Genomic DNA, 72,089 nt, shown 5'->3' with positions numbered 1-72,089 from the left:
GTCTCCTATAGCACAGGACGAACTTGAATTCACTACAGAGGTGAGGATGGTCTCGAACGCAAGTTTCCTTCCTTCATCTCCCACACCAAATATTATTAGACTAAAGCTGAGTGGGGGTTTTGTAGTTTGTATAAAAGTACATTATTTTTGAAGATTTAAAATAAATCGTGTGTGTCTGTTGGGGGATATGTTCATGAGTGAGTGCAGTTATCTGAGGAGTTCAGAAGATGATACTGAATCCCTCAAAGTTAGAGTTTAGTTTACATATGGCCCTAAGTCACCAGACATAGATGTTGGAATAAAATTCCAATGCTCTGCAAGAGCAGTACAAACACTTCATCTGATGATCCACCTCTCTAGCCCCCGATTATTTTTTGCCTTAACTTTATCACTTAAAAAATAGTTTGGCCCCAGTATATAATAATACATAAGAGAGTGTGTATATTAATACATTTTCTCTCAAACTGGCTTTTTTATTGGTGAAAGTCTATTTACTTCAGTATACATAACTGATTTTTGCCTGCTGTTTTTCTTCCACAAGTTCTATAGTTAGAGATACAGAAGGAATAGTAGCTTCTTTTGTATCTGTTTTTTGAGATAGGGGAAATTTTGTAGCTCTGGTTAGCCTTGAACTCACATAGATAATCCTGACTCAGCCTCAGCAGTGATAGACTGTAGAGTAACACAATGTCCTGTTAAAATATTTACTGAAGCCTCATTATTTTCTCCAAGAAAGCTGATACATATTTGGAAAAATCATCAGGAGTTGGACAAGTGTTCTCTGACAGGCTAACTTAAAGGGAACTCTAGAGTAGTATATTTCTTTTAATTGAAAAGAGATGAGAGGCACATCCCCTTAATTAAAAGAACTGCAGGCCATGGTGAGAAAGGAGGTTTTCTGAGCGACATCTCACGTGGTTATTAGACTCAGCCCCTATGAAATCCTGCCCGAGTCTTACCCTGAGAGGATCATGGCATAAGCGAAAGCTAAAAGGGCTGGTTTGAGCCAATCTCTTAGATAAGAATACCCTGCGTCAGCAGTGGTGGTGCCAGTGGCTCCCACAGAGAGCCATAGACTGCTCTTTTGGTTTCAGTAGCAACAGCGGTCAGTAGAAGTCGATATCCTTGCTGTGGACATAGGCTCCTTCCAAAATGGATAGAGGCAGGCTTGGTGTGAATATCTGTTGCTTCTGGAGATGGAGGGAGTGCTTCTGTCAGGTATGAGTATCATTACTTCTTTTGCTGGGAATTAGAATCATACTTGTAACTTTTTGGCATTTTTGGTAATAGTGCACCTGGTTGAGGAAAGCTGACGTAGGGAGGAGAGTTGAGTGTGTGTGGAGGGATATAGTGTGTACTGTAGGATAGTTATGGAGCATACTGAGAAAACTCTCCTGTGGATTCCAAGATCTGGAAAATGTCTCAAGGGCATTGGATTTTTCCCCCTAGGTAGGCTGAGGCAGGCTGTTGTGGCGTTTGTAAAAGAGTATCATAACTGGGCTGGAGTAGCATAGGGAATGCAGTACTCAGGAATCATGCTCGTGATGATGAGGATACAGGAATGACAATAGTTTTTCCAATATGGCATCTTTAAAGCTACCAATGCTTTCTATTCCTTTAGGTCCTGAGCTCCAAATGAAGATTATAAACATAATAGACATTATGAAATAAGAATTTCAAATGTTATTTGACACACGGTAACACTTCTCATCATGTGTACAATGTATAATTACCAGGTCCAGGAAACTGACATGCCTACTGTCTCAGACATTTAACAAAAATTATGTTATATTTTTAAGAAAATGCATCAGGAAATGGACAGTCTCATGGAATGTTTAATTGTATGTATTGGTAATTTTCTTCAGGAAGACATGAAACTATGACGTAAGAATTTGTTCTTTGGCTAGAGTTCCAGGTCTAAGGTTCAATCCCTAGAATCCCCCCCCCCCAATCCCATCACTTAAAAATTCTGGATCTGTTTGGTCCTCAATGTTCATGCAATGCTTAACCACCTTTCTGCCATTGAGGCTCCTGTACTGTACAACAGACAAGTAACTTTTAGTGTTGCCAAAATTCAGTTGTAACATTTAAAAAAAAATGTGTGTGTGTGTGTGTGTGTGTGTGTGTGTGTGTGTGTCCCTATGTCCCAAGGGTAGAGCAGACAATAGAAACATTCTCTGGTTGCAGGGACAGTAGCATATTTGAAGACCTGAAAGTGTGCATAGTGTGTATGTGGGGATGGGGAGGGAGCTTGGGCACCATCTTGTGAGTGTAAAAGTCAGAGAACAACTTGCAAGAGGCAGCTTTCTCCTTCTACCATGAGGGTCCTGAGGATGGGACTGAGCCCATCAGGCTGGACAGCAAAGCATATTTACCTGATGAGCCAAAGGAGACTTTTGACTTGAGACTTACTTTTGTCTAGTTTCCCCATTTCTTCTCTCCCTAATGATGCCCCCACATCTGTTTTTCTGCCTTTGTCTCCATAAGTTGTCTTAGTCTAATCAAGGCAATTGGTATTTATTACATAGCCCAGACTAGACGTGAACTCTCATAGAAATTCTCAGCTTCAGAGCTGGGATAGTCATAAACTGCCATAGCTACCTTTCTGTATTCTTTCAAAGTACCCAGTGTACTTAAAGTAGCCTTTAATCCCAACACTCAGGAGGCAGAAACTGGGGGAGCTCTGGGAGTTCAAGGCCAGCCCGGCCTGCACAGTGAGTTCAAGGACAGCTGGAACTGTTTCACAGAGGAAACCCTTCTCAAAAACAAACAAACAAACAACAAAAACCAAACAACAACAAAAACCAGCCCAATGTTTATCTCTCTATTTCAGACTTCTCTCTTGTGCTTTAGCTGTCTCCTTCTCCTTTGCCTGGTAGGCTTCCCATTATCCAATTCACATATCTACCTTATCAGTTAAAACCACATATAAGCAAATGTATACCGTATTTTGTCTCTCTTGGTCTGGGCTACCTCACTCTGGATGTTTTTCTTCAAGTTCTATCAATATACCTGTGAATTTCATGATTACACTTTTAAAGGCTCAATAACACTCCATTGTGTAAATACACCACATTTTCTTGATTTATTCTTCTGTTAAGGAACATCTAGGTTTTGCTAATTTTTGGCTTTTATGAAGAGAGCAGCAATGGACATGGTTTAGTAATTGTCTCTCTGGTAGGACAAAGCATCTTTTTTTTTCTATTTTTATTGAATGATTTTATTTTTTTTCTTCTTTTTTTTATTTTTATTTATTTTTTTTAATTTATTTATTTATTAAAGATTTCTGTCTCTTCCCCGCCACCGCCTCCCATTTCCCTCCCCCTCCCCCAATTAAGTCCCCCCCCCAGCCCGAGAAGCAATCAGGGTTCCCTGTCCTGTGGGAAGTCCAAGGAACCCCTACCTCCATCCAGGTCTAGTAAGTTGAGCATCCAAACTGCCTAGGCTCCCACAAAGCCAGTGCGTGCAGTAGGATCAGAAACCCATTGCCATTGTTCTTGAGTTCTCAGTATTCCTCATTGTCCGCTATGTTCAGAGAGTCCGGTTTTATCCCAGGATCTTCCAGACCCAGGCCAGCTGGCCTTGGTGAGTTCCCAATAGAACATCCCCATTGTCTCAGTGTGTGGGTGCACCCCTCGCAGTCCTGAGTTCCATGCTCGTGCTCTCTCTCCTTCTGCTCCTGATTTGGACCTTGTTCATAGCAGCATTGTTTGTGATAGCCAGAACCTGGAAACAACCTAGATGCCCTTCAATGGAAGAATGGATGAAGAAATTATGGAATTTATACATATTAGAGTACTACTCAGCAATAAAAAACAAGGACTTCTTGAATTTTGCATACAAATGGATGGAAATAGAAAACACTATCCTGAGTGAGGTAAGCCAGACCCAAAAAGAGGAACAGGGGATGTACTCACTCATATTTGGTTTCTAGACAAAGCATCTTTTGAGTATACGCCAAGGTTAGTTGAACTGAATCTTGAGGTAGATTGATTTCCATCTTCCCGAGGAACTGCCACATTGATTTCTGTAGTGGCTGTACAAGTTTGCACTCCCACCAGCAATGAATGAATGTTTCCCTTACTCCAAATCTTCCCCAACATGAGCTGTTATTTGCTTTATTGATCTTAGCCATTCTGACTTCTTTCTTTCCAATTTGTATTCCCCTGATCTCATTCAATTGTTTTATTGTTCTAACTTAAGAGTTCAAGTACTATATTAAATAGATTTGAAGATAACAAACAACTTTGACTTGTTCCTTATTTTAGTGGAATTGCTTTGAGTTTCTCTGCATTTAAGTTGATGGTAGGGTATGGTCTATGTTGTTAAACTGCCTTTTTTATGGTGAAGTATATTCCTCTTATCCTTAATCTCTCCTAGACTTTTTTTCATGAAGGGGTGTTGGATTTTGTCAAAGGCATTTTCTGCATCTAATAAAGTGATCCTGAGTTTTTTGTCTTTCAGTTTATTTATATGGTGGATAATATTTACCATCATGTTGTTCCTAGATTCTGACAAACTAATCCTCAACAAACAAAAGCAGATTACCTGAATGAATCAGTTCACGCATCAGTTTCCTTAATCAAATTGCAGCCTGGAAAATGCATCAGTATCGTCTTCAATTCCCAAGACTGAGCATTAGATCTTTCTCACATTACCTCTTGCCTAAATCTTTGGGCCACCCTGCTTTTCCTGCCCCTCCTCTAGGTCTGCTTGCCAGAGAACACAGGTGTGAGATGAATCTTACTAGTTTCACAGCTCTGCTTATTTTCAACATTTTGTTTAAAAATGTTCAGTGTATCTGGATCTCCATTCATGCAAACTAAACTTTCCTAACATGTGTCCAGACCATTCACTATTTGTCTTTCTTAATATTTTCCATATTCTTTATTCCAGATTCTCTAAAGGGCCTTCCTGTGGGAGGTGTCTGGAATGTATAAATTACTAATGCCCAGGGTTTGCCACAAACTTATTAAAATTGGGATCTCTGAGTTGGTACTGGGATCTGTGGTTGCAAAAGTTCCGCCAGGTGACAAGAATGTGTAGCCAGTTACAGTGAGAACTTCTGTGACCCAAACTGTACTACTGTTGTCTTCTAAAGTGCATCTTAATTCTTTGCTCTTGCTTATGTTTTTGTCTAGGCAGATGCTCTCTATTAGCATATTATTTGGGAGATTAATTAACAGAGCATATAAAAATGCATGATGAAATAATTGAAGAGGAAGATATAGATTAATAAAGGGAAAGACCATTCATATGACTTCTAGTGATAATCATCTCTCTTTCTCTAACCATACAAAAATCTACAAACACCTAATTTCCTTCCAAGGACATATATCAATAGAACATATTCAGTCTAAGGACATGTGATATCTTAAGCATGTCTTAAATTGGCATTTAAGTCTTTTCTCTGCTTAGAAATTTGGTAATATCTCTTTTTACCAATTTTCTTTTTCTTTTCACAAGAAGAATTTATTTAACACACACTCGCATGTGTGCATGTGCACATACACACACACACACACACACACACACACACACACACACATTTATTGTTCCTTCCAGGTATTGTCAGATCAATTGTTAACCTTTATGGCTCTAAATAGCATTATAATGAAGTTAAAGGTTGTTAGATGGCAGCCATTTTGTATCCAAAAACGTTTGACTTTCTCATATGGAGAGGAACTTCTGGACTGCAGATATCTTCTCTAAAAGGTAAGATTTAGGATAGGGTAGAAATCCAGTAATATCATCTCGAAAGTCCTCAGCACAGCCTCCCTCTTTCTTATCTGTATTGCCCATTTATGTTTTCTTTTTGCAATAATAAGTTTTATATTGCATTACTTTTGGCAGGCTGTGGAGAAGAATTCATTCTGTGGTCTTTCTATCCTCTGGAGCATGTCTATCTCTAACTGTCAAGTCCACAAACTCCTCATGTCTGTCTACACATCCGGTAATGGAAGGCTGAACACATTTCTCCACTTAGAACTCTTGATTTCCTTTTTCAACTTCCTAAGGGCTGTGCTTTTAGTCGTGAGCCACATGTGGTTCCTTTGGTTCTTGCTACTGTTTTTCAGTAAATGTACAAAACAATTAGTTGCGTTGTGACATTTTCATTCATGTATATACTATACTTTGTTTATATTCACCTCTTTATCTTTTCCTTGGCCATTCTCTCCTCTCCTCTTAGTCTCTTTCCTGTCCCCAAATAGTCACCTTTCTGTTTTCATGCCATATCTATCAGTCAGTATGTCTACATATCTATATCTATCCACCTGTTGAGAGGGATAGATAATTTAGATCATCAGACATGGTAGCAAGTACCTGCTGAGCCATGTCACAGCCCGACTTCTTTCCATATATACAAATGCATACACATTTCAGTCTGTTTTCTGCCTATGAGACAGAAAGTGTATTTTAAAGTATTTTTCTTACATTTATTTATTTTGTGTATGTGCCTTGTCACAGTGTATATGTGTGCGTGTGTGTGTGTGTGTGTGTGTGTGTGTGTGTGTGTGTGTATGTGTGTTTGTATACAAGTTGCAGGTGTTGGTTCTCTTCTACTCTATGGGTTCCTGGAAACTGAACTCAGGTCATCAATCTTGGTGCCAAACACATTAACCTACTAAGCCATCTCATCTTTTTGAAACTTTTTATCCTTTGACTAACAGCTGTTGTTTCTATGTATATCCATGAAAAATTATTGTTATTATGATTATTGTGTGTGTGATATGTGTACATGAGTGCAGGTGTGCATGTGCCATAACACATCTGTAGAAGTCAGAAGAGAACTTTTAGGAGTTGCTTCTATTTATACACTGAATTCTTAGGAATCTGACTCAGGTTTCAGGCCTGTGTTGCAAGGACTATTGCCTGCTGAACAACCTTATGGGTTCCCATGTATTTTCTCTTCCTTATTTATTAATAATTCTTGAGATCAAACCCAGAACATTGCACATGCTAGGCAAGTGCCCTTCTTCTGAGTCACACCCCAGTTCTTCCCTCAACTCTTGATTTTTTTTTTTTATGCGATGGGCTTTCTCTGTAGCTTTAGATGGAACCCTTCCCTCCACTCTTTTGTCCACCACCTCTACCACCATTTCACTCTCTGGTTTTGGTTCTTTAGCATAACTTTCTTTTATTTGATATTCCCTATAATGTACTCTTTTGTGTATGACTTTTTTCCTCTTTCCTTTCCTTTCCTTTCCTTTCCTTTCCTTTCCTTTCCTTTCCTTTCCTTTCCTTTCCTTTCCTTTCCTTTCCATTTCTTTCAACAGGTACTCACTACGTTAGGCTGGCTATCCTTAAATTCAAACATTCTCCTGCCTCTGCCTCTCAAATGCTGGCATTAAAGGTTTATACCACCATAACCAGTGATATTACTTGGTTGTTTTTTTTTTTTTTGTAGTTTGTTTTTTGTTTTTCGAGACAGGGTTTCTCTATGGTTTTGGAGCCTGTCCTGGAACTAGCTCTTTTAGACCAGGCTGGTCTCGAACTCCCAGAGATCTGCCTGCCTCTGCCTCCCAAGTGCTGGGATTAAAGGCATGTGCCACCACCGCCTGGCATTACTTGTTTTTCACTTAGCACAAGGTTCATCAATTTTGGTACAACTGGATTTTTTTTAATCTTCTTCCTTTTCTTTTCTCGAGTCCTGAGGATTGAATCTAGGGCATTGAAAGTACAAGGCAAACATTCTGCCACTAGGCTACAGCATTAGCTCCTTTTTTTTTCTTTTTATGAATGCTTGATAGGATTCTGTTGTGTATATGTAGCACATTTCTTTCAAATCTACTCATGTGGTGTTTGGTTGCTCAGTATGGTGATTATAGATAATGATAGTGTACTGAATTTTTTAAACCTAAAGAAAGGGTCAAGGGTGATTTTTTTAATCATAAAGAGGTTGTCAATGTACCCAGATATTTTCCCGTGTTTTGAATATTAAACAATGTATACCTGTATTGAAATATTGTATGGTACCCCATAAATACCTACAATTTTATTCACCATTTAAAAAATAAAATGATAAAAAGATCCTTTTGTTACAATGAACAGAACAGCTTTATTTTTAAAATATCTCATATCTATTTCTTTTTTGTTTTATTTCTTTTATTTATTTGCTTGCTTGAGTGTGCATGTGTGTGCATTCACATGTATGTATGACGTATGTTGCACGGCTTAGATGTGTCCATCAGAGCCTAACTTGTGAAAGCTGGTCCTCTCCTTCCACCATGTGATGTTTGGGGATGGAACTGAGGTCAGCAGGCAAGGCAGTAATCACCCGTTACCTGCTGTGCCATCTCACAGCCCTGCTTCTTTCTCTTTCTGTAAAGCAAATATTTGACGTTTATTCTTGTGAACCCCAGTCTACTTGAGGTAGTGTTATGCAAACTGTGATAACTGGTGAATTCCAAAGCCTCAAGAGGCTAAATCTGTGTGGGGCACAGTACATCTAGTTGAATCTTCTGAAGAATTTAACACATTTCAATTTCACCCAAGATATTGAATGGGAAGACATGTAGTGAGATTTATGTCAGCCACGATTCTACCAAGAAATGGAAAACATATTCACCTTGGACTTTTGTGTAAAATTTAATGAAGAAACTACTTATCCAAGTATGGGCAAGGGTAAGAAAACCCAGAAGGCTTGGTGAGATAAACAGGGACTAGTAACTGCAGGACACCCTGACACTTAGGCCTGGGAGAGCTGACTCTTTAAAAGGGAAAGGAACTCTTGGCAGGGGGCCAGGGGATTATCCTTACAGAAAAACATTCCAACTGCTAGTGCACTTCCCTTCCATGGTGCGAAGAGGAGAGTCTAATGGATTTGGGAAGGAAATGCCAGAGGATAAGCAATGTGTTTGTAAATTGATTCTTGAAAACTCATTTCTTTTCAATTTTCTAGGCAAATTCAAGAAGGTAAGTGTATGTGATTTAAACTTGCAGCCTGGCTTGTCAATTTGGGAGTTCAAAAACTCTACCCTTTCGTATAGGAAATGAAGTCCAGGGCACTTTGATGGAGAGTGGTAAAGATTAGGTTTCCTAGGAAGCATGTCCGCTGTTTATCTGCCAACAAAACCCCTAAGCCTTGTCACGTAAGGTACATGAAGCTGTTGTAGTCCTCTATTTCGGTGGTTCTCAAGCTTCTGTAATGTAACTGTAATTTTGCAACTGTAGTGAATTGTGATGTAAACATCTGTGCTTCTGATAGTCTCAGGTGACCCTTGTGAATGGGTCATTTGACACCATGCCCTCAAAAGGTGTTGTAACCCACAGGTTGAGAGCTACTTCTCTATGGAGTCATAAAACAGGTGGCCTTCTTTTCCAAGACCTGGATTTGTCTAGCCAAGTCTGGCTTTGTATACAGAAAAAACAAAAATCTTGAGGTCCTGGTCTTTCTGCTTCTACTTCCAAAGTTCTGGGATTACAGGTCTATGCCACATGACTTGGATTTTTCTCCCCTGTAAGGCAGTTGAACCTAGGGCCTGACCCATGCTAAATGAATACTGTTACTGAATTAGATTCCCGGGCCTCTCTCTTAAATTATTATTATTCTTATTTAGATGAAGAAAGCTTTCAAACACCCATGTGTACCCTCCCATATATGTTAGGTCATCTCTAGTTATAAACTTTTTTTTAAGTAGTTCTTACACTGAATCATTTGGGGAATCATGGCAAAAAAAACCCTAAAGTGTGTACATGTTCCATACAGATCTTTGACTCATAAATGTGAAGGTGGAACATACAGAGATCTCTACTCCAACACCAACGGCTCTTTAGAATTTTACTACAGTCCTAAACTGTTCATTTTCTTTATAGAAAAGGTTTTTAAAACACACAAAACTTCAAAGATGAGGTACCATGCCTTCTTTTTTACCTAAGCTGTTAGCTCAATACTTTGATGAGTCAAATATTTAGAAAAGCATACTAAATAAAACTTTTATTAATATTCAAATGCTAATACCATACCAAAAGATATTAACACATGGTCAATTTCATCCATTTTTAAAATTAAGATGGGTGTCATGGTTTGTACCTATGATCTCAACATTGGGGAGACTGAAACAGGAAGGTTGCCATGAGTCTGAACCCAGCTTGTGCTTTTATAATGAGATCCAGGGCAGCCTGGGCAACAGAGTGCCTCTGTTGCTATAAGAAACAACAAACAGTGAGGACACTAAGGGAGACTTACATAAATCTAATCTATATGAGAAGTAGAAAGTAGAAAAATACAAGATCTCCTGAGTAAATTGGGAGCATGGGGACCTTGGGGGAAGATTGAAGAGGAAGAGGAGAGGCAGGGAGGGGGGTAGAAAAATGTAGAGCTCAATAAAAAGCAAAAAAAAAACAACAAATTGAGCATTTGTTTCACAGTATTAACTTGGATTGTTTAATAAGCATGTGAGTGACCAGATAACATGAATTATTTCCTGAAAATATGCTACACCTGAGGTTTACAATAATCTTTTTTAAAATTATGCACTTAGAAGTGAACACTCATTTTCAGTAGTTGAAGGGTTGTCACATAAAGTCTTGTACCCCTGTAGGATAGAACTAGAACCAGGTGTACAGACCACAAAGATAACACATTTGATTTTATTTCACAGAATCAGGGTTGCCCTGAAGCATAAGGCATCTCTGACCTAAGAGCCAATAACTTTGAACAGCAAGGCAGTACACTATTTCCAAAGTGTTTTCTGCTCATTTCATGTCATAACTCCTATAAAAGTTGTAGCCTGAACTCATGACTCAATTATCTCCTAAGAGACACTGAGTCTAATCCCAATTAGTCACCTCTAACTGACGTAACTAAGTTCTACATGCTTTGTACGATGAGTGGAAAAGTTACATAGGGAACATATTTGCATAGACCTTCTGATGACAATGAAAAAGGAATGTCTCCTCAGTGTTAAATATCCTACTGTGCTAGCAGTTTTCAGCATAGTCTAGCCAAGTCTGGCTTTGTATACAGAAAAAACAAAAATCTTGAGGTCCTGGTCTTTCTGCTTCTACTTCCAAAGTTCTGGGATTACAGGTCTATGCCACATGACTTGGATTTTTCTCCCCTGTAAGGCAGTTGAACCTAGGGCCTGACCCATGCTAAATGAATACTATTTATTACTACCAGGGATGATCCTGAGAGAGGAAAAAATGGCTCAGCTTTTCTCTCTCTTCCCTTCCCCTCCCCTCTTCTCTCCTTTTCTTCTTTTTCCTCTCTTCTCCCTTCCAACTTTTGTCAGACTCAACTAGAGAGAAATGAAAGAAGTTGTCATTTATTAGCTAACTCTGATTTATCCTGTCCTTCTAACAAGCTATGTAATAGTGATACATTTCAATTTTGTTTATTTACTTTCCCCATTTTATTGGTTAACAAACACATGGTTACAGCAAGGAAGAACCTTATATTTCGACCAGCGGCTGGTTTTGAAATCAAGTGCTTGTTATTTCACTTGCCTTTTTCTTGTCATCTGAATTTGTCTGAGATATTCATTTATTTCAGGAACTCGGAAAGTATATTCTCCGGTTATTTTCTAGTTTAGCATTTGTGTGTGTGTGTGTGTGTGTGTGTGTGTGTGTGTGCGCGCGCGTGAGTGTGTGTGTAAAACTTCTCACATTCTATATTGTTTTTAATAGGTAGTACTCCTCAACCAGAACCATACTAGCAAGCTCAAACTTATTTGGGGACCTTTGTGACACTGTAAAATAACCAGGACATCTGAGTTTCTATGCCTTGTCAGTTGATACTTGAATTACAGTTGGGTTGAAATGACATGAAGAACACAATGATGACTAGTGCTCTGCCTAACAGATACGTGTGAGATAATTATGCACATGAGAGTCAAAATTTTGAAAGGAACTTACATATTCAGTAATGAGCTTAGATTGTGACACAATATTATGGAAAAATTCTATCATTAACCTAGATAACGCAGACCCGTGATTTATTGCCACAGTTAGATTTTCACATATTAAACTTATAAAACTTTTCAAAGGGATCAAAAATGGGCAATCTGCACATGTCATCAAATAAGCTCTTAGGTTATATTAAAAAGGACAGCAGATACCATAAATGTTAGGAAAGGTTCATTTCAGAAATATAATTATAATTTAGCATTTTAAAAATCAATGGATCTAATTAATAGAGTGAAGGCAACATTAGTATCACTAGATGCCGAAAAATATTTGTGAAAATCTGATTTTCATTCAAAATTTAAAAAGATGTAGTATTTCACAAACTAGAAAGTTATTGTGACAATCTGATTGTTTAATTCAAAAGCGTACATGCTTATTGGCAACTCTTTAAAGACCTTTTCCCTCAATACACCACAATGGAGGAAGAGCTAAGGGTTCTTCTTTTGTCATTGTGCCAGAGGACCTAGGTAGTGCAATAAAGAAGGAAAAATGCATGAGCTTGGAAAAACAGAAAACTGACACTTGCGTATGAGATTGTATATAGAAGAAAAAATCTAACTATCAATAAGCTAATGAAATAAAACAATTTAACGCTAAGGTTACATAAGACAAAACATATTATTTAATTTATGTATGGCAGAATCAGTCATAGAAGTCTGGGAGTGAGAGTATACCCCTTCTTTTTATATTTATTATGTAACTGTTTTGCTTTTATGTATGTCTGTGTGTATGTGTATGCTCAATGCCTGTGACAGTCAGAAGAGCGCTGTGGATTCCCTGCAACTGGAGTTATTACAGTTAATTGTGACCTGATATGTGGATGCTAAGAATCAAACCTAGGTTCACTGTCAAGTGTTCTTAACTGCTGAGTCTTCTTTCTAGACTAGTACACATATTTAATCCCAACATTCAGAAGGCATAGGCAGGTAGATCAAGGCCAAACTGGTTTACATAGTTTCAGATCTAACCAGGTCTTCCTAGTGAGACCCTTTTCCAACAACATATTAGCAGCAACACCTAGCATTTATAATACTATAAAAATCAAATACCAACCAGGCAGTAGGAGGGCACACACCTTTAATACATGCACTCAGGAGGCAGAGGCAGTCGAATCTCTGTGAGACCAGCCTTTTCTACAAGAGCTAGTTCCCGAACAGCTAAGGCTTTTACACAGAGAAACCCTATCTCAAAAAATCAAAAAGAAAAAAAAAACCAAATAACTAGAGAAAATTAAATATATGGCCTTAATATTAATATACATAATTATCTAAATAGAGCAATGAGGAAGAATAGAGAATTCAGAACAGATGGGCACATCTAGATACTTGACTTAAGAAAAAAAATGTGGCACTTTAATTCATGAGGAAGGAAAAGATGAGGTTTTCAATATATGTTGCAAAATTTGCATCAGATTGTTTCAAATTCAGAAAAAAGAAATCTTACTTCTAGACTATAATATAGAAATATTAATTACAAATGGAGCAAAGATCTAAATGTGCAAGGCAAAAAATATTAAGACGTAACATGTTGTTTTTAAGCAATAATGTTTTAGAAATAGAATATAAAATCCTTATTTTAAATGATTTGTTTGCTTATTTATTTTATATTTTGCACATGTGTGGAGGTCAGAGACCTTCTTGAAGGAATCAATTCTTGCCTTGTACCATGTGGGCTCTGGGAATCAAACTCAGGTCACCAGGCTTGGACACAAACACCTTTCTTTCATCCATTGAGCCACTTCACTGGCCAGCAAAATCATTACTAATAAAAACTGATGATGTAAAACTGAGAGTTAAGAATTTGTTTTAATCAAAATATCATAGAGAGTAAAACGATAAGCTTCAAATGTTTACAAAAAGTGATGAGCCTAGAATATCTAAAGAATCACAGATCAACAAAGACAGACAAATGACTAAATTAGTTAATCAGGTACTTTCGGGGAGAAATTCTTGCTATGTAATCCAGGATATTGGCAAATTCATGGACATCCTCTTGTTTTAGTCTCTTTAATTCTAGGATTACAGGTATGACTCACCCCAGCTAGCTGAATCAGATGCCCTCATACAAATATTATCAGTATAATTCCACATTGTTTTTAGTGGTGCTGAAAATTAGACCTGGAGTGTTACAATCCAAGCATCTGAACACTTTCAAACACTGGGCTGTATCCAATACTGGTCAGATCCTTTTGAGAAGCAAATAATCAAATGGCCATTGAAAGCATAAAACTCTTAACATCACCAATTGGCAGGGAATTGCAAATTAAAGCACCTAGAGGGCCTGAAGAGATGGCAGAGTGGTTAAGAGTACTTGCTGCTTTTGCAGTGGACCAGAGTTTGACTCCCAGAACCTCTGTAACTTGTTTTATAACTGCCTGTAACTTCAGTTCTAGGGTATCCAATGCCCTCTTCTGGATTTTGTAGGTATCTCCTCTCACAATGCATACCAGCACACACATACACATAATCAAACAAATTATTCAGAAAGCTATTGTGGGCATCTGTCATCATAACACATACCAACATATACATACACATAATTAAACAAATTATCCAATTATCCAGAAAGCTATTGTCAAAAGGCAGATAACAACTAGTGTTCATGACTATGCAAAGCAACAGGGACCTCCATGAACTCCTAGGAGGACAGGTATACATTTATATGATCACTAGGGCAAACTGCTGAATGCTGTACTTAACCTAACATAGCTTCACCACCCGCTAATTTCTCTCTTGATTAGATGCAAGAGAAAATGTGAACATGAATGTACCAAAGGCACATAAAGGAATGCTCCTAACCTTGCTTCTAATAGCCAAGAATTGGAAGCAACACAAATACTCATCAAGCTTTTAATGAATAAATAATTTGTACACAATGGACCGCTATGCAATCACTTGGAAGAATCTTATAAATGTAATGACACATAAAGGAGATTGGATAGAAAAATAAATGGATATTCTATAGTTCCATTTACTCAAAGTTTGGAAATGTAAGAGAAGCGGACAGTGAAAGAAGCCATGGTAGTGTTTTGTTCTGTGGGCAGAGAGCTGTGGAGAGAAGTACAAAGCACTAGGGTGCCATGATGTTTTATTTCATGATATTCTATTTCTTGATCTTAATGATAAGTACATGGGTGTATGTTTACTTTGAGAAAATTCAGTGAGCAGTATACTTAATCTGTGTTTCCCTATAAATATCCTGAATTCCAAATCTTATATATGTCATAAAGAAAACAGTAGCAATGCACACACATATATGCAAATATATGAAATCATGGGAACTGGGGATGAAACAGGGATGTTTTTTACAGTTCTGCCTGGCCTAGTACTTACTCTGTACTTTATGCTGGCCTTAAACTCAGTTCAGTTTGCCTTGCCTCGGCCTCTTAAGTGATAACTAGAGGCATGTGTCATTACTTCAAGTACAGATTTTTTTTTGTATTAAAATTTAAGGATTGAAAAATATTTTATTGCATTTAATTTATTTATTCTCTCTCTCATGTGTGTCATAGTATGAGTATGGAGGTCAGAGTACAACTTTTGGGAGTTGGTTCTTTCCTTCTGCAGTGTGGGTGGCAGAGCTCGAACTCAGGTCATCGGGCTTGTCAGTAGCCACTACCTGATGGCCCCAGACAGATATGTTTTAAAGATAGCTTCTGTTTATTTAAAACGGATGCCTACCCAGAAAACTCTTAAAATATTCACTTAATAAATTGTTATCTTTTGGTAGGTAAGATTCTCGGTAATTTTGATTTGCTGCTTTTACTTGTTGAGTGTAAGAGTAGTGTGAAAAGAAATGCTTGAAAATTCTGAACTAATAGTATAGATTCCTACAGGAAGCCTAGAACCTGGACTGTTGAAATCAGGCCAGCAAGCTAGGCTAATGGCAGGGAAATAGCTCAGGTTTTCCTCTGGTTGTCATTGTTTAATCCATCATCAGAAATATCTGGGTATTTTTGATTTGTGTAGGAGCCAAAGGTTCAGTATATGGTTTGTCCTCTGCCAATACAACATGTTTTTTTTTTTCTTTTTCTGTAGCACTGTTGCAAAAAAATGGAAGCTTAGGGAAGCTGGATCAGGAACAGAAAGTCCTCATTTTATTTTTAAAGTCCTCAAGAGTACTTAGATGTAGTGCCATTATACAAGAGAATAAAAACAGGATGGCTGAATAATATAGTGGATATTTATAACAAGGATTGCCACTACAAAAATAGTGTACTGCTAAATCTGATGTTGTTCTCTCTTTTCCTTAAGATTCATAACTGCCCACTTTGTGGTTGAAATTTGGATGATAAATACATTGTAATTTGAAGAGGAGAGACATAAGCTTCAACTCTGATAGTTAAATTTATTTGGATTTTTCTCAGTGGTCCCCAAAAGGTCAACATTTTGGCCTCATAATTGTATGTTTTGTCACAAGCCAATTCAACCACACATGAATCAAACAGGTTGAACATGATTTTGCTGGCTAAAGGCCAGCTAGACTCAGCTATGCTGTCTTTTACCTCACAAGATTTGAATAATCCTTGTAGTGGTTTCAAAGTGGCTGGGGCTTTCTACTTCCGGGTACACCAGAGTTTACGAAGTACTGGTTCTCGTGGCTGTACCATCGGAGACTTATGCTGTCGACCTAACCTCAGTTGTTGATGTGCAAATTAAAAATTCAGGTAACCCTTTCCCTGATGCAAGCTTGAAAGTTAATTCCATTTGGACAGGGGTGATTGTTAAAAAGGATATCAAGGAAAGCTCTTGTTTCTGTGCCTTGCCTCATATAAATAGACTTCGTGTCCTGATTAGTTTTTCCAAATCAAGACATCGAGGTGGGAAAACATAGTTAAACAGACGTTTTTTGTTGTTGTTGTTGACATGACTGGAGATATTTGACATGATTTGTATTTTAGAAACAGTTTTGTATGGAATCCTCACAACAATCTGGTAAAACAAGTACCATGTCCTTGTTCTCGTTTTACATACGAGAAAGCTGAGAAGCAGATTGCTTAAGTAATTGGTCTACAGTAAGGGTGCCAAGATTCCCATGAAGACTCACACTATTACAGAAAGTGAATTTGTGACTATTCCAATATAGTTCAGATATATTTATTATCTAATAACAGAGATATACTATGTATGTATGTATGTATATATGTATGTATGTACGTTTTCGTAAGAAAAGGTCTGTCTATTTGGCCCAATCTTCCCTTAAACTCTTGATCTTCCTGACTCAGCCTATAGAGTTCTGGGATTACAGGCATGTTTAACCACGCAAGGAGAATTGAATTTTTTTAAGAAAGCAATTTCATATCTATTTACAGAAGAAGAAATTGAGGAGTAGAAAATTGTCTTAATTGAATATTCTTACACAAAGGAATACAGGCAAAGGAAATAGCAAATAATCTGTTTATTGATATAGTAAGAGGAACTCCCAATTGATTTAACTTGAAGGCAAATCAGTCATATCAGTGTGCACTAGAGTTAAATATCTCACTTTAGTTTGTAAGACGCAACCCTTCTTTCTTTACCCTACCCACTTGAACCCTTCTGCTTGAATTATGGATTTTATTCTTTGCTGTCATTTTTTTCTCTTCCTATTCTCCTCTTTTTTTGGACAGGGTCTCACTATAGAATTCTGGCTTTCCTTGAACTCACTGTCTAGACTAGGTGGACCTTGAACTCACAGAGATCTGCCTGCTTTTGACTCTCCAGTGCTGGGATTAAAAGTGTGTACCATCATGGCAGGCTACTTTCTCTCTCTTTAACCCCAATCTCAAACTTTAAATGAAGAGCAGATGCTGCCCCACCCTCTTAACCTTTTCTTCTCAAGTCATTAATTTTCTTCTTTACCCTTACTTCTGCCCTCATGTCCAATTTCAAGGAAATCCAGGGCAATACCTCATCATAAACATTGAAGACTCTGTAGTAGGAGCAGTGGGCTGCATTCCCACCTGGCTCCCACATGGTTAGCTTTACACCCAAAATAATTACATGGAAGTATTTAAAAGAATTTAAAAGAATTGTATTCTTTTAAATACTGCCTGGCCCATTAGTTTCAGCCTCTTTTTGGCTAATTCTCACATCTTGCTTTAACCCATATTTAGTAATCTGTGTAGCACCACGTGGTGACATACCCGGAAAGATCTGCATCCATCTCAGAGAGGACCTGCATCCATCTCAGAGAGGAGAGCTATAGCGTCTGCCTCATTGCCTTCTTCCCAGAATTCTGTTCTGTCTACTCTGCCTACCTAATTTTCTGTCCTATCAAAGGGCCAAGGCAGTTTCTTTATTAACCAATGAAAGTAACACATAGACAGATGAACCTCCTCCATCAAGACTCCGGGAAATTTTAAAGTCCATTGTCTCCTTCCTCTGGACATGTTTGCAAATGTATAGAAAAAATTCAATGCTTACAACGTGATGGTAATGTTGTATGATTGGTATCTTTTGAGAAGGAACCAGAAATGTAGCTGAATATCCTATGAATCCCTATCATAGAATAACCAGGGGTGGTGTTAAAACATTCTGAGAGACTAAAATACAGCATCATTAATAAGGATCTATATTGCATACTGGAACTTTGCTGAAAGTGAAACACACACACACACACACACACACTGAGAGAGAGAGAAAGAGATGTGTTAGTTGTACTGTGGAGTAATAAAATACCACAGATGGTGTAATTTTGCTTTATTTAATTTTTATTATAATTATTTGGATCAGGTATTCCATAATGAACAGAAATCTGTAATTTATTAGTTCACTGCTATGGAGGTTGTAACATCCAAGATTAAGGGAAGTCAAAATCTTGTGAGAGTCTTATTGATGGATCAGACATGTTGGAAGAAGAGGACAGAGGACTAAATTAATCTTTTGAAGAATTTATTCCCACAAGAATGTCATTAATTAATTTATGAGGTCTGTGACTTCCTGATTCAACTTCTTCTTAAAGGTCTCACTTAATTGCGTTGGAGATTATGTTCCCTACTTGTAAACTTTGGAAGCCATATTGAAACCATTGTATTCAACCATGACATTCTACTGCTGGATCTCTGTTACCTGCAGTTCTTATCCAAAGGTCAATTCACTGAAAAAAAAATCCTGAGAGAATTTTTTTGAATGGAATTATCCTGACCTAATGACCACTTTAATTTTAATCTGTTAACATCAATAGTAAGGGGATTAAGTTTCTAATGCATGAATTTTGAAGGGCATATTAAAAGTAGCATTATGTGAGGTGCTGAATTTGTTACCTTGTGAAGTAATCATTTTACAGTGTCATACACTTCAAATTGTGTGCCTTTTTTCATCATATCTCAATAAAACTGAAAATTATTTTAAGCACGAATTGAAAGGAAAAGGACTGAAATATCAATAATGTCAGTATTGAAATAGTCTCTTGGAGGGATAATTATGAATTACATGACAATAGTTTTATATGAACTTCTCTGGGACAACATCAGTTCTGTAACTAGGCTGCTATCTTGTACATTCCAAAAGCATTAGTACACCTAAGATACCTCTTGTGAACAAAAAGAGCTGTCTCAAAGACTGTTTCACAAGCATTTATAGGGTTCTCAGACAAGTAGTTAGTAATAATTTATTCAAATAAACAAGAAGCAAACAGCTGAAGAGCAAACCACTCCTTACAAGGAAGGGGGAGGAGGAATGGAGATACTCTGTAAGGAGGTGAATCATGTATTACATTAGTTGTGACCTCAACTTTACTACACTGTGCCCTGACATACAGATAGACAAATTCTTCCTCCAGATACTTATGAGTGTAGATGGAAGTTTCTGTCCCACCCAGTCCTGCAGCCATTCAGTCCCAAAGAAGTACACAGAGGCTTATCTTAATTATAAACTGTTTGGACTATTAGCTTATTACTAACCAGCCCTTATAGCTTAAATTAACCCATACTTCTTGTCTATGTTTAGCCATATGTCTTGGTACCTTTTCTCAGCATGATATTCTCATCTTGCTTCCTCTGCATCTGGCTGGTGACTCACTCTGCCTTTCCTCTTCCCAGAATTCTCTTAGTCTGGTAGCCCTGCCTATACTTCCTGACTGGCTACTGGCCAATCACTGTTTTATTAAACTAAAATGGATGACAAATCTTTACAGTGTACAAGAGCATCATCCCACAGCATACAAGAACTCTTTAGATATCAGTGATTTGCAGCAAAGGTATTTGGAGAAATATTCTTATTTAATGCTATAAAATAAGAAAGTGTATATCTAATGATAGACCTAATATAAAACATGGATGTTGGAGCCACTGGATACAAGTCATCCTATCCTTTCTAGAACAGCTTTAACATGTTTTGAATATGTGGACTGGGTCATTAGGTGTCTAGACTGCCAATGTGCTTAGTTCATCTTTAGACTATTTCTAGAGTATTACTGGTTCAGGGAGGAAAGGTTTTGACTGAATATCAAACAAAACATACTATGATATGTTGGAAGAGAAGTGCAAATTTTCGATCATAGGATATAATATCTGTTTTACTTCTTTTATTATAAAATAGATCTGACTGTCCTGAAACTCACTCTGTAGACCAGGCTGATCTTGAATTCACAAAGATCCACCTTTCTCTGCCTTCTTAGTGCTAGGATCAAAGGGGTCTTCACCATGCCCTTCTTTCTGCTTTAACTTACCTTTTCTATACAGCAGTCAAAAGAGTTTTTTGTTTTTTGTTTTTGGTATGGCTTGTCTTACCTGAATCTTAGCAGGGGCTCTGCAATTTTTATTGGAGTAGAGTTACTTGACTTCTATAAGAATCTGTTGCCCCATCAACTAATGAGTATACTGAGAATCCTTGGGGAGATTAAATAGGATTATGCATGTGAATTGAGAAGCCCTGCTCATTAGTATTTCTTACTACTCAAGCAAATTCACTTAATTTGCCAAACCTAATGCACAGAACTTAGGCCATTAACCTTTTCATATTTTTTGGCAGTTTGTCTCTCATTCTTGTGATCACAATAGCCATTTGTAAAGATTTAAATAGGAAAATTTGTTCTGTAATTGTTAATGCATTTTCCTAGAATTTATTGTGTGGGTGGAGTTGTCCAGTATGGTAACTAAGAGGCCTTAGGTACAAATCTACTAATTAGAGTTTATGATCACAGCAAAAGCTTATTTTGTATAAACATATAGAGAGAGCTGCAGAAAATCTTTATGGCCCTGAGTAGTAAATTGCATTAAGTATAGGATATCAACAAATTGATATAATTTGTTAAAACTTACAAATTTGAGATATGGTCAAGATTTAGTCAAACTGTACTGAAAATATTGTTTCATAGCTTTGGCCCATATGTGATGAATAGACAATATTTGCTTTTCTGGTAGTGGGAATTTCCACAACTTGGGATGATAATTGCCCTTCATGTTTAAAACCTTAAAATAATCATGTACTTTGATAATTAGTTACATTTCTAAGAATGCGTCTTGAAAAAATAATCAATACTAATTTATAGAAAAGATACTGATCTATATATCAATGAGAAAATGAAAGAATTCTAGATTAGTAAAAATAAGTCAAATGAGTTATGTTATACACATATAATTTAATTCTCCACACCCACTTTAAATAAATTAACATATCAAAAGCTTCAAACTAGGACTCTCAATCAGTCTAAATCTGTAATCTAAGCTACTAAAAAGGCTGAAGCAGGAGAATCACAAGTTCAAGGTTAGCCTGGGCAACTTAGAAAGATCTTTTTCAAAAGAATAGGTAAAATGAAACTCTCGGGGCTATAAAACAGTGGTAGAGTTCTTGTCTAACATATACAAGGTTATAAATTCTATTCTAACAACTACAAAAAAGGCTCAAAGAATGATATTTGATGAAGCATAATAACCAGGCTAGCTTAATATGAAATAGTAAACTTTAATGAAGAAAATAGCTTACAACACCAGGGACCCAGCGATGAAACCAGAAGTACAAAAAAAAAAAAAAAAAAAAAAAACCAGTGGGGCTCATGCCCGCCAGATTTATACGTAAAGATTAGCCCGAGGAGAACACGCCCCCTTGGGCTGGGCTTCCCCCACAGATACTAAGTATAAAAATGATTACTAGGATATTTTTGCAATTATAAATTTTGTTATAAATGTGCACGTATATACTAAACACTAGTGGGTATATATGGGTGAAGAAGTTACAGAAGGTTTTATTTTATTCTGAATTTTTATTTTATTAAAATAAAAAAAAAAACAACTACAAGAGCTAGTTCCAAAACAGGCCCTAAAACTACAGCAAAACCCTGTCATGAAAAACCATTATATATAAACTTTAATAGTAGTAGCTAATATGCATACTATAGCCTATAAAGCTTTGGACTACTTTTGAGAACAGAGTCTCGGTCTTTAGCCTAGGTTGGTCAACTGTGGCATCAGACTCATAGAAATCTTCTGCCTTATCCAGGATCCCAGGCACGAGCTATCATGTCTGCCTTGAAGTATTTAGTAAAACCAAGTTTATCTTTAGTACTGATGGATAGAATTGTTGTTCAATAGAAAAAGAAGAAGGTAAAAAAGTGTGTACTGTCTAGCCTTGGAGAAAAATCAAAAGAACAGCTTCTTGAAAGGACAAATTAACAAGCAAGCAGTGTCTCACTCAATTAAATAATAAGTGTGTATAGTATCAATTTATCTAATAAACATATATTTTATCTCCTGAACTTGCCACACTATAGGAGCTTCATGCTCCAACTAGCTGATACTATGTGTGAGCATAGTACAGGAGATGGAAGCAAGGGTGAAAGAAAGGGTACAGGCCATAGTGCCCACGGTTCACTAAAGAACCACTCTCCCTTCAACTTTCCAGTCATTATCAGGCATGATGTCCACAGAAAGTTAGCCAGCAGAGAAGTGATCCTTTGAGGATGATCCCCCATCTCCTAATAATACTAATCACCAAGTTGAGAGAAAGTACAGAAAATACTCAACACCCCTAGATACCAATTCCTTGAATACAGAACCTCAACTGGACAAAGCATAGAGTATACAAGAGACTTCAGAGGACTCAGTCCTAAATGGGCTGTTTTCCTCAAGCCCCTCCCTTCAAGACTCAGGACTCTATGGGGAAGAAGAAAGAGAAAGAACAGCAGAGGTGGCGAATGACTCCAAGGAAACAGTACCCTCTAGACACAGCAGGACTGATTCAACTTATGACCTGAAGGAGAGACTGTGACAGTCTGCATATGTCCTGCATAGGTTCAAAACAGGAAAAATCCAAGCACTAAGAAGAGAAAGTAGACATAAAGTCCCTCCCCACAACCAAGAAGCTATTTGCAATTGGTATCTGCAGTGAAAGGGAAAATCAGTTTTCTTTTTTCCAGCGGAGTGTCACTGGGTGTTTATCCACACTCCAGAGCAGGCTCCAAGCTCAGGAGTAGCTGACCAACACAAAATAAACTCTGTGTTTTGGGTCTTAAGCATGCATGTGTGCATGTGCATATGTGTGTGTGTGTGCACATACCTGTGTGTGTGTGTGTGTGTGTGTGTGTGTGTAATTTTTGTTTTGCTTTGTTATTTTTTCATTATTGTTTTTTTTTTGTTTCTGTTTTTGGTTCTTTGAGAGAGGGAAAGACTATTAGTTGGGTGGTTAGGAATGTAAGGAGGACCCGGGAAGAGCTGGGGTAGCAGCTATATGATCAAAATATATGATATGAAATCAAATTTTAATACAATAGTAAGTTTCCAATCAACATTATGGTGAGGAATCAAAAGATAGACTGGTTAGATTTTAGGGTATTCTGTTGCTTAGAACTGCACACATCACCCTCATTCTTCCTAGGGACATCAGAGAATTTGAACTTTTGTTTCTAATTGTTGCCTTTTCTTCTCCCCTGTGTTTACTTGCGTAGATAACTCTACAGGGACAAAAACATTAAATATATAAAGAATTACAAGACTATCCCAGTAATAGGCTTAAGAATATCCATGACTAGATCATAGGCGCCTACTTGTATATCCTTCCATTGCATACCATTATTGATTATTTCTATGTTATCTCTCACATTGTGCTTTTCCAGAACAAACAAGAATGTTAGATAAAATACAGGTTCAAAATTAAGTTATACAGTAAAGCTTTACATTTCAAACATATGTAAAATTGATAATCTAATCACCTGGAGAAAATTGATTCTTTGCAATTTTGCCATAATAACTTCTAGGATTTTTTGTAATGTATCTCTTGTACATGTTCCTAATTTTCTTTTCCTTTATTTAATGTCATATTTGACATAATCTGTTGTATCCATATAGGCCTATAACTTGATATATAGCTGAGGATGACCCCAAACTTCTGATCCTACTGCCTCCACCTCTATGTCTGTTTCAAAAAATAAAGGGGGATTGAAATATAACCCAGTAGGTTATAAATTTTCTCTTCTTTAATTTTTAAATAGTATTTAATTTTATATGTTTAATTTTTATATGTGTTTTGTCTGTATGTATGTCTGTGCACCACACACTAGTATGGTGCCAAAGGAAGCCAGAAGTGGGTGTTGGAACTGGAGTTACAGATGGTGATGAACTGCCACGTGCGTCCTGGGAATCTAACCCAGGTCCTTCAGCAGAGCAACAAATGCTTAACTGCTGAGCCATCTCTCTAGTCCTACAGTTTCTCTTTACTTTGAGATATTCTCAGACAGAGTAAGGTATAGAATGAACACTGCATACAAAGTTGAGTTTGCAATAGTGTTGGATGGTTAGTTGGATGGTTAGGTTTTGATGTCCCTTTCAAAATTCATTTTGAAATTTCCTTGCCATTGTAATGTTATTGGGGGCAGGGATGACTCGCTCTGGAATGTTCTGCTCTCATGAATAGATTAATATTGTTATTATTGGGAGCATAGTACTGATTAAAAAGATTAGCTCTGCCTGATTTCCTCTCTGTCTTATATAGACTTTCTTGTCTTCCAGTTGTTTTAGGATGAAGCAAATTCCAGGGCCATACTTCAGAACTTCTCAACCACCAGAACTCACAAGCTAAACAAAATACTATTTGGACTACAATTGATCTAGTTTGTGATATTCTGTTTTAGTTGAAGAAAATGAACAGAGATGGTAACTTAGAAAATTTGCAGCAGATTATTTTTCTAGATAAGAATTTTAAAGGTCACTTTTTAGCCACAGGGTAAAATATGAATTTAATCATCTATTCTCAAGTTCAGCAAAATACAAATTTTCTGAGATTTTCTTCAAGGCAATGGGGGGTACATCAGCCAATAAAACAAAGTCCCTAGTTAGACTAACTCTATGGCAGTATCAGAACCATTTCTTTTATCTCTAACCCTATCCAAAAAATTTTAGGTCTCTTTTGACTGACATTGTGTTATGTCATAAAAATTCATGCTGATTATAGTGATGTCTCCAGTGTTTTCTGTCAGAGCTTTTTCTAAGTTTCCTGTGAAGTTCTAAGTATTTTATTCATTTGAACATTTAAATACATATGATTATCCAGTGTCTTACTTGATATCTTCATATTTCCCTGGAAAGACTACAAGTTCCTTATAGATAAAGCACCTAATATAATGAGTATCTCAGAACCTTGCATTAGTACATAATGAAATTCTGCGTGAAGTTTTTTTCTTCCTGTTTTGAATGAACCCTTTCCTTGGAGACCTTACCACAAAAGCTCAGAAAGCCTTCATGCTAGTCCATTTACAAGAGTAAGAGAGAATTCCTGGAGGCAAAAAGTCCCACAGAGACAAGAAACCTGTGTGAATTTTTGGCATTGCTACTCAGTAGAAGGGACTTAAAATATTTATTTTATTTTAAATGACGTGTATATGTGTGTCTGGGTGTAGGTATGTGTACGTGTGAGTGAAGGTGTTCTAGGAATGCAAAAGAGACTGCTGGATTCCCTTGAGGCTGGAGTTGTGCAACCTCACTTGGGGGCAAGGGACCAAACTCTGGTCCTCAGGAAAAACAGCAAGTAATCTCAACTATTAAGCAATCCATCTAGCACTTGAGAGAGGACTTTTGAAATCACAATACCTCGTAGAATGCTAGACTCTTTGGGCTTTAGATTCTCTCTATGCTGAAAGGAGACACTGACCACTTTACTATTTCATGGGGTTATTAGGAAGATCATGTGAGAATTTATATGGTAAAATGTGTTATAGTTTCCCCCTTTCTTCTTAAAGAATTTCAAGCCAAGCAAGGGCAAAGGGGGCTGCAAGATAACTGTTTCCTGGATAAAAGGAGATAGTAACATGGTTTTAACTACTGCTTATCTTGGTGAACCTTTTTGTTCTCATCTATGGCTAATAAAAAAAAACCAAAGGAAATTATGATGAGAGAATATAGAATGGAGGTGTTGGTAGAACAGCCAGAACTCGAGTTTGGCATCAAAAGCATGCACATGGATTACCAAAGGGAGCCAGAGAATTCTGAGTCTTCTGACAAATAATGGAAACCAAGAGGTATGCCAATTGATGAAAGTGTTCTCAGCAGCCAGAGGGTCTTTGGAAGGCTATAAGAAGAGGAAACAGAAAGAAACTTCAAAGAGTCCACAGTATTTTCAAACACAAATTTGTTTTGAGGTGTATCTCTAGCCCAATAGGTTGAAATTTGATGTCCTAGTACAATGCAGCAGAAGTTACATGCTTACACAGCTCCAAAAACTTGCCTGCAACAATGGTTTGAATATTTTTCATGTAGTAGACATTAATGACCAGCCATTCGTAGCCACTGATTTGGTGACAGTTGAGCGCGGGTTGTGCCAATAACTCTTCAGAGGAGAAAGGGACTCTCAAAAGATAAGCAAGAAATCAAAGAGTAATTTGTATTTCTTAACTTTGCTGAGCTCCTTGAAGTGAAGTGTGGTAGTACCAGAAGCATAGTAAGACAAACAGTGAACCACATCCATTTAAAATTTAGCTTTGCATTAGACTATTTTACATTAAAATTAACATCACCATCATCATCATCATCATTATTATGTGTGTGTGTAATGTTAGTATATGTGTTTAGATGAGATGACAGTCTCTGGGAGTTAGTTCTTTATTTCCACCATTGACCAGGGATTGAACTTAGTCCCCTCAAACTTGAGTAGCAGGTGCCTCTATCCTATGGCCTGAATATATATTTTAAAATAAGGTATTTTAAAAATAATAGACTAAACTTTTTCTGTTTTTCTTTTCTTAAACCTTTTTTTGTTGTTGACACACTGTCTCAGCTACTAAGGAAACTGGAAGGGTTGCAAGTACAAGTCCAGTTTGGGCTATATAACAAACTTGAGGCCATTCTGGGCAACATAGTGAGACCTTGTCTCAAACTAAAGTAATAAAAAGAGTTGAGGGTTTAGCTCAGCAGTGCATTCCCTGTATGTCTAAGCCTCTGCTTGGTTTCAAACCCTATGAACTCAAGTAATTCTATACAATCCACATGCATGCATATTGGAGACAGTAGTTACCTTATTCTGTTGTTGAGAGCCAGATCTGGCAATCTCATGAAGAAGAGTAGAATAGTGGCCAATAGGGACTGGGATAAGCAGGAAGGAGTGGAGACACAAAAGGTTAGGAAGGTTGGGCTGGACTTTTCAATATATAAAAGGGAGAAGATGAGAAAGAGTTTTTAGATATTAGAGATGAGGTTTGATGCTGACGATGCAGCTCAATTCAGAGTGTGATTGCCTCACATGCACAGAACTGTAGCACTGAATAAATAAGGTTTAATAGCTGTTATCCTATACTTTGGAAGTGGAGATAGGGGATCAGAAACTCAAGGTAGTCCTCGCCTACATGGACAGTTGGGTTACATAAAACCTTGTCTCATGGGAAAAATGGAAATTGAATATATTCTGCTCAAGGAAGTTTTTAGAATAAAAGCACATATTTGTGCCTCCTGCTGCTCAATGAACTGGATTTTGGTATGGGAAGTTTCCTGTTTCCAAGAGGCTATCTAGTTAGAATAAGCTATGTGTCAGAAAATTTGCATTTTACCGATCTCTAGCTTTCTCTTCATAAGGAAGTTACATAATAGCAATATGAGTGGTTATTTCTTAACAATTTAGACAGACAGGCCTAGTACACATGGTACTTATTTCACTCAGTACACATCATTGGAACGAGTGACTCCAGTTGGCTAGCAAAGTATTAAGAAGGTGGCTGTCACTTAATTTTCTGTATTTTCAAGTAATATTTTCCTGTAAGTTGTAATCACACAGCTTCCTTCATTTCTAGACACAAAAGCTCTAAACAAGTGAGTCACGCTGTAACCCACACCAAGGCATTAGCTGGTGTTGTGTAATTATAGGGCAGGTGTATCACAGCTCTTAGGCCAAAAAACAACAATATTCAAGTAACACAGGGTCATGGGCACCCAGAGCACTGGTAAATGATTGGTGCACTTCACTGTTACTAAGAAATGCACAAATGCCAGTTACAGAGCTTTACTTCATTTGTAACATCTCTCATGGGTATCGGTAGAGGTCGTGGTGCTATTTTAATAAACTTATCTCTGACTGTAGGCAGCAAAACTTAGGAAATGGACCCAAAGGGCTTATGCGTGGGATCATCCTTCTGCCCCTCAGCAGTTTCCCATGAAGGATGCCCTGACTTTAGCAGTGAGGCATCGGCAGCTGTTCAGGGGTTATCTCTTCAGTCTGGTAGCGCATGCTAATTGCCATTTGGGTTTTAAGGGGAGACTGAAAGGGGAGGTGTAGAAGAGGGAGCCTACTTGGAAAGGGAAAATAGTCTGGAACAAGGACTGGGTGAGGCAAGTCTCAGTAGTACATGAAGAAGTAAACAGGAGGGAGGAATGTTTAGCAGCAGGAAAGAAGCCAGAGAATAATTTAAAAATGCCAAAATTGGAAGGAAACACATTCGCTCACCACAGTATAATTATTTGGGAACAGGTAAGGGTTTGCTACCTGATCTGGATGCCAGCCTAACATTTTCCAGCTTTCACTATATTAGACAGTTACCTCACTTTCTGCGACGGTTTTGTTCATCTGTAAAAATAGGAACTATGTTGGGGGAGGTAAGTTGGTCCATTGATTGAAAATAACACTTATATACGGTGTGGTATATGGTAGGTATTCAAAAAAGGCTCATATTATGGTAGTGGTTATTATTAGTTATTATTGTGACAGATTGTCACATTGTTACTGTCAGGTGCAATGTTGTCTGACTGTGATAATGCACAAACAAACCAATTGCCATAACTTTAATTAAGAACATAAGGCACATTAATGAAGAATGCCTCAGATAGACTTCTGGGTGTCAATTTTAGCAAAAGAAGTTTGGATGTTTGGAGGCCATGGCAAACAAGAAATAAAGCCATGTTATATTGCTCACACATTCACATTCTACTGCATGTCATTCGCACATTAGAGAGCTTCAGCGAAGCAAGAAAAATTAAAGCTCCACATGATTGCCTTGTAACACTTCCTTTTACAACACTTTAGAATAGGTAGTGATACAGTTTAGCCCTAAACAGACAGAAAGATATCGAAAACAACTGTGCATGAACGCAGTATTAGCTATTCATATTCTTTGATTTATTTTCATCTCTTCATATTAATCTAGTAGTAGAAAGATTACAATTGAGTTCCATACTGAAATTTTCATGTTTATTTTTCAAGTAGATCACAAGAGCCATCATTTTTTTTGAACATAAGAAGTGAATGATTTTCTTAGGTGGGAAATCAAGAATGTCAGTCTCCTACTTTCTTAGGAGCCTAGATTTAAAGTCACAGCACACATTTCTTTCAAAGTTAACTACTGTGTATGCAAACCAAAAACAAGCATCCCTTACAGCAACACATTTAAAAGGGAAAACACCCATGTTTCTGGGGTGCAATAAATGACCCATTACAATAGTAAGAAGCAACCAGGTCAAGGCAAAATATTCACTGGTTACTAACAACTTAAAGAGTGAGTCTAGTGTCTACTGATATTCATTTTCAATGTGAATGAAAGAATGAATATTGTTGTGTTGACAAAGGAGTTTTCTGAAGATTACTCCCAAAGCTGCATCTTCTCCATTGTCCAATTAATTTAAATATGCCACATTAAGAATTTAGTTTGTTGAAAGGGATTTAGGAAAATGGTGCTTTTTTATGCCTGAGTGTTATCTGCACATCTATGTGTTTCTTTAGGTACCAGACTCTGTGTGTCTGCAATACTTTAGAGAAAATTTGTCTGTATTTGAAACTAGGCTATAGCTGGTGAAATCTAGCTGTCCTGTGGCACTCAGCATTGCCTGTCCTCATATGCCTCAGCTGAATCTCAATTTCTCACAGTTGGTTCCCTGTAAATTCTCAAAGTGTCACACACATTGGATGGAGGCACAAGTGTGGACTAAGCTCTATCTTCTTCAGTGACTACACACAGAGAAGAATATTAAGTCTTACTGAGAAAGAAGCTAAATATAATTTCACTCATGTATAATCTTTTTGATATAAAAAATCAAATGATGCTTGATTATTTCATATTATCAATAACACCAATAAAATAGCAAGCTCAATGTCTCAGGGATGCCCAGAAAACTTCTAAGATTTTGTTGTCTTTAGCTTCTTATTTATGTAGAACAGTTACTACGCTAACTGATCTGAAACCCCAGCTCTGGGGGATTGAATGTCTATAGATACTGTAGGTACCTGCACACACATTCACATACCTCTCTCTGTGCACATACATATAATAAAGAGTAAAAGGCAGAGGACTGGAGAGATGGCTTAGTGGTTAAGAGTACTGTTCCTCTTATAGAGGACCCAGGTTTATTTTCCAGCACCCACATGACATCTCACAATTGTCTGTAACTCCTGTTTCAGGGGATCTGATGCTCTCATACAAACATACCTGCAGGCAAAACACCAATGTATATAAAGGATAAATCAAATAAAATATGTTCTAATAAAACAAAAATAAAAGATAAATCTTTCAAGAAGTCTATATATTATCATTTTCCATTTTAAGGCTCACAATTTGTCAAGATCAATTTATAGTTTTAAAAGGCAAGATAGTGATTAAACTTGCAAAACTAATGTATATTCTTCTAATGTGCTGGTATTACTGCTTCATGAACATGTTGCCAGTTGGGTGATAGTGTGAGGTTTGTGAGAAAGCATCAAGCTGTAATCATAACTTGTCTACTTTTTCTATATATGTGCACTTCAATTCAAAGTTAGTTTGAACTTTAAGAAAGGATTGTGGTATGCTATAGCCAAAGTAAAAATAAACATCACGATCATTTATGGATTTACTTTATGAATTTAGAAAGAACAATTATGGAATTATACATCACTAGCTACTGTTTTGTTTCAAGCTTTCTCTGGCATGCTAGCTTTCATATTCTGTAGGAGAACATTGGGTGAATTCTCTGTCTTTGCTCCCTGAACAAAATTGCAATTAGAAACTGATCTTTACTTGCTGATGATTACTTACTTCTAAGTCAATCTTCCTATTTCTGACAATAAGACTTTTAGAAAGCCAATTATATTCTCGTCTGTGGTATGTAGGTGTTAAGAAAGCGAAAGTCGCTAGTTGAAAGTTCAACCCTGCATAACCCATTGAATAGGGGTCATTACTTTTCATTTAGGGTTTTTATTCGCAGCTAAAGCAGAGTTTTTCATGTGCCATTCCCACTTTATTATTGTCTATTGGACCCTCGCTTATGCTTTCATTGCACAGACCACGCACATCTAATCTTTCCTCAACCTTATTTCTTGTTACTCCAACTGTCAACATAATACTGTTAAGAGCTCCCACAACTGCTCGTTTAAATCCCTGTGAATGAGATTCTATGGTTCTATGACTTTTTGGTTCACTCATTTTGTATACTTAACATATATTTGTGTGTGTGTGTGTGTGTTCATGCATGTGTGTGTGAGAGAGAGAGAGAGATCATATGCACATACGGAAGTTAGAAAACAGCTTTCAGGAGAATGTTCTTTCCTTACCATGATGTAGGTCCTGGGGATTGAATTCAGGATGTCAGGTTTGTTAAGAATCACCTTTGCCCTCTAAGACATTTCACCAGCTCTACTTATATCTTCCTTCTAATTTTAAAATGTGACTTGTTCATCAATTGATATGCTAGACCCAAAAGGAGACAAAATATTCCTCTGCCATTACATAATGTCTTGGAAGTGAACTCTTTTAAAATTATTTTTATTTTATGTGTGTGTATTGCCTGCTTGGCTGAATATGTACCTTGTATGTGCATGTACCCTAGGAGATGAGAATAAGGCATTGGATCTTCTGGAGTTGAAGTTACAGGGAGCTGTGAGCTGCCTAGTGTGGGTGTGGAGACCTGAATCTGTGACATCTGTCGGAACAAGTCCTCTTAACTGCCAAGCCATCTTTCTAGTCCTGGAGAGTGAAGTCTTAACACCAGTTTTGCTTTCCTTTGCTTTGGTAGTAAAGTCATTAAACAGTATGCCCGAGTCACATTTTTGTTTGTTTTTAAATAGAGTGCCCTGTAACCCAGACAGGTCTTGAACTCATTGTAAAGCCAAGCATGACTCCTGACTCAATTTCTCAAGTACTAGGATTACAGGTCCCATACTGTCACACACAGCTCTTAAGCAAATGATATACATTTGTTAAACTGCACTGGGTACTAGTGCTTAAAATACAAGGAGGTTTAAGACATGCATCTTGCACTCAAAGGCCACAATTTCCCATGAATGTAGAGTAGCATAGGGATACAGAGAGAAACATGCAAATATAGTGTGTTGTAATACAGAGGGAAACTCTGTGGAAAGGTCCAGAGAAGATGACAGCTAAGTACGAGTTTAAAGGATGACTGAGTAGTAGTTCAACAAGTATGGAGGAGGGTGGGAATTTCCAGAAGGAAAAAAAAAACCACGAGTAAATTCACATAGGTGAGAGACACCATGTACAGAATAAGACACCCAAGCTTAAGAGTTAGTGACAAAGAATGGCAAGAGATAATATCATGCAAATATGTAGACGTTAGCTGGGTCATGAAGTGCCGTATCTACTAATGGGAAAAATGTTCCTTCCCAATAAACCACAAAATGCATATATTCACTAGCAGACCTTTTACCATAAATTTGTGTCTTAGTTGCTTTAATCTCAGGAGTGACTAAAACTTCTCTACTGTGTATTGTTGCCTGTTCTATATACATTTTGCTCCCCACAATTTGCCTGTTAGTAGGATCTTTCTTCTTCTTCTTCTCTTTCCTTAGTTACCAGCTGTTTACACTGGCCTATGCTGGGTTACTTTCCTTCCTATGAGACTTTGCTAGTTCCTTGAACACTGTTTGATTTGCTTTTCAGCTCTTTTATAAAGACCTTTTCTTCTATGGTTAAGATAGGCTAATATCTCTGGTATTAGGTCATACCAGTAGTCTAGAATACTGTTATTCTCTTTTTTCTATTTCTCCACATACACTATGTGTATGTGATATAAATATGTGCGCATATAAAATCCCAAACCAGCCTGTGTTATAGTCACCACCAAAGTCAAGGCATTCATACATTCTGTTCACAACCTCTGGATATCCCACTCAACTCTACCCACCTGGACTCCTGAGGACATATTTCTATTGCAAATGGAAAATTCTTGTCAGCCAGTGTGGAACAAAGGAACTATACATAAATGAACATTTGAGTCCCTGCTGGTTCCTCAGATTGCATGAATTTTTGCAATTAGGTGGAACTACCACCCTCTCTGAATGGACAGGTTGAGTCCAGATTCTTTGAGTTTTTGATGAAGAGATGCTGGACCCGTGATCAGAATTGCAGTAAGGCTTTTCTCTGTGGTAAGCGGGGAAGTTTCCTTATAGTTTACTTTCTAGGCCTCACCTTTCTCGGCTGAGTGAAGTCCTTTGTTAAGGTTCAAATTTCCCATAAACCTGCTCAATAATTTGTTTGTGTTTGGCTTCTTTGCAATACCACACAAAGCAATCCTTGTAAAAGGCAAAACACTCCCGAAGACTGAGAAAGGAGCTCGAGACATAGATTCAAAGTCGCTCTTTTCAGGTAGAGGCAGCTGGGTAATCTTATCTTAACTGGCTACATTTCAAGGTGCCCAATTAAGGGGCTTTCCCCTCTGGGAGCAGTGTTTGCCCCCACGTGATGAAGAGCTTTCTAATGAGGGGTAAAACTTGGAGAAATCGGAAGCCCAGAGGTCTTCTGTTCACAAAAAAAATTTATAGCAAACAAAATGAGCCCCACAGGTTGGGTCTCTCCCACCTCCAGCACCAGGGGCTATCAGCATTTGGCCCCAGGACAGAAGCCTGACTGAGAAGCAAGGTCAGTAGGAAGCCAGGTATCCAGGAAAGCAAGCAAGACTGCTAAGGCACCTGCACTGCTCTGAGTCAAAAGTTGTCAGTCTTCTTTGACTCGGGCTGCACAGCTCACTCGCTCACAGCCCAGCCCTCTCCTAGGGCTGGGACAGGGAATTGCTACATGCAGGATTACCTGGGGGAAACACCAGAGGCTCACTTTGGTCCCTTCCAGTAATTGAAAGGACTGAGCGTCAGGAAGGGGGAGGAGAGAGCTTCCCTCCATAAATGGTCCCACCCCTGGGCAAGGTGGCTCACTTTGGCAGGTAGCAACGGGGGAGTGTGCACCTGCCACCAGTCGAGCTCAGCCAGACTGTGAGAAGAGGCGAGGCGGAGCAAGCCAAGGGAGTGAGTGAACCATGGACAGATTGAAGTGCCCGAGCTTCTTCAAGTGCAGAGAGAAGCAGGTAGGGGTCTGGAAGCCTCTGGAGGTGTAGAGGAACAGAGAGGGAAAACAAGGGGCGGGGGAGTCTCAAGTTTTGCTTTCTGTAGCTGTTCCTTTTCGCATATTTCTTTCTTTTCAACTCTTTTCAAGTATGCCTGCTATGTTCCCACAAACTTTCCACGTCCCACAAACGATGTGAAAAACAACTTTTATGCTGGTAGTTAGACTTAGGAGCACCTCACCCTGTACCTTGGGAACCCTACAGAATGTTGTTCTTTGTCTTTCTCTACACTGTGCTCATATGCTGCAGGGGAATGCAAAAATGGACTGTCCTTATCTGACCTTAGGAGCATTTCATACTCAAGCAGCTAACAGGTTGGAAGAGAACCCCTCCCTAAGGGGGGGGGGAGGGAGAGAGAGAGAGAGAGAGAGAGAGAGAGAGAGAGAGAGAGAGAGAGAGAGAGAGAGAGAGAGAGAGAGTTGCTCCACCTGGTGGGACAGGAAAATTTGTCTCTGCATATTATTTCGTGATTTTGGGAAAACACGGATTACGTGCTCTAATCAGAGCATAGAAAGTGTATGGACTGATTTTTATTTAATTAGAAGCTACATTTGATACTTCTTAATAACCTGCTATAACCTTAGGAATGTTGACTCTTCCTAATTTATACTAAATTTTTTTGTATTTGACACTTGACTTGTCTACTTTCATTTGCACTTCATTTGGTGTGACATTAAACTTCAGATGATGTTAGCTGAAAGGGCAGTAAAAACATCTTTTAAACTTCTTTCTTTAATTTGAACAAGCAAATGCTAAATAAATGTAGCTACCAGCAGAAATCTTCTTAGTTTTGTCTACTGCTGTACCAGTCTGAGTGTTCCAAATCTGACCTAGAGGTTAAGCAGAGTTGGGCCTGGTTAATACTTGGATGGAGAAAATCTTCTGGATTTTGAGAAGAATTCCCTATGAGTTTTCACCCTTCTTTTCTATAACACTGTGAATTTATGAAATTATGCTTCTGTGGAATTCATAACAGAAAGGGAAGATACTGATAATTTTTTCCTTTTTTAGAAAGTGACAGCTTCATCTGAGAACTTCCATGTTGCTGAAAATGATGAAAATACAGACCGTGGTAACTGGTCCAAAAAATCGGATTATCTTCTTTCTATGGTTGGATATGCAGTGGGATTGGGAAATGTGTGGCGATTCCCATATCTGACTTACACCAATGGTGGAGGTAGGCTTTTTCTTCCATTCTTTTTCCTCTAGTGGGATGCTGTTTGTATCCACATATAGAAAATTCTAAATACTTATGTAATACAACACATATAAGTATATATAATATACACATATATAATACTTATATATGCATATAATGAAATATGAACTAAAGAGAGGTATATGATATTTTCAGTTAGTAAAGAGGATGAGAAACAGCAAAACATTTACTAATGAACTGTAAAATATTAGCTCAAGTTTGAAAACTGCTTCAGAAAACTCTGATATAAACTTGATAAGAGTGTTACATGCAGTACTTCTGAGTTGATTTGAGAGGCCATATAATCTTCAACTAGGACTTTTAAAAGTATATTCATACTCAAGTTGAGCTTGAAGTTGAAGTATGTAAAAGGAGAGACATCTAAATCTTTTTAAAAGCTCAAGGAAACTGCTTAGCTAGAGTAAGACATTTTTATAATTTAAGTGTGAACAAAAATGGTTATTAATTAATATTTTGTTATACTATTAATGTATATATTTCAAATGCCACCAACCATATAGAATATAAATAAAATAGAATAGAATTTAGTTCAAGGCTCTGTGGTTTTATTGTTGCAAAAAGAATACTTTTTATATCTTGTAGATCATTACGTAGACCTAATCAGAACACAAAAATAACTAAGATGACACACAAAGGGAAAGAAAATGAGTTGTGCAATATTCTAGTAATGTGGAAATAACTTTTCAATCACAGCATTTTAACTTACTTGTGCTTATAGGCTCTGTTAGAAGTACAGAGATGACATGTGCCTGTATTTCATAATTGGACACCTTTGGAGTTTTGCCAGTATAATTATTTTTCTCTTGGCACAATAGGATTGTGTGTGGTGATGTGTCAACCACATTTCTTGTTAATTGAGTATTTAGAACATTCACACTGGCCATCAGAGACTCAAAAAAAGGAGCTCTGAGCTCTGTTTATTAAACACTTTAAGTGTGGGTAGCTTAAATTCCCTCATCTAGGACTTAGGTCATCCAATAGTGGTTTTGATGCAAGTATTAGCAGGAAAATGAGTCAATAATCACAATCTTTTTGGTGTCTATGTCCTAAGGCTCTTTTGAGATTCTTACAATTGTGTTTACCATAAGATATACCCTGTAACTTGATATCATAATTCACCGAATAATCAGCATAACCTTCCAGGAAATGAATAAAACTAATTTTAATAGAAAAATTTAAAAGATAATGCAAATTAAATATTTTTTATGCCTCTTTTTATGTATCTTCTAAAAGTTAATATGACACATTGGTACTCAAATTTTTAAGGTCACGTCATTTGAGTAATAGATTATCTCTATTCTCTAAGTGCTTTTTGAATTCATGAGTAGTAAGGAAAATAATTAAGGATAATTGCGACAGAATGAATGAGGTATACATATCGGAAATCCTGTTTTCATTTGTCGAACTCTATCTTGCTTTCAATAACTGTTGCCAAGACTTCTAGATTGTTTGGCTGGGATATTGAACGTTATGTCTTTGTTTCAACTTGTAGTCTGGTAAACATTCCAGTGAGAAGTATCATAAACCAAATATGGGCAGAAAAAGTAAAACAAAAAGTTTAAAAGGATTTGGACCTTGAGTTTTCTGTCCCGTGCTCCTCTGTCTCTGTCTCCTTTCACGAGCAAGGAACTCAGGACCGCGAGGGGTGCACCCACACACTGAGACAATGGGGATGTTCTATCAGGAACTCACCAAGGCCAGCTGGCCTGGGTCTGAAAAAGCATGGGATAAATCCGGACTAGCTGAACATAGAGGACAATGAGGAATACTGAGAACTCAAGAACAATCGCAGTGGGTTTTTGATCCTACTGCACATACTGGCTTTGTGGGAGCCTAGGCAGTTTGGATGCTCACCTTAGGAGACCTGGATAGAGGTGGGCGGTCCTTGGGCTTCCCACAGGTCAGGGAACCCGATTGCTCTTCGAGCAGATGAGGGAGGGTGACTTGATCGGGGGAGGGGGAGGGAAACGGGAGGCGGTTGCGGGGAGGAGGCAGAAATCCTTAATAAAAAAATAAATTTAAAAAAAAAGTTTAAAAGGAGGGGAGGAGTTGGATATTCTTATATGGGAGATTAGTTCCCATGATAGTGGAAGTTAACTGAGTTTCAGATGGTCAGTCCTTAACAAAACCATTTCTTATTAACATTGACTAAGGAACCTTGTGACTGCTAAAAGAATTATGAACTTAATTGCAGTAATTTGCATTCTCAACTCTACTTACCATCTACATTCTAAATTTTAAAAGTAATCCATGTATTGTTGAGAGAGAGAGGAGGAAGGGAGGGAGGGAGGAAAGAAGGAAGGAACGGAGGGAAGGGAACTAACATTGAACACTTGTCATATGCTTGCAGTGTTGCCACTGTTTGATCAGTAAATTAGTAAATTTGATAATTGTTAGAGGCCCAGCATTTGAACTCGAGACAGGAAGTATATGAGTTAGTACTAGGTCCCCCTTTTATAAGAAGGAAAAGTTCACAGGCTAGTAAAACATTTTAGGCCAAATAGTTGATAGATGACAGAGCCAGCATTTTAATGTATATCTGTTTAGCTTTATAGTCTCTGATCTCTCAACTTCACTGACAGACTTTTTATTAGCTATTATTTTTAGTAATTGTAGTAACTTCACTAGGAAACATTACCATTCCCATTTGATTAATGGGAAACTCAGTTAATGCATTTAAGTTACATTCTCACAAAAAGTAATGAATCTTGGACCTCAAGCCAAATCCCTCCATTTCCACTGTATTAGTATGCTTTAAAATGCTATGTTCCTTGTCAAAGTGCCAAGAAGACTTTAAAATGTAATAATAAATTTATCTCTTTGCTTTTCAGGTGCTTTCTTGATACCATATGCAATTATGCTAGCATTGGCTGGCTTACCTTTGTTCTTCCTGGAATGTTCCCTGGGACAATTTGCTAGCTTAGGTCCAGTTTCAGTTTGGAGGATTCTGCCATTGTTTCAAGGTTGGTATTTAAGACTTTCCAGTATCATGATGGTCTACCTACACTGTTTTCACTTGGTGAAAAAAAAGAGAATTTAAAGCCTGACACATTTGATCTCATAGAAGTTGAGCAGAAAATGCTCACAGAGGCAGAAATGGACAGGAAGGAAGAAGACATGTAGGTCAAAAAAGATACAGTTATAGTTAGAGAAATAAATTTGCTGGGTGTGGTGGATTATGCCTTTAATTCCAGCAGTCAGGAGTCAGAGGCAGAGGCAGGCAGATCTTTGAGTTAGAGGCCATCCTAAACTACAGAGTAACTTCCAGGGCAGCCAGGGCTACACAGAGAAGCCCTGTCTCAGAAAAAGAAACAAATCCAAGAAAGCTACAATCTATAGGTCTATAAATTGGAGAACTGAAAAAAATAAAAATCACAGTATGGTTTCTATAGTTGAGAACAGACAATATATTACATTCATATATTTTAATCTCATAAATAAAGATAGTGGTCATCAAGTATTCTTACCCATGAAGTGATAGTCACCTGGGGGTAATATGCTTGCCAATCAGAAGATTAATTCATTTCACAATATATATGCAATTCAACCATCACACAGTATATGAAAAATATGGATTTCTCTTTCAACTAAAAGTACAGAAAAAGGACATGCTAGGGCAAAGATGGCATTGCTTTTTTTGTATATATATTGTGCATACACATATACATATGCATTCGCATACACATGTGCACGGGGATATAGAGCATGGAAGTCAATGTCATGTATCTTTTTTAATTCCTTTGAAATGGCCTCTCATTAAACATGGAGCTCATTGTTAGGCTAGACTGAATGGACAGCAAGCACTGGAGAGATGTTATCTCTACTTCCTCAGTGGTGGGATTTAAGTGCACTCTATTACAACAGTTTTTTTTTAACCACAGGTGCTAAGTTCAGGTACTTATTCCTATATATCTATAGCAAACTGTTTACCTACAGAGCCATCTTTCCAGTCTTCAAATGTTAACTTTTACTTTTACCTGGATGCACATATAGAAATGACACTAAAAGATGATTGTCATGGTGTAATTATTTGACAATTTTCACCTTTTGAATTATTTTGTCATAGTCCTGTTGTGCATTAGCTTCAAGACAACAGCTTTAACAATGTACCATTTTTATTTTAATTTATGTATATGTGCACATGAGTGTATGCCACAAGTGTGTGAGTGCCTGTAGTGGCCAGAAGAAGGCATTTGATCACCTGGAAGCTGGAGTTACAGGAAGTTGTGACACACCCAATATGGATGCTGAACTATCATTGTCCTCTGGTCCTCTGGATGAGCACCAAGTGATCTTAACCACTGAGTAATCTCTCCAGCCCCAAGGCTCTTTCTTTTACGTTATTTCTTGTACAGATTTGTTTTACTGTCTTTTATATCTTTTATAAAGCATCACTGAGAAAAGTTGGATGGCAGGCCACTATTTTCTCTTGGATATTCCTAATAGGAGAAGAGTCTAGATAAAAAACAAATGCCTTGATTTTATCTTTAAAGACTAAATATAATTTTAGCATTTACTAGTTACTGCAAACCATTTGTTTGTAACATTAGAAATATATAATAAGGAGGTAAATAGAATGCTTTACTGGATAATTGGAGAAGCTATTTCAAATACTAGTCTTAATAATAGAAGTTATTATCATTATGCTAAACTGCACTGTGAACCTACTGAGTAACAGAACTTTTGGAGGTTAAATTCAGATTGTTTCTGAATTTGTACTTTTTCTGCGTACTTTTGTGGAGAAATACTGGATTGTGTCCTTTAAAAATGTTACATCAGAATCTTCCTTTACTATCTGAGAATTGTTTTACAGATAAACATGTGTATTTTGGTGGATTTGTCCATAGGGTATGAATATTGAAGGTTTTTAGTACCTGTATTTCCTGCTCTCAGAAGGATTTGAAGACTTAATAAAGAATAATTGAATAGAGTTTTGTGAATTTTGTGGCTAATTCTATATCTTTCCCCTTTAGCCATAATAGCCTTTTCTTAAAAATTGAAAAATTCTCCAAAATCCAGTCATCAAAATTGGTTTGCATTTGGGAAGAGGGATCTGAAGAGATTGCTCAGCAGTTAAGAGCACTCACTGCTTTTCCAGAGAGTACAAATTTGATTACCAGCACCTACACTGGGCATTTCAGAGTCTCCTGTAACTCCAGTTTCAGGGCATCCAATGCCTCTGTCATCTGTAGGCACCTGCACTCAAGTGTGCACACTCGCAGATGTGCAGTGCACAGACACAGTTAAAAATAATAAAAATCGAGTCTTTTAAATATTGGAAGAAACATTGTGACAGGGTAACACCTCTCCATCTCAGACACTTTTTTTTTCTGAATTACAACATAGACTTATGTGAAAGAGTCTTTTATTTTAGCTTTTGTGAAAATTGAACTCAGCTCTTCTTATGGATCAGCAAATTAAACTTCACCTTTTAACGGTTTTGTTTTCCAGGTGTTGGAATCACAATGGTCCTGATATCCATTTTTGTGACAATCTATTACAATGTCATAATCGCCTACAGCCTTTACTACTTGTTTGCTTCTTTTCAAAGTGTACTACCATGGGCCAATTGTTCTTCTTGGGCAGACGATAACTGTAGCAGATCACCAATAGGTAAACTCCATTGTCAACTTTTAAAATATTACTAGCTTTATAATTTTGTCATAATGACTAAATAAGTTGAAATGATTAAATAATTTTCTAACAAATTTAAGTACACTTTTATGGAAAGCCAAGCCATACGTAGAAGTAATTCTTGCAACTCTATGTTCTAAGCAGAAGATAGTAAGAAAAAAAGAATGGTTTTTTAAGTGCCATCATTAATAGCCTTAAATGGTAGTAGTAAAGACTGGGTGCTGCCAATATCAATATGAGATACTTAATATTAATACTGGAGGATATTGCAGTTGAAATTATCCATATCCATCAGATGAAGCTTTAATGTTTTGGAAGGGTTTAAAGGGGTAGCATATCTATACAGGCTAGCTGAAACTCCCTGCTGAAAATTCTGCTAAACGCTAAGTGTCAACTGCAATACCTCTTATTCTGTAGCAGTTATTTCTGTAAAAAAGACCACAGTTTAAATGGATAATTAGAATTATGGGCTTTACCAATTGGTGGTGGAGAAGATTTGATATATTGAATGTTACATGCTCTATTCTATTTGTAATTTATTTATTCTACCTTTACCAAGTAACAATGTAAGTAGTAACTTAAGTATTTCCCATTAAAATCCTCTTTTTCTCCCCATGAAAATATTCTTCTACAATTAAGTCTATCTATCTATCTATCTATCTATCTATCTATCTATCTATCTATCTATCTATCTACCTATCATCTTTCTATCTATCATCTATCTACTGATTTATTTATGTATCTATCATTTATTTTTTTAGTAACCGGCTGTAATGTGAGTACAGTAACAGGAGAGATGTTTATGAATATAAGCTGGGTAACTCTCAACAACCTGACCTGCTTGAATGGTAGTGAAGTTTTTCAGCCAGGACAACTTCCCAGTGAACAGTATTGGGAGTAAGTACTGACTGACTTTTTAAACAAGTGTTGTTGAAAGGCTTTTTGAACCACAGTGAAATAGTGGTCAGCTTCTTTTATTTCCCATTTTATTTTGTAATTTTATTATAAGTATATATTGTGAGTTGAGCACCTTTCTCTTTACCTGTATACCTTCCCTCATTTTCACTCCCATAAATAGAAAAGAGAACTGTGACAGATAAATACTTTGATTCAAATGTTTACCTATTGTAGGTGAGTTGAACTACCTGAAGAAGCTCATTTTTAACATGTATCTTTTACAAGTCAGTTGTTCAGTGCAATAACATTTAAATAATAGTTTAATAATAATTGCTAGTTAAAAGTTAATGTTAGAGAATTATAGAGTTTGGGAGATGTTTCAGCACATGGAAGTGCCAGCTGCCAAGCTTGGCAATCTGAGTTCAACTCCTGTAACCTACGTGGTAGAAGGAAAAAACTGACACCTGAAAGTGTCCACTGAAAACATTTATATACAGTGGAATGTGCACACACAAAAAATAAATAAATAAAAATTGAATATAATAAGAAAATTCAAATAAACAATTAGGCTCTGGAGAGATGACTAAGAGGTTGGGAGTATTCACTGTTCTTGCAGAGGACCAAATTTTGGTTCTAACACTCACATTGTGGCTCATAATTGTTTGTAATTTTAATTCTAGGGGGTCCAGTGTCATTTTTTTAGCCTCCAAGGGCACCAGGCATGCATATTCTCATATACACATATGCAAACAAAACACTCATGCACATAAAATAAAATAAACAAATCATAAAAATATCAGCCACCACTCCCAAACTCAAGACTCAGGGAATATTTCAGAAGGGCCAAAGGACTATAAAAAGCAAGAGGATCAGGTAGCTTTCTATGAGATTATATCTCCTAATAAAGTCAAAAGCATATGAATCCTCAATGACATGATTGCCAAAACATGAGCTGAACAAGGATGACACCAATCTACATGTCCAGTTGGATGGGGAAAACCCCACATGGCCTCAGCCTAGCACAAAGAATGATAAGAAACAAAGTAAAGCTGGGAGCAGAAAATCTAGTCTTCCCCTATGAGAACACCATTGGTTGTTCAGTGCCAAATACTCAGTCCTCAAAATATCCATGCGCGTAGTCTTATGCGGACTGAACAGGATATATTTTTGGAATATATAATACATTATATTATAGAAATATAACACACATAAATATTATATATAATGTAAAATGTAATTATAACATAAAACATACAAATATGCTACTTATAATTATAGATATATAATATATAATATACACGTTACATGTTATATGTGTATGTTATATATTATGTTTATATGATATATTTATAAAAATAAATATACATGATGAATAGTATTCTAGTGAGTTATGTAATATATTTCCTTTATCCATTCATCATTTGATGAACACTTAAGTTGTTTATTTGTATTGACTTTTATGAATAGCTATGAATATGAATGAATAACTTGGCGGAGTAAATGTCTTTTGGACAACCTGATCTTATTTCTTTTAAATACACAGTAAATAGTGGGACTGTCAGATGATATGGTGGATATACATTTTCAATCTTAGAAGTTTTCCAAATATCATGCTAGTTATTTTTTAGTGTGTGTGTGTGTGTGTGTGTGTGTGTGTGTGTGTGTGTGTGTGCCTGAAAAGGCCAGAGGAATCAGATCTCCCAGGATCCGGAGTTATAGGTGGTTGTGAGCCACCCGATGAGAGTGCTGGGAAGCAAATACAGGTCCGCTGGAAGAGTAGAAAGTACTCTTAACTTTGATTCATCTCTCTAGTTACAGAACTTGGATTATAGGTCCATGCATGTTACTCTGGGAAATAGTGGAATTGCACAGAAACTCTTTGAAGATATGAAGAATCAGACTATTTCAGTCTGATTATATATACAGGTTTTGAATAAGTCATTACATAATACAAAGTTAAATGTCTTATTTATGACATTTATTTGGAGAAAACCCCATAATGAGTCACATGAAGGTACCAGATAGAAGCTTAATTTCTTTACATAAAGGAAATTAAAACATTGGGAGAAAATCATGAGTAATGATTTTTTTCTAGGTGCTTGAAATTATGACTGCCTTTTGGACCCTTGAAGTTCAAAGATTGACTTTCGAAGGAATAATATTTGTCCCTTCACACATTATCTATCAATAAAAAGGTTGCAAAACTAAGCTACAATACTGAAGTTTCCATTTGGATGAAACACATTACAAAGTCCTTTGATATTTTTTAAACAAAGACAATTGATTTTGTGCTTATAAAAGGTCTTCTGTATTTCAGCAAAGTGGCTCTACAGCGGTCAAGTGGAATGGAAGAAACTGGAGGAATTGTGTGGTATTTAGCACTTTGTCTTCTTCTAGCTTGGCTCATAGTTGGAGCAGCATTGTTTAAAGGAATAAAGTCCTCTGGTAAGGTAAGTTGGAAGTCACATTAGTGACTCAACTTCATTGTAGTTTCATCAAATATAAAATTATTAATAGAGTTTTGTATAATAGGAACATTCGAATCCTTGAAAGTCTTTCTACATAAGACATTCTTGTTTTAGGCATAAGCATAGGATAAATGCCATTGTTAAAAGCAAAGCAAAATGAATACAATCCTTGCGCAATTGTTTAAAACTCAGACTCTACTAGCGAATACAGCATTCTGGGGCTTGAAAGTATGTTTTAAACGCTTCTGTCCCACAATAAGCATTTATAAGGATCCACATAGGACAGCATTCCATTTAGATCTCAAGTGATCAATGCTGTTTGTTTACAGTAGGAACCTTAGAAATACTGCTCCCTACATCAAAGTACTTTCAAACCTGGATCTATTTTTGGAGTGGTGAGAATATAGAAAGGAAATTATCCTAAAATTGGTACTGGTATCATTGGACTTACCTACTTTTTGAAACCTGAGGTAATTATTTGACAAATTGCGACTGGTTGTTAATTTTGCTCATAGAAAATTATATGCCATGATTTTAAAGTGGCATTAACTTTTAGTTGTTCTGTTTGTTAGGTGGTATATTTTACAGCTCTTTTCCCGTATGTGGTTCTCCTAATTCTGTTAATACGAGGTGCAACTTTGGAGGGTGCATCAAAAGGCATTTCATATTACATTGGAGCGCAGTCAAATTTTACAAAACTCAGAGAAGCTGAGGTAAGACTTAAGAACATTTAAAATTACCTGAGAAGATAAAACTTAAAGCTAAATATGAGAAATTTTGTTCCATATACATACATATATATATATATATATATGTGTGTGTGTGTGTGTGTGTGTGTGTGTGTGTGTGTGTATTATACTATGGTATTTTCCAAGAGCATATGCAGTTAAACAATTAGTTTTTATCCAGTAGGATATCTGACTAAGGCATGTAACAGCATTAAAACTCTCATTGGAAGTAAGATCAATTTTAGCAATAGTCTTAGAACTCACTGTACTACTGTAACTTATTCTATTTGACCACAGATTTGGGGCTTTACTGTTTTGAATAAACGAATATTTCATACATTAACACCTATAAATTAAGAGCTATGATTATGGGAAGAATGCCAGAAAAAGTTTGATTTTCTAATATATACAATTTGGTTGTCTTGAAAAGCTATTGTGTCAAAGATAAGATTAAATTTTGTTCAGTTGATTATAGAATTAGAACACATGCTTGACATGGGTTAAGTATTTCAGGAAAAAAAATCTATTACTTCTACTAGAAATGGAAACACATATATTAAATATAAATTTGAAAAAATCCTTTAATTTATTTATTGTGTGTTGGGGTATGCACATGACATGGTGTATACATGAAAGTCAGAGGGCAGTTTTTGGAGAATCAGTTCTGTCCTTCCATTAGGTCAGTTCCAAAGAACTTGGGTGATCAGGCTTAGCCCCGAGTGTTTTTATTCACAGAGTTATTTCTCGAGCCCTAAATTATTCTCTTCTAAATGTAGTCTATTTCCAGATAAGGGCTATGTATCGTGGACACATAAGATGTTTTACAATTTTAACTGTGCAAGAGAATTAACGATAAGCTTGTATACAGCTACCATACTTCTGTTGATATTGCCAAAGGAGGCTTACATGTTTTTGGAAGTTACATAAAATTCTTGTCACATATTAAGCTAAGCTTACTCTTAATCTTATATTAAGTAGAGGGGGGGAAACCTATGCTAATATTATCTGCCACATTAGTAGTGCTATTCAAAATAGATAGTTTTAGGTTTCTATTGTCTATTACATTAAAAACATGCTGACTTCCAGTCATTGACGTTTTCTTTTTTAAATACTTAAGAATCAGATATGTATTTAATTGTAGAGTATTTCTGTAACCAAGGTCAAGTTGATCAGTTTCTGTCATGGAAATCTATCACGTAACTTGAAAAGTTGAAATGCAAATTTCTGATCTTTGGTTTCTTTTGCTGTGCCCAATAATTTTCCCTCAATGATTAACCACAGCAGTTTTAATTATTTTAGAGCCATGGCACTTTATTATTATAGACTTGGAGATTAAAGTTCTTTGATGTGTCCTCAGGGCACCTTAAGGCATTTCTTAATTAGTCTTAGTCCTTACTCTTTTTATCCTTGTTTACTAATCCATTCCCAACTAGGTGAAAATTTTTCATTAGGTTATTAAACATGATAAGTTAATAAACTGTGGAATTAGAAAACTCATGAAAATGTGAACTAGAGTACAATTATTTTAACTATTGATGGTGCATTATAGTTTTGTTACTTCATTTTCCCTAAGAAGTGTGCATTTTTCTTAAACTTCAAAGATTTGGTCACAGATGAAAAGCCGCTTTGATACATTTATGTGGCTTTTTATATGTCTCAGATCCTTGAGTTTTATACTCCCTTGAAACTACCTTGTAGTCTTCATATGGATTTTGTCTCTGTTTCTGTGTCTCTATTATTAAAAAAGAATCAGACCTGCATTTAAAGTTCCTTGTGAAACATGCAATTTAGTCCTCCACTCCCCATATCAAATGACCACATTCCATGTGTTTTGGGTTTGTTAGTGATAATAGCTTCCCTCAGATTAGCATTCTCTCTCAACACTGATCTTACTCATCCACCTCAGGTCCTCTTAAATCATATATGCATGCATAACATATCAAGTACAGAGACTCAGAGATCAACATAAGCATGAAGTTCATCTCCTAAGATGGACAGCAACCAAATAAATAAGGATATTTTATTTCCAACTTGATTTATTAATATCTAAATGAAAATATCTTGGTCTATGTGTATCTCTCTGTATGTATCTATGTATTTACCCACCTATCTATCTTTCTTCATACAGATTTTCTGTAATCTAGCATGAAAAGTATATTATATAGACCCAGTGAAATTTTATTCTCTAGGAAACTTGCTTCTATTAAATTATTTTCAAGTGAAAAAAATTAATGTTTTTAAGATCGCTACAGGGAGCCTAGCCAGTTTGGATGTTCACCCTCTTAGACGAGGATGGGGGGGGGGAACTTTAGACTTTCCACAGGGCAGGGAACCCTGACTGCTCTTCAGACTTGAGCGGGAGGGGGAGAGGAGTGGGGGGAGAGGGAGAGGAGTGGGGGGAAGGGGAGAGGAGTGGGGGGGGGAGGAGTGGGAGGCTGGGAGGAGGTGGAAACTTTTTTTCTCAATAAAAAAAAGAAAAAAAAATTACTTTATGGTTGTTTCTCATAATAACAATTATAATTACCATAGAGTATCTTTTAATCATCATTATTATTGCTTGTACCTACCAATGAATTAAAAAGGTTAAATTAAAGTGAGACGCATGAATGGTTTGGGTGTAAATGTATTCCTTTTAATTCTAGAACCAGAATTGTTAGTCACATATGGTCACATTATTCAGTCTACCTTCCCACTGACCTCTGTGAGGCTATGAGGAGTGAAAAGACACTTTTGGCCAAATATAAATTAGTCCTGTTGTTTAAAATCTACACAAGTCATTTTTTCTCTTTTGGTTGATATTATATCCAAAGAATTCCAATTTCAAAATAAATGAACTTGAATAAATCTCTGACTTAACTGTTGGCCTTTCACAAAGAGGAAGGAGGGACAAATTCTGATGTCAGTAATGATAAAGGACTGGAATTAGACAAAGACACAGAGCCAGGTTGGGCTGTCTAGTAACATCTTTGTTAAGAATTAATGTGGTTTTAATATCACATTGACATAGAGAATTAATGAAATTCCAATCTAATTCCCAGCACAGATAAGTAGGGGGAAATTCTCATGTCAGACAAAAGACAGTATTACCAAAAAAAAAAAAAATCATGAGGTTTTAGCATAGGAACAGATATACAGAGAGATGGTACAGAATAGTAATCTCAAAAATGTATTATCAAGAAACAAAGTTTGGTATTTAGCAGAGGTAACAATTCAGTTCAATCTGAAAAGGATGGATGATCCAATAGATGTCATTGATGTAATTTGTAGCATCAGTTATCCTTAAAAATTAAAAATAATGTGAAGTGGAAATATGTGTAGAATAAATTATGTGTAACAGATGTGTAATTAATATGTGTAAAATAAATTGGAGGGAAATTAAAAACAAAACTGTTTCACGTAGAGAATACAGAATAACATCCTTATAATCTTAAGCTAAGCTTTGTTTGCAGACAACACAGATGAAGAAATGTACAGGTAAGCACATCTGAATAATTTCAGCTACATTAAGTAGCAATAGCAAAAATATTTTGGCTCATTGAAGGACACAAAGTAAAGAGGATAAAAAACAAGCAGCACATTGAGAGGGGAAAAAGCCCTCGAGAAATACAGCACACAAAAGACTAGAATTCAGTTTCTAGTTTGTAGTGTGGTATGTGTAACTTAAATTCCACCACATAATTTTAGAAGCAGAAGCAGACAGATCTCTGTGAGCTCTATGTATGGTGTTTCAGAATAGTGTGGATAGTGTGGTCTACACAAACACTGGGGAGAGAGAGAAGGGGGGAGGAAGGGAGGGAGGGAGGGAGAGAGAGAGAGAGAGAGAGAGAGAGAGAGAGAGAGAGAGAGAGAGAGAGAGAGAGAGAGAGAGAGAAGCTGCGTCTCCAAGAGGGAGAAGGAAAAGAGAGAGAACTCAGGCTGGAAGCTGCAGATCAGCCTGTCTCAGCAGATGGGGAAGGGAATGGGCGTGGCTTGTCTCTTAAAAAGACAGAACAATCATTACACTGTGGAAAATGCTAATTTTGGTAAGTAATGAGTCTAATCAGAACTCTTGATTTAAAGCCTTTAGATTAGGTCAAACAAGAAAAAAGTTGACGAAATGTTGCCAATGCTATAGAGCAATGGTTCTCAACTTTCCCTTTAATACAGTTCCTTATGTTGTGGTGATCATAAAATTATTTTTATTGCTACTTCATATCTGTAATTTTGCTACTGTTATGAATCATAATGTAAATATCTGATATGCAAGGGTTGCAGCCCACAGTTACTACTGAAGTATAAAAAACACAAAAAATTGGAAAAGCTCATACCATTATTTTCTTCCTCTTGATGGTTGACATTTAGGCATTCATTTCATTATTTTTTAATGTGCATTTATATTTACTTGCATACTCTTTTCTATGAGTTAAATTTAACAGTACATGTTTAAAAGTTTTTAAAATTTCTCTTACAGGTTTGGAAAGATGCTGCTACACAGATATTTTATTCCCTTTCTGTCGCTTGGGGTGGCCTAGTCGCTTTATCATCTTACAACAAGTTTAACAACAACTGTTACTCTGATGCCATTGTAGTTTGCTTGACAAACTGCCTGACTAGTGTGTTTGCTGGGTTTGCGATTTTTTCTATATTGGGACATATGGCTCATATATCTGGAAAAGAAGTCTCTCAAGTTGTAAAATCAGGTATACAATTCTGGATGCTCCTGAAATTTAATTGAATATAGCTCACTTGTGAAATTCTGGTCTAATTTACAGGCATCTATACTTATGATTAGAGTTATTTATTTACTGGTCCATCTAATACAATACATTTTAATGTAATAGTTCCTAAAAGATCTGGAAACACAAAAGCATTTTAGGGAGCAGTTATTCAAGAAGACATAATGTTGGGAACACAGTTCAATTTGGGAGAGTGCTCGTCAAGCGTACCATGCCCTGTTTTTTTTTTTACATAGTACCTCAAAAACCCTGTGTTGTGTCATATGCATGTAATCACAACACTTAGGAAGTCGAGGTAGGAGAAATAGAAGTTCAAGACTAACCTTATCTACTGAGAGAAATCGAGGCCAGCTGAGGCTGCATGAGAGTACCTAAAAAAACGAAATAAAGACATTTTTCTTTATTTTTATTTATCCTTAATATGAACCACTCAGCACAATTCTATGCTTCATGAGAGAAACAATTTTCCCATGTGAAAATACAGTATTGGGTTTGAACTTTTAACCTTATCCATGTAATAGGAATATTAAAGTGACTGAGTGCATAATTGAGTCCAGCTTTCAAGGAATCTGATTGATGAGTTTTCTAACCTTGCAGACAATAGTTAAGGGATGCTTACTATCCAGCTAAAGTCTGGTGGAAAAGGAGTCCTAGGATTCTTAAGCAGGAACTTCTTGGGAACTTTTATTATCTTTATTTGGTATGGATGATAGTAGAAGCCCTGTATTAGAAAGGATTTTGGAGATCATTTTGTGTCCCTTTCCTTATATTTTAGTGGTACACACAAACACTATGTCTTGCACAAGTGCAAATATTTAGAAAGTGATAGAGCCTACTTTGAAAGGCAATGCTATGAATTCTTTTTTTTGAAAAAAATTCTGCCTCCTCCCCGCCTCCCATTTCCCTCCCCCCCCCCATTCCTCTCCCTCTCCCTCTCCAGTCCAAAGAGCAGTCAGGGTTCCTGTGGGAAGTCCAAGGTCCTCCCCCCTCCATCCAGGTCTAGGAAGGTGAGCATCCAAACTGGCTAGGATTCCACAAAGCCAGTATATGCAGTAGGATCAAAACCCAGTGCCATTGTCCTTGGCTTCTCATCAGCCCTTATTGTCCGCCACGTTCAGAGAGTCCCATGCTTTTTCAGTCCCAGTCCAGCTGGCCTTGGTGAGATCCCATTAGATCAGCCCCACTGTCTCAGTGGGTGGGTGCACCCCTCCCGCTCCTGACTTCCTTGCTCATGTTCTCCCTCCTTCTGCTCCTCATTTGGACCCTGGAAGCTCAGTCCGGTGCTCCAATGTGGGTCTCTGTTTCTATCTCTATCCATCGCCAGATGAAGGTTCAATGGTGATATGCAAGATATTCATCAGTATTGCTATAGGATAGGGCCATTTCAGGTTCCCTCTCCTCAGCCGCCTAAGGAACTAGCTGGGGACATCTCCCTGGACACCTTGGAACCTCTCTAGAGTCAAGTCTCTTGCCAACCCTAAAATGGCTCCCTTAATTAAGATATATACTTCCCTGCTCCCAATCCACCCTTCTTTTATCCCAATCATCCCATTCCCCCAAGTTCTCCCCATCCTCCCCTTTTCACTTTTATCTCCCCATTTCCCCTTACCCCCATCCCACCCCACCTCCAAGTTCCCAATTTTTGTCCGGCAATCTTGTCTACTTCCAATATCCAGGAGGATAACTATATGTTCTATTTCCATCCTCTGGGAACTCAGAGAAACTGAAAATACCTAAAACTGAGGGTCACATAGAAAAAAATTGAACAAACTACAGTGTTTTTTAAAAAAGTAATATCAACTTGAAAATGAGATTCCATCTAGAACTTTATTATATTCAATTTTGCATGTATCTGTAAACTGAGATGCTATTACTCATAATAATTAAACTGAAATTGTATTACTCATAATAATTCTGGATAAACATTTGATAAGATGGCAGAAGACTTAGATTCATTCCAGCTAGACATGGTGGTGCATGCCTTTAATACTAGCACCAGGAAGGTAGAGGATTGCAGATTTCTGTGAATTTAAGGCCAATCTGGTCTACATAATAAATTCCAGAACAACCAGGGCTACTTAGCCCCTGTCTCAAAAAGTAACAACAACCACAAAATTTATTCTACATATTTATTTTTCTAGATAGTTCAACTTCATTTCATTTTACTTTTTATAAATTTTAGAATAAGGGGAACTTAAGATTTTGTCATTTAAGAAATATGTTATTCTCCTTCACTGATATTTTTGGTACTGTTTTTTGAGATATAGTCTCATGCAGCCCAGCCTGGTGTCAAACTCTGAGTGGGGTAAAGAATGACCTTGAACTCCTGATCCTCCCTTACCCCACACCCCAAGTGCTGGGATAACAGGTGTGTACCATCACACCTTCTATCAATCAGTTGATTAGGGAATGGATAAAATCAGTTGCTATCTAAGAATGGGGATCTGAGTTCAAATCTCCCAAATCCATGTATGTGTAGTGTGCCTCTATATAGTGTGAAAATCTGCAATACCAGAACTCCAACGGAGAGATAAGAGGCAAAGATGAGAGAATCCTTGATCACAGGCCAGCACTTAGGAATATCTGAAATATTAAAGATTTAAATTTTTTAAATGATTTTTATTGAACTATAAATTTTCCTCTTCTTCCCTCCCTGCCTCTTCCCTCCCCTTCAACCCTCTCCCATGATCCTAATGCTCCCAATTTATTCAGGAGATCTTGTCTTTTTCTACTCCCCATGTAGATTAGATCTATGTCTGCCTCTCTTAGGGTCTTCATTGTGGCCTAGGTTCTCTGGAACTGTGATTTGTGGGCTGGTTTTCTTTGCTTTATGTTTAAAATCCACATATGAGTGAGTACATGTGATAATATTCTAAAACAACTTTCCTGAACAAAATTGTCTTAGCTTAATTCATGTCACACATTCACATTAGCTTAACAATTCAAACATTTTGTATATTTATTATTACTGTATATTAGAGAAAGGCAGAGATGGGTGGAGGGAGGGATATTGAGGGGGGAGAAAAAGGAAGGGAGTGAGTGAAGACACGTGCAGGTCACAGTGTTTGTGTGGACAAAAGAGGACAAGTTTCAGAAATCTGCTTTCTTCTTCACTGTAGATTCTAGAGATCGATCTCAGGTCATCAAGTTTGAATGACAAGTGTTTTTACTCAATAAGCCATCTCTCTGGCCTCCAAATAAAACATTTTAAGAATTTAATTTGGTAAAGAGTGTACGTTCATGAATTGCATTGTCAAATCATGATGGGATTTTAAAAGTACATTACTTTGAAAATGTTCAAATGTGTAGATTTACTTGGCAATTAATTTAAAATATTCCACATTTTTCTTAGGTTTTGATTTGGCATTCATTGCCTATCCAGAAGCTCTAGCCCAACTCCCAGCTGGTCCATTTTGGTCCATATTATTTTTTTTCATGCTTTTAACACTGGGTCTGGATTCTCAATTTGCTTCTATTGGTAAGTAATACCTTTTGTGTTAAATAACTCTGATATTTTATTCCTGATTCCTTTATTTGAAAACATACTGTTTTTTAATTCTAGTATCTCTTTCAGGTGCTATTAAGAGAAGAACGTTTATTAGTTATTTTAATTTAAAAATTAAATTCACAAAAACGCAATATACATACTTGACATTAAAAACCTCAAATATTAATGCTTTATTATATTTTCTCTAGATAAATATTTTACAAGGAGTCATTTTTTGGTCCCTTTAGTCAGAATTTTGTATTTGTTTCTTAATTCAATGTATACTTTATAAAGCAATGAAAAAAATGGCTACCATTTCCTCTTTCCTGCCCTCTGTACCTGGGGACAGTTCCCGTGACAACTTTATTTCTCCCTAAAAACTTGGTTCTTGCTTGAGAGAGTTTGAACAAAACTCTCATTAACAATTTCTCAGCTTTTTGGATAGGCAATGAATTGGTTCATTTGTGTCTGCATGCACATGTGTATACACATATACATGAATGTCTCTCTCTCTCTCTCTCTCTCTCTCTCTCTCTATATATATATATATATATATATATATATATATATATATAAAACCTATGCTCATCAGTAATATAAATTATTTAAGCATTTCATTTGAGTATGACATTTATGGTATATATACTACTTTAACAAGACATATGGATCTATTTAATTGATAACATATTATCCTGTTGATGATTATTTTGATTCCTCTTTTTTTGTTGTTTTTCATTTTTGCTATTTTCGAGACAGAGTTTCTCTGTGTAACATCCCTAGCTGTCTTGAAACTTGCTCTTGTAGGCCAGGCTGTCCTGGAACTCACAGACATCTGCCTGCCTCAGTCTCCCATATGCTGGGATTAAAGGAGTGCGCCACCACTTGGCTTGATTCCGCTTTTAAAAACTCTGCACACTGCAACTTGGGAGTTGTCCTAGTTGGAAAAGCCATTGCTGTTCAGTCATCATGACCTTAGTGTGAGCTCCTGTATCTTTATAAAATATGGGCAATGTGGTACACCCCTAAAATCCCATTCTGGAGGGATGGGGTGAGTCGTGGGACAGTCAGTAGAGTCCATTTGTGAGCTACAGGTTCAGTGACAAACTCTCTCTCAAAAAAAAAAAAAAAAAAAAAACCAACATGATGGAAAGCACTTGAGAAACAATAAATGAGATTGATCTCTGCTCACTTACATGGAACACACAGGTGTACATGCACCCCTACCCATGTCCTTGCATATGCTCACACACACAAATATCACAAATTTCACACAATGAAGGCACTTATCTTATGTATGGCTCTGTATATATAAAAGAATTTTTTTGAGGTATACAGCTAGAAAATTGGAAACAAATTTGAAAATTATTTTATTTTTATTAGTTCTTTGAGAATTTCATACAATGTATTTATATCAAATTCACCCTGACTTTTTCCAGATCCACCCTCACCTCTATATTCTTCCAGACTTCATGTCTTCTTTTTTTTCTTTAATAAGCCACTGAGTCCAGTTTTCCTGTCCATATACATAGTGGGTATGGGGCCATCTCCTAGGACTTGCATGATCTACCAACTGCCACACCTTTACAAAAAACTAACTCTCACTGTCAACTAAAATCGTCAGCTGTCACTAACTTTCCAGTTAAGGGTGTGAACACATGGCCCCTCCCACTCTAGGCTGGGTTATTAATGTTGTGCAGACAGCCACGGCTGCTGTGAGTTCAGGAGGGCATTGGTTCTGTCATGACCAGAATAAAACACCTGCACCAGTCTTATTCTATGACCTCTGGCTTTTCAAATCTTTCTGCCCTCTCTTCTGTGATGGTTCCTAAGCCTTGGGGGTCCCGGTGCATGTGTGTGTGTGTGTGTGTGTGTGTGTGTGTGTGTGTGTGTGTGTGTGTGTATGTGTCCCATTTGTGGCTGAGCACACACACACACACACTGATCAGATAACACTTCATACATATGATTCTATATACACAAAAGAAATTTCTCTAAGGCATACAACTAAATATTTTGAAACAATTTTATAACATTGTCTTACATAACACATTTTCTTAGTTTATTATAGGAAAAACTCAAGTTTGTCTGGTTGATTTCCAAAGCCTTCAAAAATGTTAAATATATCTCTTGTGATCTTTTGGCTTATATATTTTTCTACTTTTAGAGAAGTTCCTGTTTAGAAGACACTATTCCTCCCTTCCTTCCTCCTTCTCCCACACCTTTTTCTTCCTATCTCTTCATCTCTGCCCTTCTATCCCCCTGGCCTGCCTTCCTAACTACCATAGTCCACTTCCACCTCCTCTCTCCCCTGCCTCCCCCTCCTCTTCCTTGTGCTGCACTCACTTATCTCTCTTCCTTCCTTCTTCTGTCTGCTGGGAGCTAAATCCAGGGACTAGGAGAAAAGATCTTGCCTGGAAGTGGTGGCCCAGGACTTTTAAATCCTAGCACTCAGGAAGCAGAGGTAGGTAAATCTCTGAGTTTGAGGTCAGCCTGGTCTTCAGAGTTATAGGACAGCCTGTATTGAAAAACAAACTACAAAACAATGTGAAAGAGAACCTTCTTGACTTAGAAAAGAGCAGTGTCCAGAGAATACTCCCAGTTTATATGTATGAATTTGATTAATAGATATTGAATTCTGTATTAGTCTTACTCAGTTGAAATGTAATAACCCATTTCCCCTCCTTTAGAAACAATTACAACAACAATTCAAGATTTGTTTCCCAAAGCAATGAAACGCATGAGAGTTCCTATAACATTGGGTTGCTGCTTGGTTCTGTTTCTCCTTGGTCTCGTCTGTGTGACTCAGGTACAATTTAGCCTTTAACTTCTGTAGACAAGTATTAGTTGGACTACACTTTTAAATCTAAACAAATATGCTAAGATTCATGGGGGTATTTCACGCCAGGTCCAATTTCTATTTATGATGCCTTCCGCATTTCAACAATTTCTTCTTTGTAACTTCGCTAATATATATTTTTTCAGAGGAGGAAGCCCAATAATAACAATTTTCTAAATAACAAGATTTTATTTTTCTTGGCTATTACAGAGCTCATAGATACTATATTCCATGTATATAACCATGTGTTTTAAATGCTTGCATTTTGTCAGTGTCATATTATATTATAAAAAAAATACCTGTTTGGAATTTTAAGCAATTAAACACATATTTGAGTTCATACGGGAAACATACTTTAATATATTGTTTGAAAATGTATTCTATTTGGATACTTTACAAAAAGTAGTGAAAATATTGTTGTAAATAACTGGTATGAGCTTGTTTTTCTGTTTTTGTTTTGTTTTCTGTAGGCTGGAATTTACTGGGTTCATTTGATTGATCACTTCTGTGCTGGATGGGGCATTTTGATTGCAGCTATCTTGGAAATTTTAGGAATCATCTGGATTTATGGTAAATGGTGATCGCCAATTTGTTTATAAGTCTTATACAGCATCATTTGATTCCTTTTCATTAGGAACCTTGGGGAGGGTTAAAGGGTATGGGAGAGGCAGGGAGGGGACCAGAGAAAAATGTAGAGCTCAATAAAATCAATAAAATAAAAATAAAACAACATTAAAATACAAAAAAGAATATGTAATCATCCAATTTTAATAGCACATATAATAGTAAAATGTGATCTGTTGAGCAAAATACATTATGAATGAGATGGAATTCCAGGTGTGTGCTTCACTGATGAGTTTTAGGAACATGCTTAAATGAAAAAGGATAATATGTATGTCAATCTCCAAGGAACCGTGTAAGAAAGGGCTCATCATGTGTAATTGTTATCTCTAGGAGGGAATAGATTCATTGAAGACATAGAAATGATGATTGGAGCAAAGAGATGGATATTTTGGCTCTGGTGGAGAGCTTGCTGGTTTGTCATCACGCCTATTCTATTGTCTGTAAGTAACAATATACAATGAATTTGGTGTCAATAAAATAACTCATACCTTTGAAGTAAGTAAGGAACTTGATGAAAGATTCCCATTAGGGAAAATAAGTAAAGAATATGGGGGGTGAAAGTAGTAAGAGCTGTGGGACTCTTCCCACAGCCTGGCTCCTGGCTACCTGGCTAGCTTATACCCTGAAATAACAACACACAAACTGTATTCATTTAAACACTGCCTGGCCCATTTCTATTAATGTGTGTAGCACTGAGGTGCACTTACCGAGAAGATTCTAGCCTATGTCCATCCTGGGTCAGAGCTTTATCACATCTGCCCTGGAGAGCAGAGCTAAGGCATATGAGCTCACTTCCTCTTCCCCCCAGCATTCTGTTTTGTTTACTCCACCCACCTAAAGGCTGGCCTATCAAATGGGCCAAGGCAGATTCTTTATTAGCCAATGACCTTCCTCCATCATTTCCCCTTTTTCTCTTTATAGAAAAAGGAAAGGCTTTAACTTTAACATAGTAAAATTACATATAACAAAACAGTTATCAAGTAAAAATTACAATATTTACATCTATTTTATCTTTATCATAACTAAGGAAAACTATAACTATAACTAACTAATCTTCAACTCCATCAAAGACTCCAGAAGGATACAATATTACCTAAGCAAACAAGAAATAAGAAAACTCTAAAAATGACAGAGACATCTCACTGCCTGGACAGTCACCCATAGTTTCTCTGTACCATTGGGGCATTCATCTTCAGCCTACAGGCCCATAGTTTCCAGAAGACATTTCCATAAAGCAGGAAATTTCAAAGACAGTCAGGACATCTGCTGTGTCCTGTAGAATGTCTTGCAGACTCTTTCATGAGTCAGGAACCCCGAAAGACCGTCTCACATTTAGGCAAGTTCAGCAGTCCTCTCTCTGCAGGTTCTTTGTGTCCAATTTATGCATCAGTCCAGGCAAGAGCAGTTTCTTGTCCAAATGGCTAACCAACTCCATAAGAAGCCTCTTTGATGCCCATCTTCCTCTTGAAGTAGATTGGTGCTGCCAGGAGCAGATGTGTCTCATTGTCATGAAAAGTCCTAAGTCATTAAAACATTAAATGCCATATTCTGCAGTCTTTGAAAGATATGAAGAATGCCTATCTAACTGAAATATATCTCTATACATCTAGAAAATCTAACTAACATGACTACAAGCTTGACTATTATAGATGATTATCCATTAACAATATGTACATTACATTTTTAAATGAACTACACAATCACAATACCTTAATCAAGATCAAAAATACATATAGATATAACAAAATTGACCTTAAATCTCTATCAATAAAGCAAAATCTATACTAATGCAAATTATTCATACCTATATCATATCCCCCTTTAAATGTAAAAGAACATTTATAAACAATATTTGGGAATATGCGAGCAGTTATTTCTCTCCAAACTGCTTCGTGCTGAATGGGGGCACTGTTATTTAGGTCTTTCATGGTATAACCTGTGTGCTAGATTCATCTCAGTCAGCAGTTGAGTGAAGTAATTTTTGAAGGTGTTCACAGCAACCTTTCAGGAAGGCGTGGTCTATCACACCATATTGGGATAGATGCAATCCACAGGGTCTCATCCTCTGTGAAACAAAAGAAAAAAATTCCTTTCCAAAGCATCATGTCCTTAGATCCAAATTTTAAAGTCAAGGTATTTTCAAAATATCTATCTCGGATTAGTTCAGCAGCATTTATAAACAAATATCTTTTAGCAGCTGTTTCTCTTTCCTCAGCATTCAAACAATTCAAAGAGAGCATAATAGCTTACAGTATCAAGATTATCTGTGAATTTTCCAACTTTTTGCAGCTTTATTTTAACCTCTATTTTGTTTATTTTTACTTTTATTTTTTGAGACGCCTTCTATGTATATCTTTGCGCTGGAATAACTCTGTAGACCAGGCTGTCCTTGAACTCTCAGAGATCCGCCTGTCTCTGCCTCCCAGGCATTGGGATTAAAGGTGTACCTACTACACCTTGAACTCACAGAGATCTGTTTGTCTCTGCCTTCTAGGTACTGGGATTAAAGGTGTGTGCTACCACACCTTGAAGTCACGGAGGTCAATCTCCCTCTGCCTCCCAAGTGTTGGGATTAAATGTGTATACTACCACACCCAAGTACTCTCCTTCTTCCTTTTTTTACTTTAAGAGCTTTAACTTTTAGTCTGCATATATTTTCAACATACTGTAAATCATTTAGAAGTTTTATTTTTTTTGACACTCTCTTTACTGTATCTTTATCTGTTTTTTGACCACATGAGTCTTTAATTTACCAAGCAATCTCAATAGGACTAAAGCAGTGGCTTTGACAGCTGGATCCAGCCCATTCTTTAGCTTTCCAGACTCATGGCTGAGGTACCGGCGGCTGTAGCCATGTTTATCGCCACAACTCTATGGCATTTTACTGTCCCTGCCAGCAAGCAAACTGCAGCATTCTGCTCACAGACCACATTCAGTCAGAATACCTGCTTGAGTCTGAGCCAGAGTTTGCCCTGGCAGGACGGCTCAGAAAACAGGCATTTTAAAACAGCACAACTTTTATTTCCTGCTACAGCTGAAAACAAATAAGCATTCAGTTGTCTTTTATCAACACCATTTAAGTGTTTCCTGGCAGGACCTCTTAAGAGCTACAGGGTTTTGCAGCAAAAGCTGAGTCAGGAAGCCTCTCTTAGATGAGAGCACTTGCTTGCCTCTAGCAAGCAGAGCAGACATGAGAAATTGCTGCTACCACGTCAGGCGCCATTCTGTAGTAAGAGCTGTGGGCCTCTTCCCACAGCCTGGCTCCTGGCTGGCTGGCTATCTTATACCCTGAAATAACAACACATAAACTGTGTTCATTTAAACACTGCCTGGCCCATTTCTCTTAATGTGTGTAGCACCGAGGTGTGCTTACCGGGAAGACTCTAGCCTATGTCCATCCTGGGTCGGAGCTTCATTGTGTCTGCTCCAAAGAGCAGAGCTAAGGCATATGAGCTCACTTCCTCTTCCCCACAGCACTCTGTTCTGTTTACTCCATCCACCTAAAGGCTGGCCTATCAAATGGGCCAAGGCAGATTCTTTATTAGCCAATGGCCTTCCTCCATCAGGTGAATATTTTTCAGGTTTGTAGTTTTTACTACCGGTGTCTTCACATTTTCTGAATTAAAATGTCCTTTGCAATATTATTTTTGATGCCATGGGTTTGAACACTGCACATTTAAGACAAAAATAGCTCTCTATAGAATTAAAGGTATCAACAACTTAAAATGACCAATAGGATGCAATCATCAGTAGGATAAACAAAAGTAAATCATAAATTTACTCATTCTCTGAAAGATATGGTGAGCCATTTCTTAACTTCTCTTCCAGAAAATACAAAGATGAGAACCAGATGCTATCTTCATTTTTTTTTAAATTTTTTTTATTGTTTTGGTTTTTTGAGGCATGTCTTCATAGTCTTGACTGTCCTAAAACTTACTCTGTAGACAAGACTGGCCTCAAACCCATACATATCTGCCTGCCTCTGCCTCCCGAGTACTGAGATTAAAGGCATAGTCCACCACTGCACAGCTAGATGATGTCTTTAAATAATTTTTTAAAAAATAAAATTAAGATATTAATAACATTCAGTATACATTTTCAGTTGATGGATGAGGTATTTGTTATCTTAAATTGATAAAATTAAACTCACTTGTGTCAATATATACAATGGTTTATATAATAAATTTAATGATAGACACTACTTAGGAGCTGAGGAAAAGTAAATGATAGTTTCTTGATTATTTTTCAGCTATAGATACAAGATCATCAAAGAATGGTGCAGTAGATTAGGTTCCTGAGTGCTAAAATTGAACAGTTCTCAAGAGGATTTTTGCTGCTCAGAGTTAATCACACAAGTGGAGAGTAGCATAGTTTTAAAGATGTGTTGTTGCTCTCACGACATTCAAAGAATTTCCTAGAGAACGTCATGGAATAGTTACATTTGAATCACTTCCATGGCATAATATTTCATTGTTGATGGATGTATCAGATTTTGTGTTTTAATATTTGATATCACTTTTAAATAGTGAGTAGGACTATATTAAAAAATCTAAACATTTATATGTATCTAGCCTCTCTAGATGTCTTTAAAGCTCTTGCTAAATATCATTACCCTTATTTGAAAAAGTCTTTTCAATAAAATAAGACTTCTTAACCCTTTCTTTTCTATTCCTACTGGTGATTGCAACTAGACCATTTGTTATCTCAGGAAGCAGTCTATCACTGAGTGGTATCCCATTCTGAATAATGAAAAATATATGATGATTTTTACCCGAGTCCAACTTATTTTGCTTAGCATAATGATCTTTAATTCTACTTACTTTCTGCAAATATTGTATTTTCATTCTTCATTATGACAATAAATTTCCATTGTTTATATTTTCCAAAAAACATTACAATGTATTAGAATACCCTTTCTTTCTGGTTTTCTTTCATCTATAGTCTGCTATCTAGAGGTGTGGATTCAATGGAGTCTCCTGTCTTTCTTACCTTGTAGACTTATCCTGAGCCAGTTCAGCATCAAACATCCAGTAATACTTATTTCTTTTCAGGAGTTTCCTTTTTGTGTATACCAGGAATGTCTTTTACCTACACTTAGCTTTGAAACCCATGGGCAGATTCAACCATGGATCAAAAATCTTTAGTTTTTATATGCAAGGTGGCTAATGTCACTTGTAAGCTTGTCACTGAGATATGTACTGAAGACTAACCTCAGTGTTTTGAAATCCTGCTAAATCTCACACCTTAGGGGATTATCAGAAAAGGGTAGAAGATGAAAATTCAGCTTGGACAGAGTCTCAGGAAGCTTTCAGCCTTGCCTGCAGTGACACATGAGACCTACAGACATTAGGTTGTCCACTGAACTTGGCTTGGGGCTGCAAGTGTCAGCAATTATTAAGTGGATGGGGTCTATTGCATGACACTGGAGAGGGCTATTGAGTCTAGTTGGGCCCCAGTCATACTCACTATAAGACTTGAGGAATAGCAAAATAGATTTCCTCTCCAGTAGTGTGACACAGGATGAGTCACTGTTTCACCAAATGCTATAAACACATTCAAGATTTGTGATAACTATTGGCTTGTGATATGATTAGGATTGTCAGGCTCTTTTATCAGAGGTTTGTGGTTTGTCACTTAGATTGGTTTCTCTTTCTCTTCCCCACACTGGGTCGCTATGCATGGGCCATTCCATTTCACCATGTCATCCTCTGCTTTTCTATATTTTAAGCTGTTCTTTTATTTATTTTTCAACCTACAAAGAGAGGATAGAGGGAAGGAGTGCTCTTTGTCAGAGGACAACCTGTGGGAGTCAAGTCTCCTTTTTCACCATGTAGTTTCCAGGGATTGAACTCCAGTCCTCCATCTTGATGGCAGTCTGGTTTGCATACTAAGAGACCTTGGTTGGAGTCATTTCTTTCTTTTTAAATTTTCTGATAACACTCCAATATCCCTTGGAGCAGAGTACACTCATTTCTAATCTACTCTTTAATTACTATTCTAATCCACCACCTTATAGGATACTGAAAAAGCTTGCAATAGAGATTTTGCTTAGCTTCCCAAGTGATCTCCAAAAGCTGCACATGTACTTCAAATTCATAAAAGTTCAACTTCAATCTCTTGGGGAGTATTCACAATGGAGGTGTCTCTGAAAGTTTGTAACAGCGTAAACGAATGCAGACAGATTGTAAAAATATATATATATCTATTGCTTTAATGTAGAAATAGACTTACAAAACTACCGTTCCTGCGGAGACCAGGAAAGCAGAAGCAATGGCTGGGAACACTCTCGCCAAATTTATAGGCAGACATTAGCCCGAGGCGAACACGCCCCCCAAGGGGCGGGACTTATCCCTACAAAAGTTCAAGAACTCAGTTTTTACAGCATTGAGCACTTTTGGCAGACTGTATCTCCTTGGATGAGACTTGAAATAGATTAAAGCAAAGAAAGAAAATAAATTCCTAGTATTCCTTGAGTACTGATTGGTAACAGGCTTTTTATTTTTGAGACAGAGTGTTATTATGTAACCCTAACTAGTCTGTCATTCCTTATGTAGACAGGCTGACCTTGAACTCCCAAGGATCTGCCTGGGCTTGCCTCCTGAAGACATGGATTAAAGACTTTTTCCCATATAAGGACTGATTGGTAGCTTTTGAAAACTTAAGTTTAAGTTAGTAAATACATGAACCTTCATATGTATGTATACATGTATGCTTTAACTTTGTTCTCAATAATTCCCTCACTGGCCCATCTGGTTCTTTTTTTTCACATATGTAAATATGTGTTACACATGCATGTGTGTGTATGTGTATCAGTTATACAATAATATATACCTTTATTTTTGCAAAAGAATAATTTAAGTCAGAGAATAGCTTCCAGAAGTTCCCCAAAATGTCTTACTTATTTCTAGTAAATTTTGAGAAATATCTAAAAGTCATTTTAAAATGTGTCTTTCAACCTTCCAAATGCTTTGCTTTTTTAATACTGTTCCTCATGTTGTGGTGACCAGCCAACTATAAAATTATTTTTATTATTACTTCATAACTGTAATTTTGCTACTGTTAAAAATTGTAATATAAATAATTGTGTTTTCCAATGGTCTTAGGTAACCCCTGTGAAAAGGTTCATGGACTCCTAAGGTTCAAGACCCACAGGTTGAGAAGTGTTTATTGAATTTTATCCCCTTTTTATGAGGGAGGGTCTTCTGTATTTCAGGGTGGCCTTGAAATTATTATGTAGCTGAGCATTACCTTGAACTCCTAATCCTTTGAATGTTGAGAATTCAGATGAGTCTTACATTTGTTTGCCACACTACTTGAACTTACATCAAACTTCTGTGGTCAAGAGCCTAGGCGGGAATTGTGTTTTGCTAAACATGTGCCAGTACCATGTTTTTAAATGTGAGTTATGGAGTAGGGGGTAGAGGACTCTATTAAGCCAGATAATAAACAAATCTTTACAATTTTGGCATGAATGGAAACGAACAATGTTAAGTAGAATAAGCCAGTGAGAGTAAAAGAAGTGCAGCAGAAACCCACACAGGTAAGCAACGTAAATAAATATATAGCTGAGGTGAGACTAAAATGGCAATAGTCAGAGGTCAAGAAGAGTAGAGGTGGGACTGATGCGTAGACACTAAGTTGGAATTTAGTTGGAGCAAGAAATTCTGCTATATAATTGCATAGGAGGAAAACAATGGATGATAGTATTCTATGTAATTATAAAATTTATAATAGGAGAAAGAATTATGTAAACAATTGCCATAAAGGGTAACATTTTAGGCAGTATGTATTTAGCCTGATATACACATTACACAGTGTACTCATATATGGAAACATAATATGGCACTCAACTTATGTCAATTTTTATACTTTTATCTCTTAAAAAGGAAATGATTTGGCACAGAGGTAGACGTGCTTAATCCCAGTACTCAAGTGCCAGAAAGCAGGAATATGATTCTGAGTTCAAGGCCAACCTGTTCTACACCCAGGCCATCCAGGAATAAATAGGGGGAACCTATTTCCAAAAATAAAAAAAATTAAGCTAGAGAGACGACTCACTGGGTAAGAGCACTAGTTCCTCTTCCAAAAGAACTAGGTTTCATTCCCAGCATCTGCATAGCAGTTTACAACTGTAATTCAAGTTTGAAGGCATCTGTTGTCTTCTTCTGGCATCCATCAGCACCAGGAAGGCACATGATCCACAAACAGACATGCAGGCAAAATATGCACACACACAAGAAATAATGTAAAAGAAAAGGCATCAAAGGCTTTATTTAGTAAAATAAATTTCAGATTTATTTTACGTATAATCAAGGGTCTTGATATTGAGTAAATAGATTTTCTGTGGATAAGTGGTGGCTTTAAATTTTCAAAATTTCTCTAAGCAAAACTCAAAATTTGGTTCATTTCATGTTCTTATCTTCTGACTTGTTATCCATTTGTCTTAGTTCCTTAATTACGGCCTCATTTTATTGTTTGATAAACTTCAAATTGTGACTCATTAATAGCACCAAGTCTAGTCTTTAACTTTGTCTTTTTAATCCTTTACTTTCTTAGGCCATTCTAGTTTGGTCACTGGTGAAATTTCATAGACCTGATTATGGTGATATTCCATATCCTGACTGGGGAGTTGCCCTAGGCTGGTGTATGATTATTTTCTGCATTATTTGGATACCAATTATGGCAATCATAAAAATAATCCAGGCTGAAGGAAACATTATTCAAGTAAGCACATTGAATTCTTATTTTATATAAGCATTTGTGATAAAGGCAGATTAATTATGTAGAAGATATAACAGAGTACATGGGTTGAAAATAATCACTCTTCCTTCCCTCTGATTACTTCTACATCTTGTATTATCATGCTTGAGATTATATTATATATGTTATTAAAAATATATGGTAATAAATAATACATATGGTAATATAATTTGTATATCTACTTGTATTTTACTATCAGTTTTTTGTAGACATTTGTTACTGTTTCCTCAGGCCCTATTACACTCTTCAGCATGTAACAACTGTGATCTATTTATTTGTCTAATCATCCTGTAGATGTCAAAAAGCATGTGACTCAGTTGTTTCTTCTATATATAATCTCTTTTGAATCTTCATCTGGCTATAATACGAATCCTAATAGTGTATTTAAACTGAATGAGCTTAAATTGTCTTGCATCTTTTATAGCCCTTGAGTCATCTTTCTTCCACAGAGGCTTAGGGTGATAGAGTTAAGTCTCATACTAGAATAATGACAAGATAAGCTTAAGAGACTTAATTTCAATAAATTCCTATGCATATCCAAGAACAGATCCAAATAAGTAGACCTTATCTCAGTTTTTGAAACATATTCCAGTTGTACATCTGACCTTCTGTGACAAGGACTGAAATGAATTTAGGAAAGCTGCCTAGAATGCCACTGTTATTCTAATTGGTTCATCTACCTTACTTCTTAAATCATTACGTTTTGGTTTAGTAGAATAATTCTATTAACAATTAGGAACAATATTTTTGTCTACAATTTCTTGTTTGGTGGTGTTTTAAGAACTAGGCTGTCACATTTCTTTGATTGCTATATCATTGGTGCTAGCAAAGGTACTTACAATAAACGTGTAGTTTAATACTTGCTTTTTAAAAAAGATGATAGCGCTTAAATTCTAATCGAGAGATTTTGTTATTGTTTTTCAGCGTATCATAAGCTGCTGTAGACCAGCTTCTAACTGGGGCCCATATCTGGAAAAACATCGTGGGGAGAGATATAAAGACATGGCTGAACCTTCAAAGGAGACTGACCACGAAATCCCCACTATTAGTGACAGCAGAAAGCCAGAATAAGATGTGCCTTTTGAGAAATATCTGATTGTTATATAATGTGATTTTCTAGGGAAATGTTTTAATTTATTTGTGCATCAATCAAGCAGAGAAATGTACATGCCATGCTCAGTACAGAGTTGTAAGTACTTTTATCACCTAATCAAGAATGAAATATAAAATGTGAATCTATGAATGTTGACTGATGTGCTTGTTTCACTTTAGGATTAGTTATTTGTTAACACATATATCCAGGTCTATTTTATAATGACATTTTGTAAACCCAGTTGTTTTACAATGACATTTTGTAAATATTATTGTAATATTTCTTTCTCTTTTTTTAGTATACTGAAGGTTTTCTGTGAGATGATTACTTAGGAAGTAGTCACACTTTGTATTTGGTGATTTTAAAGACATTATTTGTTTCTGCAGTCTTAATATTCACTTTTATTATTCATAGAATGGGGAAACAATAAGTCAGTGTAGTTAAAAGCAAGTGTTACACAAAGTCATCTCATGTACAAGTCACAAATGGGGCCTGGAGAGATCCCTCAGTGGTTAAGAGCCATGGCTATGGCAGAATATGTAGGTTCAAATCTCAGCATCCACATGATAACAAATACTGTCTGTAACTCCAGTCCCAGGAGTTACAGGAGTCTTCTTCTGACTTCCATGACACTGCATGCATATGGTGTGCATACATGCAAGCAAAACATGCCCACACAAAAATACAAGCAAATAAATCTAGTTTAAAAAGGAATGTCACAAGTATGTAGGGAGAGAACTATATATGATATGAACTATTTAATACCTATGATCCAAATATGTCCAAACATGTCATACATTTATTATGGTTCACATTCTCTATGTAAACTTTGAAGTTATTTTTAGAGTGAAATGAGACAAAAATGAGGAACAGGTGGTCAGAAAAGGAGAAGTCTAGAAAATGTAATATTGAAATATTGAGTATATCTTACTATTCATAGTATCTTTCTTCTTCAGATTGTATTTGGAATAAAACCATGACTCATTTAATTTCTGTCTTTATATTTTATTTTTTATTCATTTCACACACCAACCACAGATACCCCTCCTTCCCCTCCTTCCCTTCCACTTCCTTACGCATATCCACTCTAATCCACTCCACAGAAAGGGTAAGGCTTCCCATGGAGAGTCAACAAAGCCTGGCACATTCAGTTGAGGCAGGACCAAGCCTCTTCCTCCCCTGCTTCAAGGCTGAGCAAGGCATTCCACCACAGGGAATGGGCTTTAAAAAGCCAGCTCATGGCTTATAATAATGTAATAAGTAGTTCATTACATTCTTTGAATTCTAAATTTAACTGCAGATAGAATTTGCATTAAATTGTTACTGATCTGGCATTTTTATAATGATATATATCTAACAGATGAAGGGCAATAATCTTGTCTTTTATGTTTTTGTTTTTGTCTAAGAGTAATAAAGTATTCATATATTAATTGATGCTAATTGTTAACTAGTTGTCATAATAAAAATTTAAATAAAGTATTCATATATTAATTGTTAATTTCTAATTAGTTGTCACCAATAAAATTTTTGTACTCTGGTTTACTCACAAATGATACCTTGTGCATTATTATGTATTTTTGACATATGATTTAAAATTCACAGCTCAGGATATTAAAATCTACCCTAAATAGATAGGGAAAATTTCAAAAGTTACGCTAAGCTTTAGGAGATAATAGGACTAAAGCTTTAAGCATTATTTTCTGGGGATGTGGATTTGCATTTCGTGAAGAGAGTGAGTCCACTGCTTTCAAGATAAAAGCAAAGGAAACTGTGACAAAAAAAACAAGCAAACAAACAAACTTGATGCAGGAAGGTCATTGGCTAATAAAGGAACTGCCTTGGCCCATTTCATTGGTTAGAAGATAGGTGGGAGGAGTAAACAGAACAAAACACTGAGAGGAAGAGGAAGTGAGCTCAGACTCGACAGCTCTCCTTTCGGGAGCAGACACCTCAGAGAGAGACACCATGCCCCGCTCCCAGGCAGACACACGCGATGAAGCTCTGACCTAGAATCTTCCCGGTAAGACTGGTGCTCACAGATTATTAGAGATGGGTTGATCGGTATATCAGAATTAGCCAGTAAGGGCTAGAGATAAAGGGCCAAGCAGTGATTAAAAGAATACAGAGCTCGTTACAGATGGTTGTGAAGACAGCATAATGGGATCAAGGGGATTCGAATTGGAAAGGAAGAAGTTAAACTTTCGTTATTCGCAGATGATATGATAGTGTACATAAGCGACACCCAAAATTCCACCAAAGAACTTTTACAGCTGATAAACAGCTTTAGTAATGTGGCAGGATACAAGATCAACTCCAAAAAATCAGTCGCCCTCCTATACTCAAAGGATATGGAAGCAGAGAGGGAAATCAGAGAAGCTTCTCCATTCACGATAGCCAAAAACAGCATAAAATATCTTGGGGTAAATCTAACCAAGGAAGTGAAAGACCTATTTGACAAGAACTTTAAGGCATTGAAGAAAGAAATTGAAGAGGATACCAAAAAATGGATGGACATCCCTTGCTCTTGGATTGGGAGGATCAACATAGTAAAACTGGCAATTCTACCAAAGGCAATTTATAGATTCAATGCAATCCCCATCAAGATCCCATCAAAATTCTTCACAGATCTGGAGAGGACAATAATCAACTTTATATGGAAAAACAAAAAACCCAGGATAGCCAAAACAATCCTATACAATAAAGGATCTTCTGGAGGCATTACCATCCCTGACTTCAAACTCTATTACAGAGCTACAGTAATGAAAACAGGGTGGTACTGGCATAAAAACAGAGAAGTCGACCAATGGATTCATATAGAAGACCCGGACTTTATCCCACAAACCTATGAACACCTCATTTTCGATAAAGGAGCTAAAAGTATACATTGGAAGAAAGAAAGCATCTTCAACAAATGGTGCTGGCAAAAATGGATGTCAACCTGTAGAAAAATGAAAATAGATCCATATCTGTCACCGTGCACAAAACTCAAGTCCAAATGGATTAAAGACCTCAATATCAGCCCGAAAACACTGAATCTGATAGAAGAGAAAGTGGGAAATACCCTACAACAGATGGGCACAGGCGATCGCTTCCTTGGTATGACCCCAGAAGCACAGACATTAAGGGCAACATTGAATAAATGGGACCTACTAAAACTGAGAAGCTTCTGTAAAGCAAAGGACACTGTCACTAAGACACAAAGGCAACCTACTGAGTGGGAGAAGATCTTCACCAACCCCGCAACAGACAAAGGTCTGATCTCCAAAATATATAGAGAACTCAAGAAACTAGACTTTAAAATGCTAATTAACCCAAATAAAAGATGGGGTGCTAAACTGAACAGAGAATTCTCAACAGAAGAAGTTCAAATGGCCAAAAGACACTTAAGGTCATGCTCAACCTCCTTAGCGATCAGGGAAATGCAAATCAAAACAACTTTGAGATATCATCTTACACCTGTAAGATTGGCTAAAGTCAAAATCACCAAGGATAGCCTTTGCTGGAGAGGCTGTGGAGGAAGGGGTACCCTCATCCATTGCTGGTGGGAATGCAATCTTGTGCAACCACTGTGGAAGTCAGTGTTTCGGTTTCTCAGGAAATTCGGGATCAACCTACCCATGGACCCAGCAATACCACTCTTGGGAATTTACCCAAGAGATGCTCTATCACATGTCAAAAGCATTTGTTCAACTATGTTCATAGCAGTATTATTTGTAATAGCCAGAACCTGGAAACAACCTAGATGCCCTTCAATGGAAGAATGGATGAAGAAAGTATGGAATATATACACACTAGAGCACTACGCTGCGGAAAAAAACAATGACTTCTCGAATTTTGCATGCAAATGGATGGAAATAGAAAACACTATCCTGAGTGAGGTATCCCAGACCCAAAAAGATGAACATGGGATGTACTCACTCATAATTGGTTTCTAGCCATAAATAGGGTTCACGGAGTCTACAATAGGCGAATCTAAAGAAGCTAAGTAAGAAGGTGAACCCAAGGAAAAACATATAGTTATCCTCTTGGATAAGGGAAGAAGACAAAATTGCCGGCGAGAAAAGTGGGATCATGGGGGTGGGGTGGGATGGGGGGTAGGGGAGATGGGGAGAGAAAAGGTAGAAGGGAAGGAGGGGGGACTTGGGGAAACAGGAGGTTCGGGATAAAGGAAGGTTGGATAGGGGAGCACGGAACCACAATTCTTAGTTAAGGGACCCACTTTAGGGTGGGCAGGAGACTCGACCCTAGAGGGGCTCCCAGGTGCCTAAGCTGAGGTCCCCAGTTAGTTCCCTGGGCAGCTGAGGATAGGGAACCTGAAATGACCCTACCCTAGAGCAATACTGATGAATATATTGCATATCATCCTAGAACTTGCATCTGGCAATGGATGGAGATAGAGACAGAGACCCACACTGGAGCACCGGACTGAGCTCCAAAGGTCCCAATGAGGAGCAGAAGGAGGGAGAACATGAGCAAAGATGTCGGGACCACGAGGAGTGCACCCACCCACTGAGACAGTGGAGATGATCTACTGGGAGCTCACCAAGGCCAGCTGGACTGTTACCAAAAAAAGCATGGGATAAAACTGGACTCTCGGAACATGGCGAAAAATGAGGGCTGATGAGACGCCAAGGACAATGGCACGCAGTTTTGATCCTACGCAATGTGCTGGCTTGGTGGGAGCCAGCCAGTCTGGATGTTCACCTTCCTAGATATGGATGGAGGGGGGAGGACCTAGGACTTACCACAGGGCAGGGAACCCTGACAGCTCTTTGGACTGGAATGGGAGGGGGAGAGGAGTGGGGGGAAGGGGAGAGGGGTGGGAGGAGGGGGAGAAGAATGGGAGGAGGGGGAGAAGAGTGGGAGGAGGGGGAGGGAAATGGGAGGCTGGTGGGAGGAGGTGGAAATTTGTTTTTTTTCTTTTCTTTATTCTCCTTTTATCAATAAAAAAAATTAAAAAAAAAGAATACAGAGTCCGTGTAATTATTTTGGGGCATAAGCTAGCTG

At 37.1% G+C, this 72,089-nt stretch overlaps 1 protein-coding gene across 2 annotated transcripts; it reads left to right on the top strand.

Annotated features, from left to right (window-relative positions):
• Positions 1-34,445: 34,445 nt before the first annotated feature.
• On the top strand, positions 34,446-68,626 carry Slc6a14 (solute carrier family 6 member 14). 2 transcript variants are annotated; one of them, XM_075957086.1, is made up of 14 exons: positions 34,446-34,582; positions 35,633-35,798; positions 38,672-38,803; positions 41,292-41,453; positions 42,236-42,371; positions 44,689-44,821; positions 45,412-45,552; positions 50,018-50,246; positions 53,635-53,760; positions 56,457-56,575; positions 57,076-57,175; positions 57,560-57,669; positions 65,786-65,953; positions 66,914-68,626. In XM_075957086.1, the coding sequence occupies exons 1-14, from the start codon at positions 34,535-34,537 to the stop codon at positions 67,058-67,060; spliced, it is 1,917 nt and encodes a 638-aa protein (XP_075813201.1). In that variant the 5' UTR covers positions 34,446-34,534; the 3' UTR covers positions 67,061-68,626. The 2 variants fall into 2 exon arrangements, with proteins under 2 accessions (XP_075813201.1, XP_075813202.1); XM_075957087.1 differs by lacking the exon at positions 65,786-65,953.
• Positions 68,627-72,089: the final 3,463 nt, after the last annotated feature.

This window comes from Microtus pennsylvanicus, chromosome X, assembly GCF_037038515.1.
Source record: "Microtus pennsylvanicus isolate mMicPen1 chromosome X, mMicPen1.hap1, whole genome shotgun sequence".
Classification (NCBI taxonomy): domain Eukaryota; kingdom Metazoa; phylum Chordata; class Mammalia; order Rodentia; family Cricetidae; genus Microtus; species Microtus pennsylvanicus.
Note: the sequence above shows the minus strand (reverse complement) of the source record. Positions and strands in the feature narration are given on the sequence as shown.

Bases quoted from the DNA above. Each gene is read 5' to 3' on its own strand.
- Slc6a14 (XM_075957086.1), top strand. From the start codon at position 34,535: ATGGACAGATTGAAGTGCCCGAGCTTCTTCAAGTGCAGAGAGAAGCAG. The intron at 56,576-57,075 runs GTACAATTTAGC...TGTTTTCTGTAG, and splicing joins GTCTCGTCTGTGTGACTCAG to GCTGGAATTTACTGGGTTCA. The intron at 57,670-65,785 runs GTAAGTAACAAT...TTACTTTCTTAG, and splicing joins TCACGCCTATTCTATTGTCT to GCCATTCTAGTTTGGTCACT.